Raw genomic sequence first — 72,089 nt, 5'->3', positions numbered from 1 at the left:
TTGAAATCAGCCCAAATGCTGTATTCTCTGCTTGGAATTCACTCTACTCTCTTCTTCATCTTTTCTCTTTGTTTGTGATGAAGAAAAATGATTCAAAATGTGAAATATACCCTAATTTCATAGCATTTAATGCTTAGTGCATTTACAGATGTCCACTCGGCTTCTTAAGCATTTCTCTATTACATGGCTTCCATTGTCTTTCCACCACTCAACATCCACTGGAGTTTCCCTTACTCAATTTCAACTGAAATTTCCCTTCACTTGGCTTCTACTACCAACTCGACTGCAACTAATCATTCAGCTTCTATTGACTTTGGCAATCAACTCGACATGTATTGGAATTTTACTTGGCATTTGAGAGAAACTCAAGAACATTTGTGAAATCTTGAAATTTTAACTTTGCATCTCTATTCATGTTGATCTCTCCTTTTCAGTACTTGCTTGTCTAGGAATTGATATATGATAAAGCTTTGTATATCAGTCCCACATACCTTCTTTTACTTAGTTAGATGAAGTGTGACCACTTGACCTTTTGGGTGAAGTGATCCCTTCATTAGATGTGTTGTTTTCATCTTTCTTCTTCCAAGTCTTATTCATTTCTCCTCTAATGTCTTCAACATCTACCTTCTCTTTTCCTTTATTGAACTTTGAGTTGGTTGCCTTTAACCTTGTTGGGCAATTTTTGTTGATATGACCAGTCTTCAAACAATTGAAACATTTAGTTTGACTCAACCATCTACTGTAGTTTCCACTAAAATGTGTTCTTATGCAATTTTTAGGGATGTGTCCATATTCCTAATAGTAGTTATAGCTATACCTAGTGTTGTAGTCCCAATTATAGTGATTTCCATGATTATTTCCTCTTGTTGTTTGATTAGGTGTCCACATTGGCTTTGATCTACACTCAAAAGCTCTATGTCCATACTTCTTTCAATTGTAGTAGTGACCTTCAAATCTTGGTGTTTTGATAGTTCTAGTCCCGCAGTCATGTGCTTGATGTCCTTGCTTGTTGCACTTGTGACAGTGACCCATATTTTTAGGTTTTTCATGCTAATGGGTGTTCTTGCTTCTACACACATTAGAGGTATGCCCTTTTTTACTACAAAACTAACAAGTAGGTTTAGTGTTCTTACCTTTGTCACTTCTTTCTTTTGTAGTCTTGGATGGCTCTCCTTTTTTAGTGCTGGTGTATCCTAGTCCTAAAGTATCATTGCTGGCTCTTGGTGATTTTAGTAGCTCTTCAAAGTACTTGATGGCCTCATTGGGTTTGTTGAAGCTCTCTACAATTTTCTTCTCTCTTTTCAGGTCATTTTGCAGTTGTTCATTTTGTATCTTAAGTGTGGAAATCTCTATGTCCTTAACATTTAGTTCATGATGTGCATTCATCATCTAACTTAGGGTGTCTAGCTACATGTTGGAAATTCTTGCAAGCTCAATTGACTTTTCTTCCAACTTATTAGCAAGGTTTCTTTTGTCTTCTTCTAGCTAAAGCTTCTCTTCAATGGCTCTTTTCTTCTGTTCAGTTACTTCACAAAGCATCATGGTTTGAGATTCTTGTTCAATCTTGAGAGTTATGATCTCTTCTACTTGGGCTCTATTCTTCTCCATCAAATTTGATATTGCTACATCAAATTCTTTGGAATCTCCATTTGCAAATAATTTTGAGGTGTTAATCTCCTTGTATTATGTATCATTCTCAGCTATGTCAATCTCTCTTCTTCTCTTTAAGGATTTTCTCAAATTCTTCCTTGGCTTCTTCCAGAGTATGTAGAGAGAGTTGTATATCAATAACCTAATTTTATATGACCTTCCCAAGTTTGTAGACTTCTATTTCTAGATCTTTTCTCCAAGTTGTAAGGCTCCTCCTTGAGAGAACTTGGCTCTGATACCAACTGTTGGAATTTACAAATGGGAAGATTTACTTTTGGGGGGGTGAATTAGAAGTAATTAACTTTAACCTTTTAAGATTTTGGTCACCCAGAAACCCTCCAAAATGAGAAGGCAAAACTGGGGTGGGGATGACACCCATAAATTATCACTGTAGCCATATGTAACTATTTAAGGTTACAAAGTTTGACCACTTCCAATGGTCTACCCTATGAAAGGCCTACCTTGTTAAAGGCTTTACACTCTGTTAAAAGGGACCTAGTTAAAGGATTTAAAAACACTCACTTGGAATGTCACCCTATTAAAGGACTTAGAACCTTTTTGAAAGGCTTACAACATGACTATTAAACCAACCTATCATCATAGGATTTTCATTCATAATACAATGGCTAGAGAGTATTAGAATGTATTGACTTGATGATTTACAATATTTAATTGCTAATTCTAGATCCTTGTTTTGTTCAATCTGATTTGATCCTTCCTAATTTGATATGTCTCTACTCGAAGTGTTGATGCTCTATTCTAAATAACTTGATTTTGCAATGTTGCTCTTCTTTCTCTAAATCTTTACACCCTTCTAAACTTTGCTAGCATTCTCTCATATAATTCTCTCCCATGCATTCCATATACCTCTCTTACACTCACACAAATTATGGGGTATCAACCTCCTTTTCAAGGCTTTGAAGTCTTAGGGTTAGGTATGAATCTACGATCAATATTCATCCTTCTTTTCCCGCTCAATTCTTTCACTTTTCCTATTGGTTGCATGCTTTCTCTATTTTTCTTATTGGCTACATGTTGATTACATAGGGAATGTAAAAGATTCGATCTTATCTTTTAGATCCTTCGAGATTCATCTTCAGTTGGATCAAAAATGGTTTACATCTAAGTTTATGAAGGCACAAACTCATATGCTAATTGTATGTTACTCAACACTTACTGATTGCTGATGCTCGACACATATAAGAATTCTATCTTGCTTGGCTCCTATAATAATTCTATTTTGCTCAGCATCTATAATTTGCTAGGCACCTATAGTGACTCAACATACTTATCACTCAACACTTGAATCTTGCACAGGACTTGAAGTTCACTCGACACCTATTGAATTTGTGACTCGACACATACTATAGCTTGACATTTGTATTATACTCAACATCAACTTAGAAATTGGTTAAGTGTGTTGACACTCAATTGTCAAAACCAATCTGAGACCAACACTTGTGTTACCATGATAGATAACCACTGGATCCTTGATTTCTTCCTTCATTCCTAATAATAATTGCTTGAATCACATTATGTTGGAGCAATTAATTTCTACAACAACATATTCTGCTTCCACTATATATTGAGAGATGCAATTCTACTTTTTTCTTGTCCAATGTACTAACCTCTTTGCAAGAAAAAATACTCCTCCACTAGTGCTCTTCCTGTCATCAATGCTTCCATCCCAATCAACATTAGTAAAGGATTTCAACTTGAATTCTTTTCCTTTCTTGTACTGTAGAACATAGTCTTGAGTTCCTTTTAGATATCTCATAATTCTTTTGATTTCCATCATATGATTTTCTCTAGGATTTGTAGAGAGTCTTGCAACTATGCCAACTATTAATGCAATATCAGGTCTTGTATGAACAACATACTAAAGTTTCCTAACCATAGATCTATAAGTAGTTTGATTTACCTCTTTTGAATCATCATTCTTGGATAGCTTATGTCTAGTTACATAGGTGTTCCAACTGGTTTGGAATCTTCCATTTCAAAGGTCTTCAGTATCTTCTTGATATATTTTGACTGAGTAATGTAAATGCCATACTTCATTTGATGAACTTGTAAACCAATAAAGTGTTTTATTTCTCCAAAAATTGACATATCAAATTCTTTCCTCATTTCTTCAAAGAATGGCACAAATATTTCTGCTAGCAAAATCTTATTTTTTGATCCCTCTTTAATATACAAACTATTATTATCATTGGTTATTTGAAAACTAAATTTTACCAGATATCCATGAAGTATCTCATACCATGCTCTAGGAGCTTGCTTCAGACCATATAAAGCTTTGTGTAACTTACATACCATGTCTCTTTTATTTGGATCAATGAAACCTTTAGGTTGATCAATGTAGACTCCCTCTTCCAAAATTCCATTCAAGAAAGCTAATTTTATGTCCATTTTTTACACTTTGAATCCTTTAAATGCAACATATGCAAGTAGTATACTCCAATTCTATCAACATGAGAAAATGTTTCTCCATAGTCTATGCCTTCTTCTTGAGCATATCCTTTTCATACCAGTATTGCCTTATTCCTTGATACTTCACCATTTTCATTCAATTTGTTTCTAAATACCCACTTTGCACCAATTACATTTTTGTCCCTGGGTCTAGGAACTAGAGTCCAAGTATTGTTCCTTTCAATTTTTTCAATCTCTTCATTGATTTCTTCTATCCAAATTTCATTATTCAATGCATATTTAATAGTGCCAGGTTCAAATAAAGTAAGAAAACATGTACCTTTTAGTTTGTTCCTTGTCATTGTGCCTCCTATCTAATATCTAATTATTTGCTTAGGTGCATGATGCCTTCTAACATGTTTAGCAAGTACAAGTATCTTACTTCTAGATTTTAGACAAGATTTACCATGCTCAAAGGTTCTATGAATTTCCAAATTCTTCTCTATTTTTTTTGTTTAAGACTCGATTCCCATAGACTGTGACTCAAGTTCCTATGTCTGGTACTCAGTTTGAATTATCTTCAGCTTAGGTTGTACTAGCTGCAACTTAGTTGACACTGGATGTAATCTGGTTAACACTCCAGATTTGGGTGACTTGGGTAATCTGCTAAATGCTGGGTAAAGTATCAGGCTCAATATAAAAAGGTTTCTATAATCTTCTAGTTCCTTGCTACTTTGTTCTTCATTATTTTTTACAAACTCATCAATTTGTACATGTACACTTTCTATAACCTTATGAGTAGAAAGATTCAAACATTTATATGCTTTGTTCTTGTTGGAGTATCCTAGGAAAATGCCTTCATCACTTTTCACATCAAACTTTCCTTTCATTGTCTCTTTTAGGATATAACATTTGCTTCCAAATACTTTGAAATAATAGAAATTAGGTTTATAGCCCTACCATAATTCATAAGATGTTTGATATGTACCTTTCTTTAGTTGAACTTTGTTCAAGGTATGAACTATTGTGCTAATTACTTCCTTCTAGTATTTGGTTGCAACATTTTTCTCTATCATCAGTATTCTCGCACAATCCATGATGGATCTATTCCTTCTTTCTGTTGTGCCATTCTACTAAGGTGTACTAGGTGGAGATATATGTATTTTGATTCCTCTTTCATTGAAAAATTCATTGAATTCATTAGAGATGAATTCTCCTCCTCTGTCTAATCTTAGGCATTTTAACTTCTTAATTGTTTCTTTCTCAACTCTAGCTAGATACCACTTGAATTTTTGAAATTTTTTAGATTTATCCTTAAAGTACATTACTATCATCATCCTAGAATAATCATCAACAAAAAAAATGAAAAATTTGTTTCTAGAGTAGCTCTCAATACCTATTGGTCCACAAAGATATATATGAACTAGTTCAAGGATTTCTTTAGTATTGAAATTCATACTTTTGAAGCTAACTTTACCCATCTTTCCAATCTGACATTGTTTGCATATGGCCATTTTAGGTTTCTTCAAATTTGGAATACCTCTTACTCTTCTTTTCTTGATTATAGTAACTAGATTATCAAAGTTTATATGACACATCCTTTTATGCCATTACCATCTTTCTTGTACTTGTGCAAAGAAGAATGAAATTTCAGTGAGGTCTAGATAGAATAGATTACCTTTTGTCTAAATGTTAGTTCCAACTAGGTTTCCTTTACCATCTAGAAGCCTAGCCTCCCCATTCATGAATTCTACCTTGAATAGAATGTTGTTCAACTGTGCCACACTTAGAAGATTATATCTTAGTCCTTTAACCCAATAGGCATTATCACATTGTATTCCATCAATCAATGGAATGCAACCTTTTCCCTTTACATAACATGGTTCATTATTTCCAAATTGAACACTTCCATCATCATCATGCTCCAAGTGTTCAAACTTAGTTTTATCACCAGTCATGTGATGAGAACACCCACTATCTATTATCCACATGTCATTCTTGCTAACATGAGAAATAAGTGCAATATTTTCATTATCGTCATCATTTGATTCATCTTTAATAGCAATATATACCATTTCATCTTCATTATCACTGTTAAAATATTTAGTAATATATCAAGATTTCTTACCTTTGTCTTTGTAGTCTTTGTAGCTCTTGAAATATTTCTTGCCTTTGAACTTGCTAGATTTTATGTCATCTTTACTAAGTTCCTTGTTTGGACACCTTACAATAATGTGACCAACTTCTTCAAAAGAAAAATGAATCAATGGAATTTTGCTTTTATTTTTACCTTTTCCTTTAGGTAACCTTCTTGCAAGTAGAGCTTCAATGGCTTCAAGGTCATCATCAGATTCTTCTTCTTCTTCATTGTCAAACTATTTCCCTTTTGAGTTTCCTCCCTTTCTATCAAGGGTTAGTTTGGCTTTGAATGCTGATTCTATATTGCGAGATCCAGGAAGATGGTTGTCAAAGTTATCTAGTTCAAAATTTGTTAACCTTCCCACTAGTGCATCCAAAGTTATTTCATTTTTTGGGATCACCTCTCATATCTTGAATAGTTGAAACTCTAATTGCATAAATAGAAAGAAGAGTTCTTAATATCTTGCTGACTACTGTTTCATCTTCAATTATTTCTCCTGATGCTCTGATTTCACTCACTCTTGCTTTGACTCTCTCACTCTATTTTGTAATATTTTCATCTTCTCTCATCTTCATCTGATGAAATTGACCTCTTAGACTTTCTTCTTTGGCTCTCCTCAAATTTTCATCTACTCCATAGATGTTTTGTAGATTTTTCTACATTCCATAAGTAGTAGGATAATCTTTAACTTCATCAAATTCAACATAATTAAGGGATGAAGCAATGTCAATCATCAATGTGTTGTGATTCTTTTTATCTACCATGTGCTCCATAGTTAAAGAATCAAGAGGTGTGACATACTATTTCTCTAGGAATTTTAGGTTTGTATCTCCAATGGTTCCTAAATGTAGCTTCATGAGTTCCTACCATGCTTTGAAATTATCTCTGTTCAACTTAGGAATCTCTCTTTTGTAAGACATCTTGATCTTTAGCTTAGGTCCTTGAAACCTTTCCTGTAAACACCAAAATCTCTGACACCAATTGTTGGAAATATAAGAGGAGTAATTGAGAGGGGAGGGGTGAATCAGTTACCACTAAAACAATTCCAACTCCCTTAGATGTCATTGCAAAATTCATTTTAAATCACAACTTGGTTAGAACTAGATATTCACTAACCTTTAGTAACTTACTTGCAGAAAGATAAAGCAATAAGAAAATAACATGAATATGAGAAACAAAGATTTAACATGGAAACCTAGTTTAGGAAAACCACCAATGCAACTAGTTACAAATCTTCACTCTTATGAAGTGAGCCCTATTGGGAGCCAACCCTATTAAAGGTTAAAACACACACTGTTAGGTGTGATCCTATTAATGGATTTATATCACCCTTTTAGGAGTGTCCTTGTTAGAGGTCTTAAGAAACTTCAATCTAGAAATGCCACTATAGGACTAGAAAATGGGCTAATGTCTAACATAATATGGGCAAATCACAAACTCAATAAAAATATATCAACACCCTCTAGTCTACCATGAAAGCCAAATAAATAAAAAGGAAGCAACACAAAGTTAGAAACCCCCTCTTTCATTAGCAACTCCCATGTCCTTCTTTCTTCTCCATATGATGTAGCTCCAAATTGACTATAATGCACACAATTAGGAAGAAAAAGCCTATGGTAATGATGGTGCTATGAGAATACTAGAAGATGCGATTTTAGCATGAGAGATGGAGCAAAAGACTAAAAACTAGGGACCAAAAATGAGAGGAAGAAGGCTCATTTTATAATCAACATTAACATTCATGTTTGCAACACTTCACATTGATGTAGAGCCACACCTTGGAAAGCTCAGGAGGAATAATCACTCAACTGAGTTACTTCAAGGGGCACGTACATCACCCAAGATCGAACTGCCGCCAAACTCAATAGTCGATTATCTATATCCTTTCTAATCATTTGATTGCATGAATTGATAGATACAGGATTTAACACTAGACATTCATAAAAAATGGTTCTTCAAGAAACGCCATGTTGACACCAGGATATATATAAAAAATTGAATCTTCTTATTCTCTGCTGCAAAACATAGAAGAACACCACAAGAAAACTGAAATTTGTTTCGAATGAAAATTTGTACCAACCCTCAAAACACTGAAACTTGCACAATAAAACCAAAACGCATTCTTTTCTCTCCAAAGTCGAATCTTCCAAAACTGAAAAAACACACTAAAACTGCAACTTTCTATCTTACTCAAATTCGAATGCCTCTCTTACATAGCCAACCGGCTTATTTAAAACTGACTCTCCTTTTCTAATAAAAGGATGAGAAACATTTTTTCGTCTTCTATCCAAGAAAAGGATAAGAATCCGAAACTGCCTACTACCTATTATTGGAATCTAACAATCATGCAGTAGGCCACATTTTAAATATCCACATTTTGTTTCGTCTTCTATCTAGGAGAAGGATAAGAATCCAAAACTGCCTACTACCTATTATTTGAATCTGACAATCATTAAAACTATTCTAATTTAAAGAATCTACACCCGGTCCTAGGTGGCTATATCTGGAGAGCTCATCGAACTGCTACTCTAGGTATGCCACCACATGTAGGACGTTTATTGAAAACATTAAATTTAAATATTGAAAACATAAAACATTCCTTATTTTATTTCCCGCTCTGCTACTGCAGCATACTCCCCTGTAGAATGAATCTCAAGTCCTCTTGAGATGATGTGTTGTAGAAATGAATCTCATCCTTCTTTCGAACTTTCCAATTTCTTTGAACTAGGATGAGCATATCTACAAGAAAAACAAAGATAATATCCAACTTCTCCACATTGTAGCTTTGATTCTTTAATGCTGTAAATGTCACCAAAAATTCTCCAACATGATTCACTATACATGAAATCAGCTTCCCTGCATAAACATTATTAGAAGAAAACATATCATCAACATTAAGATTATTTGAGTTCTCTTTTTGAATATGAGCTTCCTTATACACCATGTAATGTGCATCATATCTATCTTCATCAATAGTAACCGTAAACTTATCTGCTTCTTGACTATCAACCAGTTTCACAACTTGAATCTTAAGAATCGTATTTATCTCTTCTTCCTTTATTAAACATTTATCATCATCTTGATCTTTTGTAGTAATCTCACTTTCAAATATCTCTTTCTTATTACAACTTTGCTCAAGAACAATAACAGTATTGCACTCTTTCCTTTCTTCTTCAAGCTGAGTTTTCGTACTACCGCCATGCCTTTTCCATTCTCCCACAATGGCTGCAAATTTTTACCATAAATCAGATTCTTCTTTAGAACTTGCTGTTACACATTCCTTAGCTTCATCTTCATGCCATTCCTCTTGAAATTTTTCTTCATTATGCATATATAAGGCTTCATCAGTTGCCTCCAAAATCTTTTCCATAGGAGTACCTTCCAACATTGTACTCTTCTCTATTTTCAAAGGACGTGTTACTATTCCAACCACAAATTGTTCACACTCAAATCCCATAGGACTTGTCTCATTACTGCTCTCGTCAAGAGATACTTGCTGCACTTCTTGTTGCTGCACTTTGTGTTCTTGCTGCACTTCTTTCAACTTAGCTTTATTCTCTTTCAACTTAGCGTCATTCTCCTCAAGTCTCCTTCTCAAATTGTTTATCTCCTCTTCTATCTTGCTTAGCTCTTCTCTTTGTTTTCTCCTTTCTTCTTTCTCTCTTTTCTTCTTTTCCTCTATCTCCTTCTGTTTAGAATCCTTTCTTTGCCGATATCTTCTAAAAAGATACAATAAAGCTGCTTCTTCTTGTCCCATCATTCCTCAGCTAGGCTATTTTCTTCTTATCTAGTCTCATGGACTTCTTCTTAGACTATTTCTCTCAATCTTTCACAATCACACAAACATATACACAACTACTTTTTCCCAAACCTTTTGCTGAGCTCTGATACCAAAAATGATGTAGAGCCACACCTTGGAAAGCTCAGGAGGAATAATCACTCAACTGAGTTACTTCAAGGGGCACGTACATCACCCAAGATTTAACTACCACCAAACTCAATAGTCGATTATCTATATCCTTTCTAATCATTTGATTGCATGAATTGATAGATACAAGATTTAACACTAGACATTCATAAAAAATGGTTCTTCAAGAAATGCCATGTTGACACCAGGATATATATAAAAATTTGAATCTTCTTATTCTCTGCTGCAAAACACAAAAGAACACCACAAGAAAACTGAAATTTGTTTCCAATGAAAATCTGTACCAACCCTCAAACCACTGAAAGTTGCACAATAAAACCAAAATGCATTCTTTTCTCTCCAAAGTCGAATCTTCCAAAACTAAAAAAACACACTAAAACTGCAACTTTCTATCTTACTCAAATTCGAATGCCTCTCTTACATAGCCAACCGGCTTATTTAAAACTGACTCTCCTTTTCTAATAAAAGGATGAGAAACATTTTTTCGTCTTCTATCCAAGAAAAGGATAAGAATCTGAAACTGCCTACTACCTATTATTGGAATCTGACAATCATGCAGTAGGCCACATTTTAAATATCCACATTTTTTTCCGTCTTCTATCCAAGAAAAGGATAAGAATTCGAAACTGCCTACTACCTATTATTTGAATCTGACAATCATTAAAACTATTCTAATTTAAAGAATCTACACCTGGTCCTAGGTGGCTATATCTGGAGAGCTCATCGAACTGCTACTCTAGGTATGCCACCACATGTAGGACGTTTATTGAAAACATAAAACATTCCTTATTTTATTTCTCGGCTCCTTGCTATCTCTAGATAGACCTGTGAACAGACATGTATAACTTTTGAACCAGATCAAAACTCTTCAATCGCTCTGGTGAAGATGGCCATAATTAGGCCTATAATAACATATCCAAAGCTCATGAAAATCCAACAGTGCATTTGGGAAATATTACCCATGCACTGAGATTAATTTTTTGCAAACATTCCGAATTCGACCCAAAACTAAAACTTTTTAATCTTCTGCAAACTATCAACTTGTTTCCAGTGAGAAGATAAGAAAAATCCGTTCAAAACTCAGACCATTGAAAACTTGCACAAAGACAAAATGAAAAAAAAATTTCATATCTCTCCAAATTCGATTCTTCTTCTTTTTTTTTTTTCATAACCGACTGGCTCTCTTTAAAACTGACTCTCCTTTTCTAATAAAAGGATGAGAAACATTTTTTCGTCTTCTATCCAAGAAAAGGATAAGAATCCGAAACTGCCTACTACCTATTATTGGAATCTGACAATCATGCAGTAGGCCACATTTTAAATATCCACATTTTTTTTCGTCTTCTATCCAAGAAAAGGATAAGAATCTGAAACTGCCTACTACCTATTATTTGAATCTGACAATCATTAAAACTATTCTAATTTAAAGAATCTACACCCGGTCCTAGGTGGCTATATCTGGAGAGCTCATCGAACTACTACTCTAGGTATTCCACCACATGTAGGACATTTATTGAAAACATTAAATTTAAATATTGAAAACATAAAAAATTCCTTATTTTATTTCCCGCTCTGCTACTGCAGCACACATATCCATCAATGAGTTCTTCACTCATTTCTTAACTCATAGGTTCTATGAATTTTACTCTAGGTCCACCCCCTCCATACAAGTTATATCTATTTCAAATATTAAAAAAATCATCTTTGTACTTCTCTACCATAGAAGGAGGGATTTTGTATCTATATTTCATTTTCAACAAAAAATTCTTCCTCATTCTATGAATATCTTTGTCTCTAACTTCTTCAAGTTTAGCCCTATAACACCAAGTGATCAGCTTCATAGTGCACTTGATGAGCTTCATTATTCCAACTTGTCATACTAAGGAATTGTTTGGTTGTATGGAAAAACAAATACATTAGTAAAGATTCAAATCTAAAAAGTATGTTTTATTTCTTTAGCTTCTCTATATAATCCAACAACTACACTCTGACAATCTCACACATGTTCACCTTCTTCTTTTCAATAGCCATCACATATGTTACATGTAAAAATCCCACTGGCACATAATTTACCCATGAACTATGATTGAGTTTATATCTAATAACCTTTCTCAAAGCTCTAACTCAAGTATCCTTGATTAGATCAACTTTCATATTTCTGCCATCAAATTTAGTCTTCATATTAGTTTCAACAATTTTCCTGATGTTCTTATCACTGATCAAGATATAAATCTCATTGCTCAATCCTATGACCTTATGAATTCAGTCATTATCAATCATGATAGGCACATCTCTTGCCTAAAACATTTTCTCATGAACTCTAATCAAAATTATCCTACTCCATTCATGATTATCAAATTTCATATAGAACATATACTCAATCAGGTTCAATTCGTTCAAGTATGCAAACTTAGCATTCAAGGTTAGGTTTCCATTGCACATAATATCTAAATCCTTATGGAAGAAACCCTACCTGAAGAGAATCCTAGGAACCCTAGGGAAGAACATTATGAGAATCCTTCTAAAGAGAATCCTGAGAGCCCTAGGGAAGAGAATGCCGAAAAATCTCCTAAAGTAGTGATAGAGGAGGGGGTCATTAAGAAAAAAAAGAAATAGAAGAGTCCTTTGAGCTCATCCACACTCCCTATGAGGCAAAGTAAAAGAATTTTTGAGAAAGATGCTAAAGCATCTATTCCTATTGTTAACATTGATTCTTTTAAATCCATAGGAAATGTGCCTTTGAAAAATTCCTCTTCTGAGGAATTGAATAATCAACTTGTAACCAGTGACACAATAATGTGAGAGAAGAGTCCAAAAATAGAGGTTAGCCCTAGGGTTAACTACATACTTATAGATAGAGATCAAGACTTTGAGGACTCTGAAGACACAGAGGAATATGCAGATAATTCTGCCCAACTAGATGTTAGTATGAACTCAGAGGAAATGCCTAACTTTGGGACTGAAATCAATGAAGAAGTACCCCAATAGGGTTGTCAGGAAAAGTTAGAAACATTGGCTAAGTTGGAAGCTAATGTTAGTGAAGAAACCAATTCAATTAGAACAATTGTTGTGTGGAAGGGTAAGTCCTCTACACTTAAAGAAACAATTAAAATTCCTCACTTTCCTTTTGAATGGGTAGGTATATGGGCCAAAGCACAAAACTGTGTCACCCTTTTGTAAAGGAAAATGCTAACAAAAGTATAACTATTCACCGTCAATGATATAAAAATGTTATTATTATTTAGAATTTTAAAATGAAGTCAACTAATGAAATGTGTAGAAATCGATCAAGTTTAGGATTATAATTTTTAACAATTATTTGGATTAAGAATTGATATATTTTCATTATTTTTACAGATGATTTTTAGCTGTTGAAAAATGTTGAAAATTAGTGGTCTAGTTTCCACCACAAAACTATATGGAAATAAACTTATTTCCCTTTGATCTCAGACTATGTTATAAATAGCATATATATCTAGAACATTCAAAAATAAAAATTGGCTTTAGACTTATATTTTCACTTTTATAATCATTCAAATTTCAACTCACCTAAAATTGATAGTTTTCATCTCCCACCACATTTTTCAAAAAAAATCTATTCTAACTAGAATAAAAATTCTACATTCTTGAAGAGGACCCTTTCCTCTAGAACATCATATAAGTTCTAATTTCTTTTGATATGATTTACTATTTTTTATTTCCAAAAATTGACATCTTTTCAAGTGTTAAAATATGTTCTTATAGAATATTTTAATTATAATATACTATATCTAACTAAAACACTATAAAGTATATATGAGAATATTCTTGACTTTGTGCTGTATAAAATGGTGTTTATAAGTTATTAAAAAATATCACAAAAAATAGTAAGAGCTATTTGAAATGCTAGCTTTTTGAAAAAATTATATTTCTTTAGTAATTGGACACAAGCTAGTATAAAACATGCATTTAATAGACATTTCCAATTGAAAAAGTGTGATACCATATATAACTTAGCTAGAATAAATTTATCTAGATCATATCTTTGAACAAAATTGATTTTTTGATAGAAATACTCAAATTCAGTCATTCTAATAGCTTAGCCTAAAAGGTGACACAACTTTGTACTTCTATCCACACTCAATCAAGAACCTTTACCCTTGCTAGATTTTTCTACACCTCTTGTAGTAGGAATAATTTTGTACCAATAGTTGTTATGGGAAAAGACACAATGGAATTTAGAAAAAGAAAAATTGAAACGAGTCATTAATGAGCATAATTCTCAATTGGAGTAGAAATCAAATGAGATTGATGTATTGAAATGAAGAATTGATCAGAGTATTGGGTTAATTCCATAGTTGATGGAATGTAGATCACCCTCACTAGTGTATGCAACATTCCTTCAAGAGAAACTTGTTAATTTCAAATTAACAAGGATTTTAGAAGGCCTCAATCCATCCATATCAACTACCCACACATTTTACTATGCCTTTCAATCTACCCCAATGACTCTGAAGAATCTGTTGTGTGAATTGTACTTGCACAACCTGGCAGTAAAATCATCTATGTGGGAGATGTACAACTCAAAGTAGTTATGTCATGGATGTAGAATGAGATGAGTCATGATCACTAGGTTGTGCCATATAGGGAGAACAAAATGTCAGTTCCTTTAATGATGAGGCCTAAGGTACAACACTCTAGAAGAACATATTTTGATTGGATCTTTGTCAAAGGAAACACTAGTGGAGCCAATAAGATCTATCTAGTAAGAGAACAAGCCTTTGTAGACTGGGACCAACATTCCTCTCAAGATGTTACTATAACAATTAATGCCTCTAGGTAGAGGTGGATAAGGATGTCATAGGATTTAAAGAGAATGTAACCTCACTCACCTCAAAATTTAACCCTTGCCACAAGAAGAGTTCCATGGTAGACTATGTTGGGTAGGACACTCCTTAACCATTGGGTTCCATTAAGGTTTCAACCCCCACTTTTTCTTCATCCATTGGTGGAAATGAATGACAGTGCAGTAGATTATGACATGACCTCTAAAGTCCAACATTGGGAAAGACTCAAAGAGACTCATGGATACTTTGATTATATTCATGATGAGCCAGGACAAAAAACAACTAATGATCTGAGGGTCCATGCCAAGGTTCAAAACTTTATGATTGCTGGGGACCAGCAATAGTCAGTTGGGGGGAATGATGGCCTCCTAAATTAGCCATCTTTCTCACCACTTTTTATCCTCTTTCTAAGACATTTGATTGCACATAAGCATACATTTATGGTTTTAAGCATGTGAACTTATGGTTTCTATGTATATGATTATATATGTGTGTGAACATAAGATGGAATGTTGTAAAGACATAATATCTACTTAATTTCATGGATAAGAATGGTGAATATAATAGTTATACATGTTAATGGATGCTTTCTCTCCTAAGCTATGTTTTGCATAGTTATCTCCTATAGCCATAGGTTTGCAAGAGTGATAATTAAGACTAACACCTTTTCCTAATATTGATGATGTGGGAATATATATGTGTATATGGTTAGATATGTGTGCATTAATTATCTTATATTCAAGGATTTACATACTAGCACAAGTGTCATCAAAGCCAATTGCAATTGCAGAATCTTCATAAGCAAGTCAATGCCTTCTGTTGCATGCAACGTGTAGATTTAGTGTGTTCTATATTTTGGGATTGCTCAAAGTCAATAATATTTCTGTTATGAAACTTTATGAGTTATAATTGATCCTCATTATGAAATGATCATAGGTTTAGGTGTTAGTGGTAGTTTCCTTTTAAATAATCGACTATTATGACTCTTTCAGGAATTAGTCGAAAAAACCGGTTTTTAATACAGAACTCTTGCATACTATTTCAATCAAGTGTAATTATTTTTATGGATGAATAGAATGTCTAGCTCAAGTTTGCAAATTTTATCTTGATTATACTTTTCATTCACTCATTCAAGGGGGGCCCACCTGATGAGTGAATTGACTTGTTAGTATAGAGTTCATTTTTTGTTCATTTAGATGCTTTAGAACTTTGTTGTTCCTATAGCCACTGATACCAGAATTAGTAGCCTATTCCTCTAGCATAGTCAATTGGAGTAGTTCCTAAGTACATAGTTTCCTACTTTGAATAGAATACAATTGCTTATCCATAGTTTAGTTTTCCTAAATCATAAGAATTTAAATTTCTTAAATATGCTTAGAAGAAGAAGTTTGAAGCACATACTTTGCAGATGCCATTCCAATTTTATGTCCCTGGTCAATAATTAAATGAGACTAAATAGTGCATTAGGAATCATTTGAGGTGTCCAATCCTTAATTAAGCAATCCATTTCTTTGGGTTTCTAAAACCAGTGTTTGGCCAAGCACCTATTATCATTATCAAATTTGGGTTTCCTATGATAAATTACTTTATAACCAATACCATCACAATTATAACAATAAAAATCTTTAACATGGTTAAATGACTTACCTCTGCAATCTTTCTTCATGTGTCCAACTTCATTACATGAAAACATCTTCCTTTGAATTCATACCTTACTTCTTTATATGGTTCAACTCTATCTATTTGTTTATGCTCAAAACATTGTTTAAGTTGACTCACTTGCTTATCTTCTTTAGGAACATCAACAAATCAACTTGACTCAATCTTATTCAAATCTTCCTCTTCTTCTAAAGGCTTAGGATTAGGTTCTTTTCTCACCTCAGGCTTCTTAGCTAACTAGTTCAAAAGATATCCAAACCAGTTTTATCATAAGTACATCTTTGTACATACATTTTCTCATCAATATTTTCATTGTTGGAATACAAATTCTCAAGATGTTGCTTTGTTTGAGTTAACTCTCCTTTTATAATAATATTTTACTTCTCAAGATCTTCACACTATGACTTGGTGGTTTCAAGTTCAAATGTGACCTTTGAAATATTGGATCTAAGATATGCATTCTCAGATTTTAGATATGACTCTATCTTAGTATCATCACTCTTAAAACATAATTTTAGATTAGTAATCTCCAATTCATGTTTCAAAATTTCATTCTCTTTCTTTAATCTAGAGACTTCATCACTATCTTTGACTAGTTGTGTTGAATATTTCTTAGATTTAAGATGATCTATCTTATCTTTCAACTTACGATTGTATACTTTTTCATCTTCATATCTGACATTTAGAATATCAATATGCTCAAGAGCTTCTTCAAGATTCTTCTATAACTCTTCTATATCCATAGGAATCTTACTCAAGCTGTTAATCTTCCTTTCAGTAATTGTGCTATGATACCAATTTTTAGAAATAGGAAATACTAAGAGGGAGGGGATTTGGGGGAGGGGGGGGGGGGCGGTGGGGAGGGGGGGGGGGGGGGGGTGGTGGTGGGGGTGAATCAATATTTTACAAACTTTTTCCCACAACAAGTGTAAGGAAACTTGGCAATAAAGAATATAAACGTTTCCACATAACCCATAATAGATCTAAAAATAAACACGAAATTAAAATCCACATGCAAGAGAATAGACAACATACCCACAAAATGTGACACAAGATATACCCTGGGAAACCCTCATTGAGGGAAAAACCCAGCCTCCAAAAGCATCCATCACCATGTATTATTTAGCAAAAAATGCCATTGCCATACAACCATGGAAGCCTTCATGGCCATAGCCACAACCGAGCAAACTATGTGAACAAGCATGAATCCACACATCCCATGCCATGCTTCCAACCTTCACAAATGCTCCCTTGGCTAACCTTTCAAGCCTTGTCCCGCTCGACTCTTGCCTTTTGTCTTCTCCTTGTCACTCTCCCTCTCTATAACAACTACCCTTGTGGCTGCTTATATAGTAGCAAGTCCCACAAAACCACTAAGTGGTATTACATAAACCATGTGCTACCTAACCCACTGACCCCACATTTAATATTGGGCATTTAATTATTTTCCCCAATATTAAATAATTACATAAAATATTTTCACAATGTTATAATACAACTCATCAAAAATATTTCATGGAAATCTTTACATGTTGCACGTCCATCTAGGCACAACATTACATAATAAAATAAAATAAAATAATAAAATAACAATATTATGCAATGTGTGCAACACCCATTATCTCAACAACAAGATATTGTTACTTACTTTAAACCATGCATAAGAAAGTAAACCAATAATTATAAACAATAAAGATAACCATACACAATGAGAACTCATAACACCATATTTTGTTAACTAGGGAAACCTTGGCCAAGGGAAAACTCTAGTGGGGATGGTATCCATAAGATGATCCACTAAATAAAAGTATTTGGTTAAGGATATTAACCTTGTTAGGAGTCTATTAAGTATAGATAGTGTCTCAAGTCCTTGTCAGAGGACTAGGTCTTGTTAAAAGCCTCAACCCTATCAAGAGTTGCTTCAACCTTGTTAGGAGTTGGTAGTACAATTAAAATGTATATAAGATGAGCCTACTACCCAAACATGCAATATACAATTAAGCTTCTTTACTGAAATATATATACATACAATACTGTCTTAGTGTTGTACTTTGCAATTTGTCTGATCATACATCAGATCTCACATCATACAAGGTTCACATATCACATATACATCCTTCACATCAATTCACATATTACAACACAACACACATAACTACACAAGTTATGATCTTTACTTATATGTTGCCTTTTAGGAAACTCTATTCAGTTGGCCTTGATGCTTCCACACATTTGGAAAATAAAAAATTAACCCACGGTTAACATCTAGGATATTGCCCCATCATAGTTGAATAATTATTTTGTTATACTCAATCTTCTAATGTTCTCTATTCTATCTTGCTAATTACCTGTATTGGTAATTCCTCTATAACTATTGTTGTACCATCCGTACACATAAACACACTGGAACATGTCATCATGACACTGTCAACTATCTTTCCTCAACTGTGCACATGTCAACTCTAACTTTGTCATCCATACTCACATGATCTATCTTTGTGCTGATGTAAACTGTTTAATACTTAGATAATTTTCTACCTTTGATCTCACAATAAAATACCAAAATATATGTTTCCATAAATGACAACACCAAAATGATTAAGTATTCAACTGACTTAACCATATTTCCAACACCATCATTTTTGTAATTTTATCCAAGTTTCTATTGAAGCCACCTATGGTAAGAAGGGAGCCTCCTTTATTTCTAAGAGGAGATAAAAATCTCATGAAATGTTGCCTAAAGTCACAATTTTGTAAGCCATATTTAGTGATGTACACAATTTTAGTCAATAGATCTTTAGCTTTAAACATTTCTCTTCTCTACTTTCCTTCTTATCACTCTTGATATCACATTGTTTGCCTTTCTTAGCTTTAGTAAATTCTTAACATTTTAGTTGAACTTATTCTTACCAAATTGTCGAAATTGATATGATACACTCTTTAGTGCCATATACAAATGCCATCAAATAGATATATTAAGTATTCTTCTATAGCTATTTCCAACTGATACATATTTTTATTGGTGCTCTTATCAGCCACAATAAATTCTTATGATCTCCTCCTCATTTCACAACCTTCATTCATGAAAATAACATTATATCCATTTTCACATGCTTGTCCAATACTTAATAGATTATGACACAAACCCTTTACATAATAAACAATATAGTGAGAAGCCTATATAATGAGGGCTTGGGGAGGAGTTTGAAAATTGAGTTTTATCTTCAAGATCGTATGATAGAAGGATGCTAGTAAAGTTCCTCTAAGATTGTGCTGAGGTGATACTCTTGTAAGAACTTGCATTGCAAGTATATTGTTATCTATTGTTGATTTCATAACGCTTATGCAAATCTTAGAGTCCGAAGCTTTTCTCCTATAATGGTTTTCCCATGATAATCATTATGTCATGTGTTTATTTTTATTTTATTTATGCTCTTATTTATCTCTTGAAATCCCTATAATAGTTAAGTTGAAAATTTCACATTTTTCTTCACAAGACAAGCATAGGAAGAATTTCCACATACCTTTTCTTCCTTATAGGATCATCCAAGTGCTATATCTTCTAAGACATCTTGTCAAATACTTTGAGTGTGCACTTTGAGTTTTAACATTTTTTGTCTACGTCTATAAGAACATTTCAAATATTTTCCAACAAGCTCAACTTGTGCAGATCCTTTAATCATGCGTTCTCGTAGATGACATGTCTTTGAGAAATTTTATATGGGCCTCTTATTTCCACAATCATGGGGTCCATGAAATAGTATTTTCTTGAGACATTCTTCCAAAATGTCCACATCCTTCTATTTTTCTCTTCATTTTGCATGCATGTTTTCTAGAGGTTGTTGCAACTATAACATTTTAAAATAATTCTTTGCAAATTTATACCATCATGGATTTCCACATATTGTCCCAAAGCTTTTTCTACATCTTCATGGATGTCTACTAAGTGTTTTAGAATCCCATTATTGGGTGCATGGAGGAAATTGACAAGAATTACTCACAATCTCCCTCATGTCTAACGTGACCTCAATTTTTGTTTTGCTAATCATTCTTGTTTAAATAATTGCAAAAGTAGTTGTATAATAGAGAGGTTAAAAAAATATTAAAAAATGTGTAAATGATTGGAGATTGTTTAATCAAGAGGAGAGTAATGAATCTCCTCTTTTTGTGTATTTTATAAAAGTTAATCAAGATATTTTATTTTATTTTATTATTTTTATTTCAAGAGAGATAAATGAATCTTTCCAATTTGTGTGCTTTTAAAAGATTGATTAACCTTTTCCTCTTTTGCACATTAATAAACCCCAAAAATATGTGCAAAAAATGACATGATTGATTGGACATATATTTTGACCAAGATGGCCGTTTCCAATAGAATGAAATTTACCATAGAGCTAGAGAGATTTCAAACTCAAATAATTCATAAAATCAAAGGAATTCCAACAAACAATCGGATATTTTTAATGTTGAACCTCACAATTTTCCCTTGTAACAATATGGTTCAATGACTTAGATTTTTGAAAAGTTGGGCTAAAAATGATAATTTTTTTTTTCGAAGACAAATAAGAAAAGAGAAGATTTAGCATTTCAAATTTGGGTAGACACATATAAGGGAAACATACCTTCATTGTTGTATCATCTTATTACATAAGGGATCATAATTGATTTCTTCTATAACGAATTGTACTCACAAATTGTTATGTCATGCACCTACAAATATTCTATAGATTGGGGCTGGGTGCTTAGTATTAACAAAGTTATCATTGTATTTAATCTAAGTCATCCCATTACAAGTGACTCACGCCTTCACCATTTTATCATGTGTTTATATGCTTGAATATTGTCTAATAGTTTTCCTACTTTTATAGAATGATTTTCGCTTGTCATGTCCTAAGAAGATCATTTGAGAAACTATTCCTTCTCATCCCACTTACATTTTAGATCTATGACCTTTCTCACCTTATATTTTCACATACTAGAGTCAATCTTATAGTTTGAAGTTTATCTCAAGTTCATGTTCTTTCCAACCTACCTTGCTATATGCCTTATTTTCTCATTATCTAATGTATTTATGGAATTTATTACTTAGATTTAATTATCATATGCTCAATATTTCATGCATTATTTCCCCCTCTCATCTAATTTTTTACATCAAATTGATGTGGCTAGCTAAAGTAGGTGTATTCAAGAGCATATTCTTTTGCTCATACAAATATAAATACCCATTATAGTTATTAGAGGAAGATTGATTAAATGGCTTGATAGCACCAAATATGTTCTATCTTGATTGGAGTGAGGTGCCAGCTTAGCTATTGGTTGGTTGTTCCTTGATTTTTGTTTTACTATTAATTAAGATTTTACATTATACAATTTTATGTAATATCTTGATAAATTACAAATCAATTATTGTTAATATGTTGTTATTGTTCTATTAATAACTTTTTGAAGCTTCCTTTAGATCTTTTTTTCCACAAAATCAACACCATTATTTTGCTACTATTAATATCAAAAACATCTAAATGGCACAAGATAATCTCCATAGAAAAACAAAACAATTTTTTTTTCCAGATTCACGTAAACATAGTGATTTTTTTTTTCAATTTTTTTGTTATTTTCAACCACAAACTATGCAGATCATAAAGATCAAATGCAAAAATCCATGATATTTTCAATTTTTAAAAATTGATCAACTATACAATTTGTAAGGAGGATAGCCACGTCCCATCTAAATTACTTACACATTTAACATCTTTATTCTACAAATTAAAAAATATAATAAAATAAATAAACCAAAGATAATACATTGCATACATGTTACCTGCTTAAATCCATCCGTTATAACCGATGGATTAAAATGAGAAAATCCCATCCTATAACACCAATCATGAGAAAATAAATAAAAAGAAACCATTTCCTTTATCCTCAGTCTCAAAATAATAAATCAAAAGGCTTATATGAGACTATCATTGAAGCAAAATAGCACCAATATTACAGTTTGAAAGATCCTAATCCATCAACATTTCAATTTGTCTATTCCTTCATAGTTTTCTGATATTGTCAGTGCCAAAGTCTTTCATCCATTCATACTTCATGAAAGTAAAAACGAATTCCAGAGCTTCCACAGTTACCTCTTGAAGTGAGGCAATTTATGAACTTTGGAGATACCAGATACAAATTAAACAAAATCAGATATAATGCTAATCTAGATGGAAGTTATATTGAACCTTGCGGCTATATCAGAAAGAAAATGATGGAGTTCATGAGGCAGAGAGAAGAATGGACTGTGATCACAATCCAAGCTGTGTACTTCGTTTGGAGGATTGCCCTCTATAAGTGCTTCCTGAGTTTCAGGTTTAACAATGTTATCCTTCTCTGTTTTAATGTAAACTCTGGGCACTCTACCATATTTTTCATCACTTGTCTGGAGACCATTGTTTACAATACTATTATGGGGGGTTGGGCGTAGACACAATGAAGCCAATGTTGTATCCTGCGGCATTAACCAAGATAAATTAAAAATAAAATCAATAATAAAAAAAGTGCTCAATTTTGTGAAGTATGTTTGTGAAATAGTTATATTATATGAATTCATTTTGCTATTCAATACAAGAATGCATTCTAGATCGAAACACAAAAAGGGTCATTTTTATAAAAGACTTCAAAATTGTCTATGAATTCATGTTACTATTGATACAAGCAATCATTTCTTTTCAGCATTGTAAAATCATCTACACTTTCTTTTGCTATTTGATAAATGGATACAAGAAATCATTGTTTGATGATTTTTTTTATATCATTTATGAATTCGTTTAACATTCGATATAGGAGCAGCAATCTATGTTGAAACTGTTGGTGTTTTAAAACTACTAAGCAACAAAACGCTCAATACCAAGATGACATTACTCACACAACCTAAAGAATAGCCAATTCTTACTAACAATTGTATGTGCAAACCATTTGGGCCCAACTTCAACAAAACCAAGGGTGGTTTTCTACTCTTCAAGCTCTGCAAAACTAGGGTGGGTATACCTAGGGATGATTCAAGACTGGGAAACACTGTATGAGGAATATTTTAGTTTCATTCTAATTCTCATCTCAAATCCTCAAATACATGCATAATTCATGACAATTTGCTAAACACATCCCATATAACAGATCTGGCCAAAAATCTTCTATAGGTTTGCAGATGTTCTCAACAATAGTGACTAACTGAAACTAAAATGTTCCATTCAAACAAGTATAGGCAAACTTTGAAAATCTTCAGGAAATAAAAGTAAAATTGATTATAATTCTGCATTTGAAAACCATTTATTATAAATCTCTCTTTCAGTTGAATCAATTTGACCCGTGCCTAATCCATTGGGGTTCAGAGTCTACAACAAATTTTATCAGCAATTCTTATCAGAATTCATCATTCAAAAATCTTTTCCAATACTACAACAACCTTATCAAATTCATCAAAGCTTTTACCTAATCCATTGAATTAATAACAGTGATGAACAAATATACAACCTAACTGGATTGCATTCAATTGCACAAGCCTTTACTTATACAATATCAAGATAACCAAGTAATCAAAAAGAGACAAGATTCAAAAAGAACTGATATGGGGACAACTCATAATTTGTATTCATTTTTTTTGAAAATTATATTCATTTACAGTAAACTCAGAATGACCTTAGGAAGAAACACAGGAATAATTCTATTATTCATGTATTCTTAGGAACTAACAGAGAAAATACATCACAACCTTGCTCCAAACAATGGATCAAAAATAGACTAAGTATATCACTTAGAAAAAATAGAATTCAGACCCTTTCTCTTGCCCTAGAATCTCACTTATATATTGTGAGATGCAAAAAGCTTTAGGCTAAGAGAAAATGACAGGTGTCTTTTACAAGAAATATTTACACACACCTATTCACAAAATGACAAAATGTGAGTAACAGAAAGAGTTTTACATCAAACATTCCTTTTGTGGGCCCTTTCTATTACATCTTCTGGAATCGACAGAACATAATAATTTGATTCTTTTATCCATCTAATTCCTTGGAATAAGTGACCATGAGGCTTGAAAGTGACGTGTCTTCTTCAGTTACCTGCAAGTTTACTTTAACTTGGGGATTTTTTCTATCTTTATCATCGACTGTTAAAGTAACAGTTACACTTGCATGATCCTCTACCTCATCATCTTCTGACATTTGCTCTGTAGACATGAATTTATCTTTCCACTTATTATAAACAGTGTCATCTAGCTAATCAAAATTCAGGACTTCTCTTTGTATAGTTATCAGGGAGTTTGCAATTGCCTCCATATCAACCAATTCTTTTCGAATGGAGTTATAAAATATCTGCACTTTAACCAACTCCTCATTTGTTATAGCCCATAACAAGTTTCTAGTTTCATTTATAACTTTATTTATCCTTTCATAAAAAATCTCATCTAATTCCCTTTTCCATTCCTCCTTTTCCTTCACTTTATCAACAGTTTTTAATGCAGAAGGGAATAAATCAAACTTTTCTGCAATATACTTGGAAAAAAAATAGTTAGTCTTTTTTGAAAAGAATTTTTCTTATCATCAAATCCTTGCAATTTATTCAACAAATCAAAGATTTCTTCTATTTGATGACAAGGCAGCTGGATGATAGATATACACATAGTAGTGATATCTTCATTTCTTTCTGTCCACTTTTGCACAAGAGGTCTGAATACAACTTCATCTCTCTTCAATTCATCCCTGATGGATGCAATCCTTGTCAATAAATCAAAAAATGATGACCACTCAATTCTATTTTTTAAATACATTATACCCTACCTTATTTTTTCCTCAAACTGATTATTTAGTTCTACATGCATTGCATACAACTTATTCTTTTCTTCTTCAAAGTCCTCTGCAGTGTAGAATTGTGGCCTTTCAGGGGTATCTAGTACCTCAATAATCGGAGTGGACTTGAAAGGTTCAATAGGTGGCCTAGGAGGGTATGTAATCCTAGGTTTGCTAGTCTCTCCTATTTTTCTTTTCCCTAGTATCTTCTCCATTTGGGATACTTGGTTTTCCAATGACTGTATTTGCATACCCCTTTCCTCAAATGCTTTCAAAACTTCTTCAAACCTAGCATTGAGTTGGACAAATCTATCTTCTTCCTGGCTAGATACAACACTACCAAATTTTAACATTTCTAAGGCCATTCCTATTACCTACTTATTGCGTACCTCACCAACCCTAAAAACTGTCAATGCACCAGTATGCTCTGCAGTGGAAATTTCCTACATTCTGGTCTAGTCTTTTTTTTTTGTTAACTACATAACAAGGGCTTGGTGGTCATCACTAAATTTAACTCATCTATGAGCCTATAATACCTCTTCTTTAGTTTTAAACTAGACATCCTTTTGCTTCCTAACTGAATCAAAAGCCATGGTGTTCACTATATCCCATTCTGGCAAAATAAGAACTCCAGACTGTCTAATTACTTGTCTACCGGCCTCAAGGGTAAATTGAGCAAAATCATTCAAAAATTTAGACTTTACTTCCTCTTTAATAGCAGAATCTAATTTATCAGGTTGTTCTACCTTTATTTTTTCACAAGTCTCCTCAAAATTTCCTATATTTAACCTCCACAAAAATTGTGCAAATGCTCTAGACTTCACAAAATTTTTGTCATTAATAAACCTCTCAGAGGCTTGGGAAACTATAGGATCAATATCCTTACTTTGGTAATCAACAATAGTTAAATCCAAGGAAGGTGTATGTGGTTCCTGAGGCTCTCCAATCTCCAAATCTTTGGAGGTAACAATCACATCTCCCTCTCCACCAATTTGTCTGAGTGATTCTCTCAGAGATGTTTCATCATCAATTTTGATTGGAGACTGGCTTGGGGAATATTACTCCACTTGGGAAGAAGACCCTTGCTCTAATTTCTGTCTTTTTGGAGCACTGGCTATAGATGGGCTTTCTGGCCTTGGTCTCTATTGAGGGGGAGCCTGCTACACATTTTGAACCATAACATAACCTGCCCTTCTCTACAACGTATACTGACCAGGAGACACCACATTTCTACTGTTTACTCTCTTTTGCACCTCTATAGCCTTGTCTGGGCAAGCCTTGACATATGCATCCTTCTTCTCATTCATGGCTTGTATTATTACAGTAAAATTATTCATTGATGCCTGCATCTTGGCTCCCCAATATTTCTTTTCTTTGAATGGATCATAGTGGAGGTCAAAGGCATTAATGAATTCTAGGGCCTTACTATATACTATCCATTTCTCTTTTCTCAATTCTTGTTCTTGCAAAGTAAAAAAAATTTTGATCACATCCTCCAGATAGTATACTTGTTGCACCATGTGGGAGGCTTTTATTCTCTCACTTAAGAGATCATAGAATCCTTAAGGGTCAGTAAACCTGGCATGAGACTCTGCCATGTTATATCTATCTAGGAAAATATTCAAATGCTTCCACCCTTTTCTTACAAAAACAAAATCATGTGCTATAGTAACAATTGGAAAAAATGTGCCTTTCTTAGGCAACTCCCTCTCATCTATAGTGCCTATTTTCCATAACAACTCAGCTATTCCTATCTTCAAAGGCACATGAAATGGTAGCAAATGAGGCTTTCCCAGGAAGCCATATACTCTTATCACTGTTGAAACATTATAGCGAATAATGTCCCCCCAATTATGACTTACCAATAACCCTTTTGTGTAGTCCTTGGGTCTAACCAATTCTAACAGTGTTTTTCGAATTCTAGGGCTGTCTCTTCTCAAAAGAAATCTAAGCCTAGATGCAAAACATTTGTCAAATCTCACATAACTGGCACCTGTGGCTTCTGAAGTCATATACACACTCCATAACTGCACTAGATTCCTCTCTCCATCCTTGGTTGTTTCTAGCTCCATACCCTTAGAGAAGAAGGTATATCCCTTGTACAAGCATACATGCATGAGCAATTAGTACCAACAGAATAGTTTGTTCACTTTTCCCCTTGCTATTCCCACCAAAACATTGTGAATCTCTTTTGCTAGAAAAGTGGCAAAATCCAGAATGGTACTCATTCCAAATTGAAGAGTTTGAGCCATTATGAGAATAATCAAGCCTGGGATCTGCTCAGCTTCATCCACTCCAAGAATTTTGCAAAGAGAAGTATATAATGTTTGAGCCTTGGGGTTAAAATGTCTTTTCAATAATGGCTTGGGTGTGCTAGCAATAATCACAGACAAAGTTCCAATTCTAGTGGCATGCTCTTGCAATGGCCTCGTCCTCAAGTACATTCTTTGTACATCATATCTCGCTTGTAAATCATCCATGTCGATGATTTCATGTACAACATTATTAGGGTTAAGGTTGAAAAATTCACTGAACAGCTTAGGAAAAACCCTAAAAAGATTGACTCCAGAATAATTTTTCACCCATCCCCTAATAGGATCATATTTTTTTGCCAGGTCACTCAATAGATCACTATCGAAGAAGATTGAAGGAACTATTAATTTTCCAATATCAAATTCCCAGACATTGCTCATGGGGGTATCTAAATTCTATTCTGAAAACCATTTTTTAAACAATTGCAAACCTCCCAAAGACACTTGGGCGTCTCTTACCCAGTTTTCCCTATCATAGAAACCCTTAGCCACAACTACCCTAGGGTTCTTAGGAAAGAGTTCCCTCCCTTTAGTTATTTCATTTACTGACAAGGGGAATTACTCTAGGAAATCATCATGCACAACCCTCTTTAAATAATTAGCTTGCCCAAAAAATTCTTTTCACGGAGGCATTTTAAAAACTTCACACTCTTACGACAACAAATTCTTGATTTGTACAGGTTATAGATTACTTACCTAATAAATTTTCCCTTCTTTCTTTGCAATTTTCTTTGCAAATTTGCTGAAACCCTTGAGAAATTCTATGCCCTTGCTCTAGAAATATTTTTTCCTTTGAGAGAATCTGCAACTGTGTGCTTCAATAATGGTGATTTTTCATATCATACCAGAGCATTGAGGTTGCATGAAGGAAACTTTGAGTCATATTAATTCCTGTAACCATTAGTTTCATGTTATATTTCAAATTTAAATTAGACCCATTGATCTCTCCAAGATCAGATGACTTTATTTCAAAATAAAATGCCTTTTAAAAATCTCAAGTCCCAGCAACATGTCAAAAGGGCGCATGCCCGCATTACCTAAAATTCTTGCAACTTCAAATTGTGGGCATGCGCTATCCGTTGATCTTTCCCAGATCAATGGTGGGCCAAAATCCTTTTTTCTAATGGCCCACTTGGCTATCTTGACCAATCAAATATCATCCTTTTACAACATGCTCTGACGAATTTTACTGCGGCATTTAAACTTTTAGCACCCATGACATCAGTGCTTTCAAACTTGGCACACCTGTCACATTCGACCAATGAGCGCACTTACTTCATCTGACCTTTCTAGCCTGGCATGACTCAACATTCCCTTTAAGTCTTGGTCCCATTGTGCCTGCTTGCCCGCATTATTTAAATGTCATGCAAGTCCAGATTGCGGGAAAGTGCTAACCCTAGATCTTATTCAGATCGACGATGATCACAAGTCCTTTGTGACTTCTGAGCAAGGTAGGTGCATGATGTCATACTATGCCATGCTTCACAATATCACTTTCCTGCATTTCTTAAATTTCTTGCACCTTAGAGTTGTGGGGAAGTGCCACTCGTTGATCAAGGTGAGATCAATGATTAGATCTATTCACATTTAAATAGAATCTAGTCAGTTGTACTGACCAATAGGAAACCTCCATATGAGTTCATGCCTTTTGACAATATTCCATGCTAGTAAATCCCATATCTTCTTCTGAGCGAGCAGGTACTTGACGTTATCTTTCCATGTGTCAAGCTAGCGCATTCTTGCTTTACTTATTGATTGAGCATTTCCTTATTGTAGGATTACGTTAGCCGTTGATTTTCAAAAGATCAATGGTTACAGTGATTATATCCTATAGAGCTTCTAAATTAAAAACTTAAACGTCAGCTTGGACACGTGTCTGCAAGGCGCATTCTGGCTTTGTTTAAACTTCCCTCAATTTCTTTATGCGAGAAAGCGTCCTTCATTGATCAAGATAGGATCGACGGTGTAAAATAAATCTTGCATTTTATGCTCTTACCATCCACTTGGGTCAATGAGGTGACTACTTTCAATCTACGTGTTCTGACTCATCTAAAGATTGCATTAATTTTTGAAACTTTCCATGCCCACATCATGAGTATTTCCAGCTAAGCACAAGTGATAGACCACATGGCATGACCCTACATTCCTTCATAATTTGGCCCCACTGTGACACATGGCACAAAGGCACATACCTGCATTATTTATCTCTCATGCATCTTCAAAATGCGAGAAAGCATTAGCCCTTGATTTAAATGAAATGAATGGTTGATGCTTCCTGGTGATAAAGGCATATTCTCTATTGGTAATTCAGCCAATGACATCACAGGAAATCCAGAACATGCACAAAAAGAATTGAAAAACTTTCAAAATTTTCTAACAATTTATGACTCCTTTTATGGTTCACTAGAAACTTAGAAAGGTGAGGGCTACGTGTCACCAAGTCGCATGCTCACATTACTCAAATACCTTGCATCTTGAAATTGTGGGCTTGTGATACCCATTGATCTGAACAAGATCAACGATTATAAAGACTTTGTGCCATCAGAGGTATTTTCTAATAAAATTATTAAGCAATTTGTAGGCTAAGCATGGCCACATAAGATTAAACAAAATTATAATTAATTCATGCTTGCGCAACCCCTTCCTTAGGTAAAAAGATATACCAAAAAATATTTTTCTGAGAATATTTCTTGAGGGTTTTAAAACTAGGGCAATCTAAAGATTTGAAAAATACAAGGAACAAAACCCTAACTTTCAAAATTTCAAGACTCAAATGATTTTTCACTAAATATTTCTATAATTTCTGCATTGTGAAAAATCAGACCAATAGAAACATTAGAAAAAAGAATGGCCATGTTCTTATAGCTGAGGGGCTTGTTCCATAGAAGAGAAACTTTTGTAATGTTATGGGAATGACTAGCAAGGTAGGAAGCTATTCAAGTCCATCTCCAAACTTGTAAATGAGCTACTTTTCAAGTTCTTTATCCTGTTGGAGCTACATAGCAACAGTACCAAACTCTTTGTAACATTTATGAATATCTTTTGAGAAGAGAGAAACTAAACAAAGAGCAAGATCTACAAGTTTGAACTGTTGAAATATTAAATGCATATAGTTGTTTTCCCCTAGATCCAAATGCCCACCTACCACTCTTGACGAAACATCAATTAGAAATAATGAATGCGGGTAGGTAAGTTTTTCAAATTTGAAAAGAGGGGGAAATATTTTTGGCAAGATAAAAAAGGAATGAATAAGTCTCATTCGATCAGTTGAAGAGTTAAAGAGTTTAGTAGAGCAGAGAATTGCATAGCAGAGAGGAAAAGAAGATTGATCAGCAGATCAAGTGCAGAAGACAGAAGGAAGTTTATTTCATGCCTATAGTTGCACGTGTTTCTTCTCTTATCATTCTGTAAGTTTTTTATTTTTTGATTCGACTTGTGAAGCAGTGATTGCTCCAGGTGTTATTGTATGCAATCATTAGAGCTACAAGTTTAAAGTTTAAAGTTTTTACGAGTTTGAAGTTTTTAGAGTTATTTTAGAGTTTTTTGGTTGAAGTCAAATGCTGCCAGATTTGTTATAGTTTTAATCAAAGTTGAATAGAAAGAAAGTAGGCATACTTGAATCTATTGTTCTTCCTCTATTTATTGCATTCAAGAAGTTTATTAGAAGCTTCATACTTTGATTTTTTTGGTTTTAATGGTGGAAATATCCTGTTTGTCATTCTGCTCACTTGACCCAGTGTTAGACTGATTTCCATCTCTCTAGTTATTGCTAAGCTCACTCGACATCCTCTCGTACTGAGCTTCTCCTTCTAGTGGAGACCAAGCTCACTTGGCATCCTTTGATTACTGAGCTTACTCAACACTATCTTTTGCCAAACAGTCCAAGTGCCAAGTTCACTCGGCTTCTTCTTGTGCTGAGCTAGCTTGACACCTTCTCCTATTACTCGGCATCTATTGGTGCCGAGCAAAAACTGGCACTCAACACCTTAATGTGCTGAGTGGAATTTTAAATTTGTGATTTTATTTTTGACATGGTATCAAAGCTATGAGGCCTCACATCTATAGTGAGTTAGGGCATTTGTTTTTTCTAGGATATTTGACATGGTAGGAGATGCAGGAAAGATATGGCAGCAACTACCATCCTTTAATGGATAGAATTATGATATATGGGCAAAGAAGATGAAAACCATAATGGTTGAAAATGATTTATGGGAGTTTGTGATTAATGCATTCAATGATGTGATAGACCAAACTTAGGATGCTGCCCTCTCAAATCCATAAAAGACCCAGTTAAAAGAGTTAAGGAGAAAGGATGCAAAGGCATTAAGTCTAATTGAGGCAGCGATGACAGAGATAGTTTTCCTCATGATTGTAGCAAAAAATTATGCAAAGGAAGCATGGAATATCCTTGAGATGAACTTCAAGGGAACCGATAAGGTTAGAGTAGTGAAGCTACAAATGATCAGAAGAGAGTTTGAGAACCTTTAGATGAGGGACAATGAACCTATTGTAGAGTTTAGCTCACGAATCTCCACTTTGATAAACTAGCTCAAATCAAATGAAGAAGAATATGATGAACTGAGAATTGTAGAGAAGATATTCAGGAGTTTGCCTCAGAAATATGACAACCTAGTGATGACCACAGAGGAAGAAAAGGACCTCACCACATTGACCATGGATGAGTTGATGGGAAATCTTCAAACCCATGAGCACCGGATAAACAGGTCAGCTAAAACTTCCCAAGAGCAGTCTTTCAAAGCTCACGAGAATTCAAGAGGCAAGGGGAGAGGAAGAAATGGCTTTGGTAGAGGCTCAAGAAGTAGAGGTTGCAGAAGGAATGGTCAAAGGAATACTGGTGCAAAAAGCTCAGGAAGAGCAAGCAACCAAGACGAAGCAAGCACCTCTCAAAACAACTCTAGAGGAGGTAAGAAGAATTAAAACTTCAACAAGAGCAATATTGAGTGCTACTATTGTCATAATTATGGACATTATGCAAGTGAATGCTAGAAGAAACAAGGTGATCAGTCAAAGAAAAATGCTAATGTGGCTGATGTAAACATGGGAAATGCAAACAATCCCACTGCCTTCATCATGTGTAACATTGGTGAAGAAGGAAGGCTTGAGGTATGGTACCTAGACAATGGATGTAATAACCATATGAGTGATAGTGAAAGTTTATTTTCTTTTATTGATAAGACTTTTAAGTCTGAAAATAAAATGGAAAATAATGGAACCATTCCCATAGTGGACAAAGGATCAATCATGGTCCGAACCAAGCAAGGTGAGAAGAAGGAAATACAAAATATGTATTTTTCCCTAGGTATGAAGCACAACTTGATGAGTGTTGAACAACTCATTCAAAATGGATATAAAGTGCTGATGGAAAATGACAAGTGTGTCATTTATGAAAAGGATGGGAGTAATAGATTACTTGTAATAGTCCAAATGACAAAGAACCAGATGTTCTCGTTGAGAATAGAGACATGTTTCTCTTCTCAAGTCACTGCTACACCTCCCAAGCATGCATGTACAACACTACACCAGCAATTAGCTCTTAGGAGCATGATTGAAGACCCCTCCAAGCTTTGGCATCTTAGGTATAGACATCTTGGCTTTGCTGGTTTAAATTTGTTGTCCAAAAAGAGAATGGTAGATGGTTTTCCAAGCATTGTAGATTCATATGACAAGTGTGAGGCTTGCATATTGGGTAAGCAACATAGGCTTCCCTTTAATTCTAAAAATTCTAGAAGGGCTAGAGCACCATTAGAGTTGGTGCATTCTAATTTGGTAGGCCCTATGCAAACTACTTCTATTGGGGGGAGTACTGATTTTATGAGATTCATAGATGATTTTAGTTATAGGACATGGGTGTATTTCTTAAAGAACAAATTTGAAGCATTTGAAAAATTTGTTGAATTTAAAGCCTTGGCTGAAAAATAATGTGGACACTATATTAAGGTCCTTAGATTAGATAGAGGAGGGTAGTATACCTCCAATATGTTTGTAAATTTTTTCATGCAGAATGGCATCAAGAAAGAATTGACAACCAACTATACTCCATAGCAAAATAGAGTGGCTGAAAGAAAAAATAGGACCATTGTTAAAATGGAAAGAAGCATGATGAAAGAAAAAGGACTCCTAACTAAATATTGGGGAGAAGCTGTAGCAACAATAGTACACTTGATCAACAAGTGTCCTATAAAATTAGTTCATGACAAGATACCTCTTGAGGCTTGGTCAAAGGGAAGATGTACAGTTGAACACTTGAGAGTGTTCAAATGTGTAGCATATGCACATGTGCCTAGGGAACAAAGGAAAAAGCTAGATGACAAAGGTGTGAAGTGCATCTTCAAAGGGTAAAGATCAGAATCATAGGGCTATAGGCTATATGGTCCTATTAACAAGAAAATCATCATTTTAAGAGATGTGGAGTTCTTGAAAATCAGTCATGGGATGGCTCAGTAGATGAATCCTCAAGCACTTCAAGCAAAGTGCCTACTATTGAAGAGGAAGAAGATGAAATTGGTGACCAGAAAGAAGATGGAGCAGAAAACATGGATTGTAGACAAAGGCAAAAAGGGAAGCAGCCCTTAACATGTCGAGCAACAACTCCTAGCACTTCAAGATAGCCCTGAGCTAGTATGCAAAATGGTAGCAACGACAATACTAAAAATTTAGATCCCACTCTCACCTCTCTATTGCCAAGAAAGACCAAAAGTCTATTGGAGATATACCAAGATGAAAGGTATGAAGAAGATTATGATGAGAGTGTGAATTTTACACTATTTTCTCATAGTGACCTAATTTATTTTGAGGGAGAGCTGTGAATGAAGAGAAATGGTGTAATTCCATGGATGAGGAAATAGATGCTACTGAAAGGAATAAGACATGGGAGTTAACTACTTTTCCTCCCAAGAAATAAGTAATTGGAGTGAAATGGGTTTATAAGACCAAGTGCAATGCTGAAGAAAAAATAGATAGGCATAAGGCACATTTAGTGGTCAAAGGGTACAAGCAACAGTATGGTAGAGATTATGATGAGACATATGCCCTAGTTGCAAGAATGGAAACTATGCATGTTGTCATAGCAATTGCATCCCAACACAAATGGAAGGTATATCAAATGGATGTGAATTCTGGCTTCCTAAATGGTGTATTGAATGAAGAAGTATATGTGGAGCAGCCACTTGGTTATGAAGTTGTAGGTAAAGAACACAAGGTGTATAGATTGAAGAGAGCTCTATATGGGATCAAGCAAGCTCCAAGGGCATGGTATAATAGAATTGACTCATATTTGGTGAGCAATGACTTTAGAAAAAGTGATGGTGAGCCCACACTGTACATCAAGGAAACAAATAGTAATATGTTGATTGTTATCTTGTATGTAGATGATTTAATCTTCAATGGAAATGATAATTTCCTAATTGGTGAGTTCAAGGAGGCCATGAAAAATGAATTTGAAATGACAGACCTAGGTCTCTTGAGATATTTTCATCTCTCAAGAAAAATATGCAAGGCTGATCTTGGAGAGATTTAAAATGCAGAATAGTAAGGCAACCCCAACCCCAACAACAATAGGTCTAAAATTGAGCAAGGAAGATTGTAGCAAAAGTGTGAATCCAACACTATATAAGAGCATGGTTGGAAGTCTGATGCATTTGATTGCAACTAGGCCAAACATAATGCATGTAGTAAGTTTGATTTCTAGATTTATGGAAACACCAAAGGATTCCCATTGGCAAGCGGGAAAGAGGATCCTAAGGTATGTGAATGGTACCCAAAGATTTAAAATTTTGTATACTATAGAAAATGAATTCAAGTAGTTGGGTTATATAGATAGTGATTGGGCTGGAAGTTTAGATGATAGGAAGAGAACTCTAGATACATGTTTCATATGAGATCGGGTGCAATTTCATGGGCATCGAAGAAGCAACCTATTGTTGCTCAATCTACAGTAGAGTTTGAATACATAGTAGAAAATGCAACAACATGCCAAGCTATTTGTTTTAGGAGGATCTTGACAGATTTGAATGAAAGGCAAGAGGATGGAACCACAATTTATTGTGACAATATCTCATCAATTGCATTGTCCAAGAATCCAGCCTTCCATGGGAGAATCAAACACATTAAGATTAGATATCACTTCATCATAGAGTTGGTGGAGAATGGGGATATCAAAATGGAATTCTGTAAGTTTGAGCAGCAGCTAGTAGACATATTTACTAAGCCATTAGGCATTGGAAGTTTTGTACACCTAAGAGAGTGTCTTGGTGTAGCTGATTTGGATTAGAAGTGATCCTTGTTTGTTTGGCTTGGGACAAAGGGGGAGTGTTGAGATATTGAATGCATATAGTCATTTTCCCCTAGAGCCAAATGCCCACCTACCACTCCTGACGACACACCAGTCAGAAACAATGAATGCAGGTAGGTAAGTTTTTCAAATTTGAAAAGAGGAGGAAATATTTTTGGCAAGAGAAAAAAGCAATGAATTAGTCTCATTTGATTAGTTGAAGAGTTAAAGAGTTTAGCAAAGCAGAGAATTGTAGAGTAGAGAGGAAAAGAAGATTGATCAGCAGATCAAGTGTAGAAGATAGAAGAAAGTTTTTTTCGTGCTTGCAGTTGCATGCGTTTCTTCTCTTGTCATTCTATAAGTTTTTTATTGTTTGTTTTGACCTATGAAGCAATGATTGCTCCAGGTGTTATTGTATGTAGCCATTAGAGCTGCAAGTTTAAAATTTAAAGTTTTTACAAGTTTAAAGTTTTTAGGGTTATTTTAAGATTTTTTGGTTGCAGCCGAATGCTCCCAAATTTGTAATAGTTTTAATCAGAGTTGAATAGAAAGCAAGAAGAAATACTTGAATCTATTGTTCTTTGATCTAGGTCTGCTCTAATACCACTGATGAAGGGCCACACCACTCGTATCAACTCAAAACCAAGAATGCAACAATATGAAGACAATTTTATTATACTTGAAGATCCTTACAACACCTACAAGATGATATCATAGATATGACTCCTTCAAAAATAAGTTTACAATTTCTTCAACATAAGAGAAATCCCAAATAAGAGTCTTCACACCAAGAGCTTCACCAAGAATTTCTACTTGAAGAGCTACACCTTTAGAGCTTTCACACCTTGAAGTCTTCACACCTTCTAGCTTCTACTTCTCAAGCTTCCACTTCTCAAGCTTCTCCTTGAGCTTCTCCAAGCTTGATTAGAAATGTTCATATGCCTTGCTTAAATAGGCACTTACCACCCAATACATGAATTATCCACAACCTTCTACACAATATCCACAATCTTCTAAAACTTCCATAACTTTCTAGAATTACAACTAAGCACCACCATGTGGCCCAATTAGAAAATTACATTTCCTTTATGGATCACAAAAAATATTAAATGCAAGATTTAAGAAACTTTCCACAAGCTTCTAAGATGCCACCTACACACCTCGATTAATGTAATGATAACTATTTTTCTTATTTTTCTATTTATGCCACCTATGCACCTCGAAAATTAAAATCCTCTCTTTCTTTGCTCCTTTTTATTTTTTTAATTATTTCTCCTCAAATTTTCGTCACTTTCTCTCTCCATTTTTTTTTTTTTTTTTTTTTTTCCAATAATTTTTTCATGCAAGATGCTCCTGCATCATTCTTCCTCTATTTATTGCATTTGAGAATTTTATTGTTAGAAGATTCATACTTTAGTTTTTCTGGTTTTAATGGTGGAAATATCTAGTTTGTCATTCTGCTCACTTGGCCCAGTCTTAGACTGAGTTCCATCTCTCCAATTATTTTTGAGCTCACTCAACATTCTCTTGTAATGAGTTTCTCATTCCAGTGGAGATCAAGATCACTTCACATCCTTTGATTGCTAAGCTTACTCAGCATTGTCTTGTGCCGAACTATCCAAGTGCCGAGTTTACTTGGCTTCTTGTGCCGAGCTAGCTCAACACCTTCTCCTGTCACTTGACATCTATTGGTGCCAAGAAAAAACTAGCTCTTGACACCTTCATGTGCTGAGAAATTTTTTAAATTTTTTATTTTATTTTTCACATTAACTCCTCTTGAAGACGAATCATGGCAGCAACCACATTAACTGCCACTGCAATCTTTTGAGGGAAAACTTGTGATGCATATGCCAAGCTTACACCCCTAAAATTATGCCCCACTAGCACTACCTTCGACAGATACTAAACATTGTTAGAGCTTAAGTTAAAATGGTGTTTCTATAAGAATTTCATCTTAGAGATCTTTCTATTGATAAAAAATAGGGTATCATGTATGGAATACATTTAAATAATACAATGCATATTTTAACTTAATTTAAATAATTCATCTGAAACTTGAAACACATCATATAACATAGGATATTGATATACAAGTTATTAAGAAAAATATAGTAATGGATAGGGATGTAGCTATCCTCCTACAAACTATACAGTTGACTAATTTTCAAAAAATAAAAAATATCTTGGATTTTTCTAAAAATTTCATCATTTGATCTTCATGATCTGCATAGTTTGTAGTCGAAAACAACATTTAGTTTGACTAATTTTCAAAAAATTGAAAAAATCATGGATTTTGCTGAAAATTTCATCATTTGATCTTCATGATCTACATAGTTTGTAGTTGAAAACAACATTTTTGTGAATCTGGAATTTTTAAATTTTTTTGTTTTGTTTTGTCTTTAGTACATTTTGTTGGAGATTAGCCTATCCCAATGGATAGGCCCTATCTCATATTTGTAAATGGAAGTTACAATTGGTGAAGGATAATATCCCATGAGACTGGAAGTTATGAGGATGCATATAAAGATTTTGTCTCATTGAACTCTCTACTAGGAAAATGGAAAAGAAAATCAGGCTTTACATTATCATATAAATATATTATATTAAAAATAGATTATCATACATGAAGTAAGCTTAAGCATCAAAGTCTAAGTCTAAGCTTTGGATTCGTATCTATAGGATTTTACCTCATAGATCCCTTCAATGAGGAAAACAACAATATTATACTTATCATATAAATATACAAGTTATATGAAAAGATGGATAGAACAAAATGGAGTGTCAGAGGAATCTTAGAACAAATAGAGTATGTATATTCTAAGCTTCAACACTATTCTGAGCTTTAGTATTTTTTGAAGTCATTCTTGAAGTTTTATTAATTTTAAGTTTCAAATTTTTTTGTCATTCTTAAAGTTTTACTAATTCTTTAATAGAACTTACCTATCTGTATGTTTAAAAATAACCACTTCAATAAATCAAAACTTAAAATATACTTTTTGAAGAACAACTTAAAACTACGTTAAATAAAAATATCCCACAACTTCAAAAACTATATAGCACCAAAACAAGACCTAAAATATTGGAGAACATAGATAAAGGAAGTAAGTAAAAGCACCAATTTATGATGGTTGTCTGAGACAAAATCTTTGAGAGGTTGGTTCAAAGGATATAAGAAAGATTGGTGGAACAAAATATACTTTGAGAATAATCTAAGCATCAAATATAGAATAGGCTTAGACAACATACTAAAATCTAGCTTCTCCAATAGAACCCATTCATTAATATCATTTAGAATAAACAACTAAACAAACCAAAACTCAAATTATGCTATTTAAATCATGTTTCATACGGAGTTATATTAAAACAAAACATCCTACATGATATTGGGAAAAATTTAATAAAAAAATAGTATCATATGTTGAGCAAGTTCAAACAACATGTTCTATGTTTTGAGTTTTAATTTAGGGATTTGACCGATATTTCCTACTCTTCTCACTCTGAACATGTGGTAAAGTAGTGATATACAAAAAGAAGATACTCTAAAGAGGCTCTATTGTTGGAATAAATGGTGATATAGATGGAGCATCTAAGCACCATAGGACATGGAAACAATGTGTGTCAGAAATGTAAGGTGACTTTTCACTCACGAGATGCATATGCCACCTTGTAAGAGTCTTGGATACTATTTAATTTTGACATTCATGTATGAGTCTAAGTTAGCTTTGGGCCCATATATATATCCTTACTCATAAGTATTTACAAGGAGTTGATGATTTTGTTGTCTCTCAGTATTCTCTGTAGCACTAGGGATTGATTGTTTGGAACACTCCAAAAATTGGAGCTTAGCTAGTCAAGAGGGGCCTTTTTTTGGGTCTACAACATGGGCTTTGAGGTTCTCTTTTGAATGGTTTCTTGGAATGGTAATCCCGCTCTTCTTTCCATACATTTGGATTTTTAGGCCTTCTCTAATTGTTTCATTGCAACTAGATGGGATAATGTTATGCACTATAAGTCTATTCAAATTTTTTGTACAACTCTTGGATTCAGATGGAAGAATCCTTCTAATTGGCCACTAGGGGGTTTAGAAAGGGGCCGATATGAGTTGGCTCATATTCTAGCTTTTAGGGTGTGCATATTCTTAGGGCCTTGATGCCTTTTCATGGGGTGGTGAGATGCTATGTTTCTATAGGATACTTGGAGGTTAATAAACAATTGTTAGGAGGTATTGAGATATCATGGTGAAAGAAGGTTTGGAATAAATTTCTCTAGCCTAAATAGAATTTCTTCTTGTGGTTTATGGCTCGGAATCATTTTCTTACGTAAGATAATATCTGCAATAGGGGTTTTTAGGACCCTTTAATGTGTGTTATGAGCTATAATAGTAAGGAGATGGTTACTAATTTTTTCTTTTAGTGCTCCTATGTGAAGGAAATTTGATACTTTTGGTGGGATATGTGGAGCCAAACTTGTCGCCATGTCTCTTCTTTGTCCAAGCTTTAGGAAAATTGGGTACACTTAATACTAAAACTTCTTTTCTTCAAGTTTCTAGGGTTCTTTGTCCTTCTATCATTTGACATGTTTGGCTAAAGAGGAATTAGAGAATTTTGTAGGATATTATAATGGATGCTCTCTCTTTTAGAATTTTGTAGCAAAAAATTATGGATTCTCTTTGTGACATTATTGTGGCTAAATGTGATTTGATGAGAGACATGGATCTTAGTAATTTTTCTATCCATTCTTGCCATAATTTTTTGTCTTCTATGCTCAAGATGATCCTATGTCTCGTGAGAATGATTTGGCAATTCATATATTTTGTTAAACATTTTTCTCCTTGATTTTGTTGTGTTTTAGCATTGTTGATTTCATTTTTCTGACACACATCTCAACTTGGGTGAGGATTCATTATGAATACCCACCTCTTCTAAACGTAATCAACTCCCAAATGTAAATTGATTTCCCCAAGGCATTTATAGTCAAGCTATAACCCATGTTACTAGAAACAAGTAACAAATTGCAATGACAATTACAATGTGATGAGAACAAAAAAAATTAGAAGTTGTGTATAAGAAATGGTTTTATGTCATTTTTTAAATTGTAAAAGTAATAAAAGGAGATAAAAACCAAGGAGTGGGTTCATGGATAAGAAGAAGAGGATTAGACTAGAAAGAGTGAGAAAAAATGGCTCAACAAGAAAGGAAAGAATGGTGAGCTAAGTGAAGTAAAGGCATGATAGTTGGTAATGATTGAAGGATCTTATACAATATAAAGGTCAACTAGAAAGAAGAGTGAGATAATGCTCATAGGGAAAAGAGTGGGCATGTAAGTGAGGAAATTCAATGAAGAAATAAGGGACATGTGAGATCAACTAAGAAATAAGATGAGAAGAAGTAAAGAGACTACATACGACCAATCATATATATGCTTATGTGTGCATATGTATCTATATGTATATATATGTGTGTGTGTGTGTGTGTATTATATATATGTATATATATGTGTATATGTATATATATATATATATATATATTTGTGTGTGTATATGTCTATATATGTATATATAGGTATACATATATAGATACATATATGTACACACACACACACATACATACATACATACATACATACATACATACATACATACATACATACATACATACATACATACATACATACATACATATATATATATATATATATATATATATATATATATATATAAATACATATACATACACACACACACACACATATATATATATACACATACATATACATATATATACATATATAGACATATGTACGTATGTATACATACATACATATATAGGTATGTATGCATGTATGTATGCATATATGTGTGTATATATATTTATGTGTATATTGTTGGAAATGGAAAGGAGTAACTGAGAGGGGAGGGGAGAATCAGTTACTACAAAAATAAATCCAAGTCCCTTTTAAAATGTCAACATAATACAAAACCAAATCCTACTATAACTTGATTAACACTAAATATTCTGTTGTAACTCAGTTAACACTCAATATATATTATTGTCACTCAGTTAGTACAGTACAGAGAGAATTAGATCTTAAAATATTAATGTGATTAGCTTTTATTAAATAAGTTGTAGAAACATAAAGGAAATTACATGAACACAAGAAACACCAAGATTTAATGTCGAAACCCAATTTGGGATAACCAACAATTGCAACTAGTTATTATTTTTCAATCTTTTGAAATGAGCCCTGTTAGGAGCCAACCCTGTTAAAGGTGAGAAAAAGCAAGAAGATGGGTCTCAATTTGGTAGAAGTCCGTGGATTGAGATCTTTCTCTTTTAAAAACAAGCACACTTTTTTGAAAAAAAATATATTAAATTTTTTAGAAACAGGTACTCATTTTTAAAAAGTAAAATATATGCACCCATTTTTAAAATTTCATAATTTTTTTAGGGGGGATTTTAAATGTGTTTTAAATGCTGATTTTATTTTCTCAAAATGGGCACCCATTTTTTGAATTTCAAATAACGAGTGCCCATTTCTTACATGGGGTAGGATTCTTTTCTCCTACCCAGGATTTTGGTTCAGGATAGGTTTGGTGAGACCAAGCCTATGCATTGACCTCCCAAGATTTGGCTAAGGCATTGAATTGAAAAATTCACACCTTGCCATAATTTTTAGAGGTTCTTCCCGATCAAATTTTTTTACAAAACAAAAACCCATTAGAGTTCTCACTATCCTAATTTTAGAAATATAAATTTTATAGTGTTATGATTTCATTTAATATTTTTGCATTATTTTTTAATCAAAGGTGGTACCTAAATGTAAAATAATAAGGTTCACTAAAAATTTAATAACTTTTTTATTTTTTGTTTTTTCTTTTAAATTAATTTATATGTCATCAATCTACATATAATTCTTTTGAAGTTAATTTTCTTTTGAAAAAAGGTGAAATTTTGATCAAAATTATGGTGTCCATACACGAGAGGTTTTAAATTGTACCTTTATAATCAATTAATAATTAATAATAACATATTTATTCAATAAAAAATTCAAAAGAAATATTATCATAAATCTTAGGTGTATTAGGTAACTTCCTTTAAAAGGATTTACAAAAATTCATTTATTTGTCTCAAATTATGGTGTCTATACATGAGTGTGGTATGGTTCTAAAACAAACATTTTGAGAAAGTGGTTTTTAAAGATCCATACCAAAAACAAAATCTAGCATATGGGTGGTACACAAATAAATTACACATTCAACAAGTAGATTCTGAAAACTACAATTTTAATCTCTAAAGCTTTTTAATATTCAATATCTAAATGCCTCAAATTTTGACATCAATTGACAAGAAATTTGAAAAATAGGAAAAACACTTTCACTTTTTGCCCAAAAGTGAGACCTAACTTCTTGCACTTGCCTAGGTTACAAAACACACTATTAAGTGTGATCCTATTAGAGGATTTAATTCACTTTGTTAGGAGTGGCCTTGTTAGAGGTCTTCAGCACTTCAATCTAGAAATGCCACCTTGTTAGAGGATTTGCTGAATAATTGTTAGGCTAACTCTATTAGGAGATTTGATTCACTACTACAATTATTAGAGAATAACAATGACTTGACCTAATTGCTGATGCAACTAACTTTTCTGATTTAGATCTCAATTTTGGCTTGATTACTTGACCCTCCTTGCTCATAATGTTCTTTGCAGCTTGGTCAACTTGGATACTTTGTCCTTTACATGATACCCTTCAAACTCGCTTCCTTAATTCATCTTCTTCAATTTCACATTTCAATCCTCAACTTGACCTTTTATATATATGATTCACCTTGTCAAATCAACTAGAATACTATTTTATTCAAACAACTTTCATCCCTTTAGTCAATTTGTATTAACCAATAAATTTATCAGACTAAATATGCTGATAGTCAAATAATAAAGAATTGAGTACTTGGTCAACATAGAGGATACCTTAATTAACCAACCCAACTCGATCAATACTATCTCTAAACTTGGTTATAGCTAAATTCTTGACATATATAGGAAACCATCTTCAATGCTCAAGTGAGCTTGGCTATCACTGACTACTTAGTAAAGGCTTGAAATTTTGTGTAACATCAAAGATAATCATAAAATTGAATACTTATTTTCAAAAATCTCTCTCTTTGGCATTGATGGAAACACAACATGTCATAATATAAATAAATTTAGAGAAAAATAGAAGTAAGGATAATATACTTAGTATCATTCTATTTCTCATCCATGAGAACTCCCTCTATCAATGAAAACTCCCTCTGACATCAATATCTCCCTTTGGAATGATTTTGTTTGACTGAAATCTCTCTCTCTCTCTCTCTTTGACTTATTGATCTCTTCTTATGAAAAATGAACTTGCTGATACAAAAATTCTCTATTATGACAAAAAACTCTCCCTTTTTGACATCTCATACCAAAGACAACAATTAACGCATTTTTCATGTACCTGATATATTGATTCATATGTAATCTGCTTTGATAATACTGCATCAACTTAACTGATCTTTAAAATGCTTGGTTGATGCATCATTGAACTTTTTTAGTGAGCTTCACATAGGGGAATGACCCCTAGCTTACCTCTTAGATACAAAAATCCATACTTAGGTAATGGCTTGGTGAATATGTCTACAATTTATTCCTTTGTATTCACATATTCCAATCTAACCTCTTTTTCTTGCACTAATTCTCTCATAAAATTATACTTTATTGCAATGTGCTTTGTCTTGGTATGCATCAATAGATTCTTGGATATGTTAATTGCACTGGTGTTATCATATGAGATAACTATTGGATCCTTGATTTTATTCTTCATACTTAACAATAGTTATTTGAACCAAATAATTTTGGAACAATTAACTACTGCTATGACATATTTGGCCTTTGTTGTAGACTAAGAGATGTAATTTTGTTTCTTGCCTATCCAAGATACTAGCCTCTTTCCAAGAAAGAATGATCCACCTCTAGTGCTTTTCCTATCATCAATACTTCCTTCCCAATCAACATTAGTGAAGGATTTCAATTCAATGTTGTCTCCTTTCTTATACCAAGAACCATAATCTATAGTATCTTTTAGATACCTCATAATTCTTTTTATTGCCATCATATGATTTTTCTTTGGATTACCAGATTATCTTGCCACCATACCAACTGCTAATGCAATATCAGGTCTTGTGTGTACCACATACTAAAGTTTTCTAATCATTGATCTACCTCTTTAGAATCATTAGTTTTGGAAAGCTTATGTCTAGTAGACATAGGTATTCCAACTGGTCTAGAATCCTCCATTCCAAATTTATTCAATATCTCCTTGATGTACTTTGATTGAGTAATGTAGATGTTGGAATATTCAAATATGGAAAGAGTACTTATGAGGGGGGGGGGGGGGGGGGGGGGGTGAATCATAAGTATCATACTTTAGCCAATAAAATTTTAACTAAAAGTAAATTGTATGCATAACAAATAAACATTTAACAAAACACATGCATCAATAACTCACAACACAAGAATTTTGGTAACCCAGAAACCCTCCAGGAATAAGAAGGTAAAAATGGGGTGGGGATGATACCCACAAAAATTACTGCAGAAATATTGTTCAACCACTTCTAATGGTTTTCCCTATTAAAGGCTTTACACTGTGTTAATAGTGATCTGGTTAGAGGATTTGCAAACACTTAACATGAAGTGTCACCTAGTTAAAGGATTTTAATCACCTAATCAAAAGGTTCTTACAAAATAGCTATAAAGCTAACCTATCACCATAGGATTTTTATTCTAATACAATTGCTAGAGAGTATTAGATGCAATAAACCTGATATATTAAAATCCTTGATTGCTGAATGTAGGCTCCTTTTTCGCCTTCTCCTGATCTTGATCCTTTGTGATTTGATAACTCTTGCTTCTGAAAATAGATTTGCGCCCTTGTATGTCCTTCAATATGTCTCATCTCTCACTATTACAGTGAAATTTCGTCTTCCTTATATATCTTTTGCTGATTGGTTGCATGCCTTTTGCATTTTTCTTATTGGCTGCATGCAAATTGCATAGGTAAATTTAAAGATTCGATCTTATCATTCAATCCTTCGAGATTTACCTTCTGTTGGCTGCAAAAACTGTTTGTATCATAATTTGTGCAATTCCAAACTTTTATGCTGTTCTATTGAGTTACTCAGCTCCTGAAGTATTTCTGACACTCGACACATATTGTTTGCTAGATAGCTCGGCACTTGAACAAAAACTGTATCACTCGGCACATGTTGTGCTCGACACTTATTATCACTTAGCACCTATTGTCACTCGACACTTGTTATATCACTCGACACATGTTGCGCTCGACACTTATTGTCACTCAGCACCTGTTGTCACTTAGCACTTGTTATCACTCGACACTTGTTCTTGATCTTGGTTAAGTGTATTGACACTCAGTTGTCAAATTTATTCTTTAAGCTAACAATCTCCCCCTTTGACATGAGTGGAAAAAACAGTTAATTAAGATCCATGTGACTCAATAATTTATCCTTTATTCAAACTTTGCTCCCAAAATTTTCTATCTCCCCCAAAATTTCACAAAATTTGCTATCTTTGCTATCTCCCCCTATTATTATAATTATCATTTCATTCCTGTACTCAATGCTATCTACCCATTTTTGACACTTATGTCAATGGTCTTTACAATGAAATGCCATAATTGGCCAAAAATGAGCTGTTTACTTCAAGGAGTACCTTCAGAGCTACATCCCAATTTGCTAATGCAACATCCAATGTCTTATGATGCTGGATGGCAATCTCTGCTGCTAGGTGTACAAGTCCATCAGATGAAGAAAGGTTGGGATCTTTCTTGAGGATTGTCTCTGCATTTATCTGCTCCTTGTGAAGTAACTCCAAATGATGAGTAATTGATGATTGAATTTGTATCAATTTGGCTTTTGTGGTTGCCTTCTCTGCTGCTAAAAAAGCTAGCTCTCTTTGTGTGTGAAGCGATTGGAAAAAATGCTTCTCACTAGAAGTTTTTCAGATTGTTTTCCAATCTCAATATTTTCTGGCTAGTGTCTTGTGTGAATGTGGAAAAATCAAACAACTTGTCGTACAGGGAAAAAATGTTTCCTAATACAATTTTAACTGTTATAACTTTCTTTGCTAGTTCTTCTTGTGACAGTGCTATATCACTGGATATTTTACTATTTACTTTACCTTGGAACTTCTTTTTTGACCATTCAAGCAATCTGGAATTTGTTTCCTGGTCTTCATTAGTCACCTAGTCAATTATATTAGATAGTTGTTCCATGATTGGTCTTGACTCATCTGGAGATTGTAGGCAAAAAGCTTCTGTGAATATGTCTTTAATTTCATTTAATGTAAGCTTATGCTTCTATTCCTTTCTTAGTGCTTCTTGTCTACTTCTTTTGTCTAATGCACTCTGAATTTCATTAATCTTTTCTTCAGTAAGAGTGCTAGATTCATAATATGGGATCTTTATTTCTTCATCAAGCTTAGGAACTCCATAGTGAAGTCTCCTGAATGCCTTTGATGAGCTCGAGCCTTGTGTTCTGATTTGCAATTGTAGTCCATTTGTGCTCGGCTGCTGAAGAGTTTGTGTAGGAGTACCAGATTTTGGTAATGCAACCAATGTTTGTATTGCAATCTCCTCCTTTTTCTGTGTCTCTTTTTCTTCAGCTTGAATATCCCTTTTATAAATGCTAGGTGGGCTTGAACTTGTTGATTGTTCAGATGTTTCTTTTATTTCCCCTGCTGCTGTACTTGGCACTTGGAGTGTATCAGTGATTATACTTGGTGGAGGTGGTGGTGGAAGGAACATAATACCAATAGTTTGTGTGGTCAAAGGTGGCACTTGTGCTTTTACCTTGACTTCTGGATTCTGTAATTCATCAACACTGACCAATACAGGATTTGAACTTAATTTTGCTACAAGTGATGATTGGTCAAGGATTTCCAAATCCTTTGCAGTTAATGGATTGATGTTTAGATTTGAAGTATCTATAACATCCTTTATTTTTATGATATCTACAGGTGTGATAGTGGCATGAGGAGGACTAGGAGGAGATGCCTGTATGTCTTGCATACTTTGATCTTGTGGCTCAACTGTATCTTTATCTTCCTCTTTCTCCTCATTGTGTGCCTTTTCTTCCTTTTCTTCTTTACTCTCCTTCTCCACTAGTTTCTTCTATTTTGTTTCTGATGCTTTCTTTTCCTTTGTCTTGGCAATTGCTTTTGCCTTATATTCTTCATTATACACATCTTCAATTTTCTTGTAAACTATTTTCCACAATCTTGTGGATTTGTTAACTACCTCTTCAATTTTATTCTGCAATATAGTAAATGCTCTATACTTGGGAGTGAATCTGTTATTATGCATTTTTACGACATTTATTATTTGATCTTTAGTCAGATCAAGCAACAATCTTGCTAACGTAGACTCCCTTATTTCTTTTTCCATTTGTAAACAAAAATGCCATTTATCCTCTACAATTTTATACAATTCTCTCGGCATAGATTCATCTAATTCTAGAGGTGTGTGCTTATACTCAGCCATCATAGCATACACAAATTCCTCTAGTTTATTTTGCTCTTCTTGGGTGAGCTTAGAAATATTCAGGTTCTTTAGACCTTTTAAATCATTATTTCTAATTTTTGAACATAATTTATCAACAATAGTCTGAGGTTTGTGTCTTACCACTTGAAATTGATTGTTGTCCTTTGACTCTGTTTTCTCCTCATCTGTTTCAGGTTGGGGAATAAACTTCCTTTTCTTTGTCTTAGCAGCAGTCTTCTTTGAGTCTTTCTTCCTTCCTTTTGCCTCTTCTTGGGCTTTTCGTGCTGTAGCCCTTGTGGTAGGTCTCTTTGATACAGGGGCAGCCACTTTTCTTCCTTTGGATTTAGGAGCAAAGGGAGTTGTGGTATTTCTCTTAACTAGTGCTTCCATGGCTTCTTCTACCTCAGCACTTTCCTCTTTGTCTTCTCCTGACCCTTGAGTCTGACTTTGAAGTTTATCTCCTTCTTCTTTAATGTTTTCTCCTTCTTCTTTTGCTGTTCCTTCTTCTTCTTCCACTCCAAACTTTCTTTTGAATTGTCTCACCATTTTCTCTTTCTTCTTTACTACTGAAGAAATTTTCAAATCTATTATTACCTTTGATTTGACAACATCATAGGTTCCAAAAATTTGTGCATTTTTATCAGCTTCTTCTACAAGTAGAGCTGTTATTGCTGCAGAGGCTTGATCAACATCAAGTTCATAACCTAGTGGCCTAAGCCATCTTATTCTAGTTATAACTGCTTGTATGTAAGTATAATCTATATCTACAAGAAAAAAAATGTCTTTTTCATATTTTTTAGTCAGTGAGACTGGGATTCTCATTCTTTGTTTCGTGGACTTTTTGAAGTCCTCAAAATAACCTGTCATTTGGGCATCAAAATTTTCACCCATTTGTTCAATGTATCCATTAATTTGTTCAACAATTGTTTTATCTGGATTTCATTTTACTTTCCCTATAGAAGGAAATTCTTTCATCAGATAGAAGAACATACACATCAAAACTGATCCAAATTTGCATTGAGCTCCCTTGCTTTTCCTTATAGCTCCCAAATTTTCATTAATCTATTGAAACATGAGCTCTGCCAGATCATAAGTGTGATCTCTTTTGATTATCTTGTATGCAACATCAACTGCTATACAAGGTACACTGTTCAACCTGCTTGATTGATAGAATTTGTGTGAAATAATTCTCACAGCAAAATCTAGTAGGGGATCTATGACTATGTCGATAGTCATTCCTCTATTGTTCCATTTGGCACCTGTATTTTTGTCTATTATTTCCCTTTTGTCACTTCGCAGGGTCTTTGGCTGATCTAGGGTTGGAATACCAGTAACCCTATGAACAGTTTTCTTGGTAAATTTTACTGGCCCTGACTCTAACCAAAAAGCTCTGTCATGTATTTGGCTCAAAATTATTCGTACCCATTCTGTTTTGAAAACAGTCAAAAATGCTAGGGTTTTGGTCAATCCTTTTCTCTCTACTATTGAAAACTCATTTTTCAGTACTTTGTTTTCACACAGTTTATCATATGCATTATGAATTTCTAAGTCTCCTATGGAACCAATTTTGCAATTGTAACATCTGTGAACATCTTGTACCATAACAACCTTATCCGGAATAACTGATAATGCTCTTGTAGGATCATTCTTGTATGCTACTTCTAGAATGGGCTTAAATTTAGGGTATTTTACTTCATTACTGACCAACTAAACTTCATGACTCTCTAAACCCTTGGTGGTTCCTGATCCAGATGCCATTGTTTGCCAAACTAGGGTTTATAATTTAAACAAGTTTATAAGTCCTACGTAGCTCGACACTTAAGTAAAATACCTTAAATCGACAAAATTTGTCTTGAATTGCTGTTGAAATATTTTACAAATGGCTTCTGAGCTGTTCTTGATCTTCTTCGCTCCTTTTTTGACTTTGCTTCTTGTTCGAATGGTGAGAAAATGATCAAAAATTAGATTTATGTACCCTTCAAAATAGAGTAATAAATGCTTAGTACACTACCAACTATCTACTCGATTCTTGAAAGGTTTCGTCATAACTCGGCTCCCATTATGTTTTACTTTATTCGGCTCCTATTGATATTTCATAGGTCGGCATCAACTATTAACTCGGTCGTTGTTAGCAACTCGGCTCCTAAAGATCCCTTATGACCCCTTATGAACCATACAAATGATTATAATTTGTCCCTAGTGGTCTTGGAACCCCTAGAGACATATTGTAATAAAATATGATGAAAGTGGTCATAGGTTATCCTATTATCTCTTTCAACCCATATAAATGATTATAATATGTCCCTAGGTGTCCTAGGACCCCTAAAGACATATGTTGTAATGAAATGTGTCAAAAGTGGTCATAGGTTGTACCATGACCCCTTTTGACCCAGATAAATGATTATAATATGTCCCTAGGGGTCCTAGGACCCCTAGAGACATATGATATCATGCAATGTGTTGAAAGGGATCATAGGTTGTCCTATGACCCCTTTCGATCCATATAAATGATTATAATATGTTTCTAGGGGTTGTAGGACCCCTAGAGGCATATGTTGTAAAGAAATGTGTCAAAAGGCATCATAGGTTTTCTTATTACCTCTTTTGACCCCTATAAATGATTATAACATGTCTCTAAGAGTCTAGGGACCCCTAAGGACATGTGTTGTCATGAAACATGTCGAAAGGGGTCATATGGTTATCCTATGACTCCTTTTGATCCATATAAAGGATTATAATATATCCCTAGGGGTCTTGGGACACCTAGAGACATATGTTGTCATGAAATATGTCCAAAGGGGTCATAGGTTATCCTATGACCCCTTTTGACCTATATAAATGATTATAATATGTCCCTATGGGTCCTTGGAACCCTAGAGACATATGTTGTAATGAAATGTGTTGATAGGGGTCATAGGTTATCCTATGATCCCTTTCGACCCATATAAATGATTATAATATGTCCCTTGGGGTCTTGGGATGCCTAAAGACACATGTTTTAATGAAATGTGTTGAAAGATGTTATAGGTTATCCTATTACCCCTTTTGACCCATATAAATGAGTATAATATGTCCCTAGGTGTCCTAGGACTCCTAGAGACATGTTGTAATGAAATGTGTCGACCCCTTTCAACCCATATAAATGATTCTAATATGTCCCTAGGGGTCCTAGAACCTTGAAAGACATATGTTTTCATGAAATATCTCAAGAGGGGTCATAAGGTACTCTATGAACCCTTTTGACTCATTCAAATACATGATATATCACTAGTACATTTGAGGTCATTTTTTGACCAAAATTTTTGACCATTTATTAAATTGGTCGGTATGGAAAGGGAAAATATGGCTATTTTTAAATCTATGCCCGTGTTGGTCAAAATTTTGACCAACACGAGCTTAATATGTAAAAAGGGCAAATGCCACCCATTTCATTGATTCTATTCAGCTTCAATGCGCGCGGGAGTTGAAGAACCAGAGCTATTTGACCAGATATCTGCTCTGATGGGTGCATTGATCTTGAATTTATTTCACTTTTTTTTTGTTATCATTTAGTTCTAGAGAAAATAGCATCAGGGTAGGGTTTACATTTGTTGGGAAAGAGCTACATTGCACGATGTGAGCTATGGGCTAACTGGGGCTTGATTTGTTAAAATAGTATTGATATTTATTTTTTTGCAGTCGATGCATTTTATACAAAGTTAAATTCATTATGATGTAATAATTTAGAATTTCTAAATCATTGGATATTGTAGGTAGATTGGGGTTTCATCCAAAAAATTTAAATTTAGTATTATGCTATAAGATATATCCCGATTCTCATAACCCTACTCCACAAGAAAATCCCCCCAGCATTGCTTTAATCAAATGCATTAGGCACACACAATTGAGACAAAAGAAGAAAGGAGATTCTCATTTGGCTGTAGATCATCTTATTCTAGGATTATTGGAGGATTCATAGATTGTGGACAACTTTGAAGAAGCGGGCGTGAGTGCTTTGGGTGTTAAATCTAAAATTGAGAAGCTAAGGGTAGAAGGAAAGAAGTCAGAGACTACCTTTGGTCATACATACTTCCAGGCTCTGAAGATCTATGGGCACGACCTGGTGGAACTAGTTGGGAAGATCGACCCAGTTATTGGCAAAGATGAAGAGACCAAGAGAATCATCAGAATTCTGTGTCAGAGGATGAAGAACAATCCAGTGCTAATTGGAGAGGCTGGTGTTGGAAAGACTGTTGTGGTGGAGGGACTGGCTCAAAGGATTGTTAGAGGAGATGTGCCAAGGCAAGTTGTTTTCTGCTAAACAGGTTCTTATTTTTAGCAATTCTGAAGTAAAGAAAAAGTTTAATAAGAGAGGAACATTTGACATTTATACTGGTCTTTTTATTTTTATTTTATATACCCTAGGGCTTCCTATAGGATAGATAGTAGTAAGCATACATTAGTACTTGCAGAAGGATTTCATAATCTATTTTATATCAGTTATATTATTGTTCAAACTTTACATTTGAATTTTTCTTCGGTGGCAATATATATGTTACATTGTTCTACATGGCACACCTCTTTCTAAATTAGCATTTGACAGTTCAAATGATGCAACACTATGCCCCCTTATATAGTACTACAAGCTGAAATTAATAACACTAAAGCAACTTGCATAAGCTATTCTAAGCTCTAGATATCTGGTCAGCATGATTCCTTGTGCATTCTAGTTAAAGATTGGCAATGTCCTTGTAAACTAGTTTTGCCTTTGTAAGCTAACATATAATGAAATATTGATGCTAGGGAATATTTCAGTAGTATTGGGATAGGGGCTGGCATTAAATTGCAGTTGGTTTGGGACTTCATGAATTTGCACTTTGACATTCATAAAATTTCTTTAGAATGTTGCAGTAATTTGCTGGAATTTAGATTGATAGAATTGGATATGGGAGCCCTAGTTTCTGGAACAACGTACAGGGGTGACTTTGAAGAAAGACTAAAATCTATTTGGACTATGAACAGACCAGAATCTTCTTGACAAAGCAATTGATATGATTGATGAGGCATGTGCAAATGTGAGAGTGCAATAAGATAGTCAACCTGAAGAAATTGATGCACTTGAAAGGAAATGAATTCAATTATAAATTGAGCTCCATGCTCTTGAAAAGGAGAAAGATAGAGCAAGCAAGGCTTGGCTCGTGGAGGTTAATATGGAGATCTACCTTTCTTTTAAAAAGATTGTTTTTCTATCTTGCATGAGCATTGTATACACACATAGAAAGAGAAGATTACTGTGGTATGCAAGGGATTTCTGTAGGATAACGTACTATTCTTATTTTTCAAATTCCACAGGTTCAAAATGAGCTTAATGATTTGAGAGATAAGCTGCACCCTCTTAAAATGAAACACTAGAAAGAAAAAGAGAGAGTGGATGGAATTTGTCAGCTGAAGCAGAAGCATGAAGAATTGTTGTATACTCTCCAGGAGGCACAACATAGGATGGATCTGGCAAGAGTTGCAGATCTAAGATATGGGATTCTTCAAGAGATAGATATATCAATTGCTCGACATGAAACTAATGTTCAAGGAAATTTAATGTTAACATAAGTTGTAGGACCTGATCAAATTGCAGAGGTGTGTCTAATGTGGATGCTCTGAATTATTCTTAACACTTATTTTATTGATACTTTTAGCACTTGTAAATATAGGCTATGAGTTTAAATTCAGGGTGGACTTACAATGGTGATGGTTTATGATTTGTATGCAATGTAGAAAACTAAAAGTAAATTTTAGTGATAGTACCTTTACTGCACAATTGTAGGGCTATTAATATAAATTACTGATGCATGCAGGTGGTGAGTCGATGGACTGGCATTCCTGTTACCAGACTTGGCCAAAATGATGAGTGGCTATTAGACCTTGCCAAAAGTTTGCATAAAAGAGTTGTTGGGCAAGAGAAAGCAGTTAACACAGTTGCAGATGCTATGCTAAGATCAAGGGTAGGACTCGGGAGACCACAACAACTTACTAGATCTTTCCTATTCTTGGGACCCACTAGAGTTGGAAAAACAGAGCTTGCAAAGGCTCTTACAGAACAACTATTTGATGATGAAAACCTCCTAGTCCAAATTGATATGTCTGAATACATGGAGTAGCATTCGGTTTATAGGCTCATTGGGGCTCCACCTGGGTATGTATAGTGTATTATGCTTCTTTCAAATTGTTCTTATTCCAAAGAATTTTTCTTTATTTTTATATTAATATACTAACTAAAAGTAGCTAATATTTCAGCTGAATTTTAATCATTAATTCTAGATATGTTGGTTATGAAGAAGGTGGAAAACTAACTGAAGTAGTTAGAAGACAGCCATATAGTGTTGTTCTATTTGATGAAGTTAAGAAGGCACATGTATCTATATTAAACACCTTGCTTTAGATGCTTGATGATGGTCGATTGACAGATGGGCATGGTTGGACAGTTAACTTCTCTAACACAGTCATTATCTTGACATCAAACCTCAGAGCAGAGTACTTGCTTGCAGGACTCTCTAGATGCCTATCCATCCATGTTGCTAAAAAGAGAGTAATGCAACAAGTAAATGTAGTTGAGTTATGGCATCTTGTGGTTTCTTGTACTCAGTCATCCTGATCTAGTTGTCATGGAGATATCTATGATCCTAAAAAAAGGAGGTGTTGTGTTGAATTATCTTTTAACTTTATTGCAGGTCAGAAAACACTTTAGGCCAGAGATATTAAATAGACTAGATGAGATAATTATTTTTGATCCTCTCATAAAAGAGGAATTGAGGAAAGTCGATAGATTGCAGATAAAAGATGTAGCTGTACGCCTTGTAAAGAGGGGAATTGCTCTGGCAGTCAATGATGCAGCTTTAGACCTTGTCCTTGAGAAGACGTACGATCCTGTATGTCTACTTTTAGAGTCTTTTTCTTGTTTCTATACATTTTTATTACATGCCTCGTTGCTTGTCCAATCTACCGTTCAATGGGAAGAAGAATTTTAACTACAGACTAAAATTTGAGCCTTATATTAGAAGGGTTCTGGTCCAAAAGCATAATTATCTAAATACATTTTATCCATTAACCCTCCTATATCAATACTGAAAGTTATGCTACAAAGTGTTTAGTCGGTCAGAAATCTAAGCTCTGTATTAGAAGGCTTCTGGTCCTAAAGTAGATATGGACATCACACTAGAAGGATACTGATTCAAACATATTAACTTGCTTGCACAAAGATTGGAAGATCAGTGATTAAATGCTAAGAGAATCTAAAATATAGCTGAAATTAAAATATCTAAAAATATTTAAAATTACGATCAATTTATACTAATCGATTTTGTTTCAACTTTCAAACAAGAAACATCAAAATACCTTTTATATATGGGCTAGGAACTTTTCAAAGTGATTCCTTCTATTAATCTAAACAAACACAAGAATCGATATCAATATAGATTGTCAATGTTTTCTTGGTTGATTTAACTCTCAATGTCAGTGTGAGATTGCTTTCAGTAGTTTTAAAGTCAAATTCATTCAATACTATGCAATTGATTTTTAAAGAACATTTCCATTTGATTTTTTAAAAACTAGGTATTATTCAAGAGACATTTAAAAACTAGGTATTATTCAAGAGATGTTTAAGGATTTCCTACAAAATTAAATTTAGTTACATTTTAGAGTTGGACACAAAAGCTTGAGTTGCATGCTTGGACTTTGGTTATTTGGGTAATCATCTGAATTGAGTGCAATCTATTTAGAAAATTGTTTTGGATGCCCATATGCAGCTCCAACAAAGGCTTAGCCAATGCTCTGTTCCTCTTCTAGAAATTTAAATGAGTCAAATTTGAGCAAAATTGGGCATTGACTGAGTAATACGTGCATCGAACCAAGAATATCAACCAAAAGATAATTCATGTACCAATCATGACCGGAAATATATTTGATCTATTATCCCAGTGAATTAAATTTGTAATTTTAAAGTCCAATAACTTGACACCAGCCCACAATCTATTTGATATTATTGATATTTGATGAACTGGTTACCGGGCATCTTTGAGATTTTTGCAATTGCATTGGGTGCTTCCTACTATTATTATCCAAACAATGGAGAATTGGAGTGCATGGGCCATTTGGCCCTCTGGCAGTGAAAAAAACAAGAGAGTCACTACCATCAAAGATGTGGTTTCAATGGGAAACTGTTTTACTTTCATAGAAATCATATCCTTAAAATATCTATATATACCCAAAATGGGAATGATTTGCAACATAGATAGAACTCCTTTTCAAAAGTTAGACAAGAATGCATTGGACACCCTAATAGATTACAATCCTTAGAATGGGTCAAATAATTCCATGTATACAATTACAAATTGGTTTGGTGTAGTAGGATGCAATTTCCTGGAACCACGTATGAACCCCTGCCAACATCTGTCCAGACTTGCTGTCGTAGCTTACTGCCAAAGGAAAAAATCAACTCAATATTTTGTCATATTAATAGTGTCTTATTTTGGCTTCTAATAGCCCACTAAAAGTTTTTGACATTAGATATGCATTGATTAGTAGTTTAGCTCACTTAGGATTAATTTGGTGAGATTCTTTGATTTTTCCTCCTCCAGTGAATAGTTTAATTGTCCCTTTATGCTGCAAATGAACTCTTTTAATTAAAATAAAAAAATGTTTTATTGTGACATTTGATTTTGACACAGTAAATTGAAGATGTAATTTAATGGTTTTTTTGTTTATCATTTACATGTTATATGGTTATTGGAACTTTATTCCTGTTTTTAGTCTAATATATATGTATTTATAGTTTTTTATATGTTATATGGTTGAGCTCCAAATGCTATATACAGATACCCGTTCACTGATCCTAAACCAAATGTATAACTTACCAAAAATGTCCAAACTCTAGATGATTTAAGTTTTTTTTTGGTTAGCAATTTGGCTAGTTTTATAGGTTATGCAAGTACTCTTGATCATTACCTTTAACTCTTAGTCCATTAGCTTTCTCATGTCCACGTTAGAAATGGACCCTTCATATTTTGATTTCCAACATGCATGGATGAGGACAATAAAAGTATGGCTATCGTGGTACACAACTTATTGAAAGTTACAAGTAGTGATGATGTTGAAGAATGAACTACCATGACTCCATTTTCTCAAATTATTTGGCTTATGGTATCAAACTCTTCATATTCTAATTTGATTTCTTCATGTGTTGTTGTGAATAGAGAATTGAATATAGGCTATAGAAGAATGCAGCATCAAAACATCATTAACATTGCAATTGAAGTCCCTCAAGCCCTTTGACCCTTCATCTGTGTAGGCTTGGATTATCAACATGGTATGTAGTGGGTGCGAATCCCACATGATAAATGGTTGTATCCAGCTTCATCATGTGGAGGGATGTTGGTGATTAATTCAAACTAACAGCTCATACTTCTCTAAATATTAACTTCTAGTTTACTTCTACTTTGGATAGTGAAATTGGAGTATTTCCATACTGCATTATGTTAGTTGGAGATAAAACTTATATGTGTCAATTATTGTTGGGTATTTGACTGTGATTTCCTATTCTATGGGGTGATTGGTTTTGCATAATGCTCACATTTTGTAATTGATACACAAATGAATGAATAATAGAATTTCATTTTTAACTAGCTCTATTTTTCTTCTATTTCTGTAATTTTTTGCTTTTATCTTTCAGCAAGATCATTCTTTAAATTTCAGATTTAGCATGAGTAGAAAATTCTACATGTAGGACCTCTAAAATCATCATAGGCTATTAAAATGAATAACAATGTACAATAAATTTACATATCCAGCATTCCATGGGATAGGTTTCATCTAGATCTTCTTTCATGCAACCCTTGTAAGTTATCTTCTTTCTTCATATACAAAACTCATATTCTAGTTTATTGTTGAGATTAGTTATAGGTTGACATGCATTTCCAAGTTTTACCTCTTCTAACTATAAGTATTAAAGTGAGTAAAGAAATGGAGTAAAACATAAACAAAAAAGATAGATTACAAGAACACAGTATTTATTGTGATTTGGCAAAATCTTTCCTACATCCACACTCTAACAGGGAATTCTCTGTTAATTAATAATCTAATACAATACAATTCATGGCATATACATAGCCATTTGCAAGGTTTAGTCATGGAATTAATATTAAATGTTCCAGCTATAAATTTTGTGCCATAGTATATAAGGTCTGGCTTGATTCTTGACATTATAAATTAGGGTTACAGATTTATCAATTTTTTAAAATTCCTGTATTGGTCATGAAATTAAAACTCAAGATTATAGAGCTTGGAAAAATAGTAAGGTACATGGAGAGAAATCATTGAATTATAGAAGAAGGGTCTCTTATTTAAGATAGGATGTGCCTGGGCTGTGAAAGAAGAAGCAAGCTGCAACTTTGCATATTGAATTTCCATCCCATTGCAAAATAATTTTTTCTCCATTGATAAAAGTCATTTATTCTTTATTCTTTATTTTCATTTCTCCATTGATTTGATTATTGTCTATCTCTATTTTTTAAAGGTTTTTTTTTTTGGTAAGACTATTCTAGAATTTTTTTATAGCTATTCCAATTTTAAGATGCTCTTGCATTGTTAATGTAGGCTGCAGTTGCCCAGAGTGCAAATGTACATAAGCATCAAGCCCTAGACCACGAAGAGGAGAATATGGATCCTACAGTTTGTTTCAAACTCTAAAAGTAATATTAATTGTGTCTACTTACAAAGCACTGTGAAAACACTAGTATACAACATATACACATAAAATACTAGGAAGCAACCAGAACATTTTATTCTTTGCTTCTTAACTTGTGTAACCCATTCCACAATTTGAGGAAAACATGACACACAGGGTCTATATCCTTTTACTATGATTGAACATACAAATCTTATATCATCTTCTCTTACTTGATAGCTGAAGTGGCTTACTATTGAACAAGTTGTACAATATATATTGTAAGCTTTACAATATTTGTGGAGAATGAATTTCATGAAGGGAAGATGAAATTGATCAGATTAAACAAGCAACATGATGAAGTGTTGAAAGAGCTGCACAATATCTTTCACAACCTATGAATCTTGGTGGAGAATAACTACTTGAAGGAAAAAGAAAATGATGAAATTAAGCAATCAACCCAAGTATTTCCATGGAGAAGAGTTAACATGATTACCTCTATGAATGCTTCTGAAAGATTTTAGGGGAGTATCTTCATTGATTTTTACAGAAGCAAGAATTACTTACCAAACTACTTTTTCCTATGCAACAATATCACAAAAATAGATTGAAAGCTTTGGCCACATTGAAAAGCAGTGGATTGAATCCTTATCCACACAAGTTTGCTATCACTCTTTTAGTTCCTGATTTCATAAGAGAGTACCAAAAAATAAGCAAAGGGGAACATCTTGATAGTGTACAAGTGTCTCTAGCTAGTTGGTGGAGTTGCATTTCTCATCTTTGTGATTCTTTCTTTTGTTATTGTCACTGCCAATCTCCATAGAAGATTTCCCTGGGTATTATTATAAATTGTTTTTATATTTTAGGGAGGATAATGAGTAAGAGGAGCTCAGGATCAAAGCTTCATTTCTATGATTTGCATAATGATGGAGCAAAAGTACAAGAAATGGCTGATTTAAGGTACTTAGAGTTTATTAAATATTTGAGGCCTTAACTCTTTTTTTTAGTTAGTGCTTCTGATTTTATTTTAGGGTAAACATACTTTTGTACTTGACAAAAAAATTGAAGCATTCTTTAAATGCAGAAACAACATGAGTAGATGGTCTATTGTATATTGTTTGTGTTCTTTTGTAATATTCAGTGAGTTTCTATTGGAGCCTTACCCTTAAATAACATAGTCATGTGCATGCTCGGAGACTAAATGAAAAAAACTCATGCTTTTTTTATCCCAAAAAAGCATTAAATGAAAAATTGAGATAAGTTGCAAATAATAGAGCTTAAACTTTCCTTTTGAGATAGATTCCATTTGGATAGACTAGAAAATCCTAATCTATGACATAAGAGAGACTAAAATAATAATACTAAATGGTACAAACCTACTAGACACACATGTATATAAACTTAACTCTAGCAAGAGAAATGAAAGGCAAGAATTAAAGACCATAATTTAGTAAAATTTTAAAACAAGAATATAAGGAAAATCTTCCGTTACAATTCAGAAGAAAAGCACCGAGTTAAGTGCAGTTGCCAATCTTCTGCCTTGTCAAGAAAGTAGAGCTTCTGTAGTGTAATGTTCCCTTGTAATTTAAGTTCAATTATTATTCTAATTAATCTCAATTCTTATATCCTAAGTTGAATCAACAAGAAAATGCATTGATTTCCATAAACGTAGGGTATACGTAGGGACAATTATCTATTTGTATTATGTATTAAGTAATTTAGTTTCACATGCTATCTATATTTCTTGTTGCTAAGCTTGATCCACTATTACTTTTCTATAAGGAAAGAGGAGCTTTGAATACAATTCAAGGCTCTCAGAGAGAACTTGATAGATTGCCTTTAAGTTTACAGAGCCAAGCCCTTATCCTATCTTGGGAACTATGCCTGCAAGGTGCTTAGGCTTGCTGATCCCTGCCCTATCTTGGGAACTATCCTTTTTGGATTTATACTGGCATCCTTGAGTTGTATTAGCCTTCCTTCTTCATCACTTAAGTAACAATAAAGATTTTAGCATTACTTCTATTGCTACATTTATATATCTTAGATAATGTAGGGATTCCCTATCCCTAATAGAATTTTGATATAATAATATTATGTAAATCAATTTTTTAACTCAGAGGTACATAATAGTATAAATAATAATATTATATAAATCCCTATCTAACTTAGATTTTTAATAGCATAATTTACAGTCACACAGTGCTTACCAACATTGTAGATGATTCGTTCTCTTTCTCACCTCTTTCTTGAAGAGTATGAGTTATATAATCTCTTGCTGTGAAAATTATCTATTTATAACTATGTGTTAATCATATTTATCTATTATAAATGTACATCCCTCCTCCCATCATCTTTATATCTTAATTTCCTTGAAATACCTCTCTCCAAATAGATGCAACCATTCTTTAAGACACACTTCTTCCCAATCGTATCTTTTGGAGAATAACCAATCCTTAGTAATCAAAACTATATAGATTAATTAGTATGTTTGTTAATTATTTCTATTTTATTACTAAATTTCATTTCTGAAGGGGGGCATCAAATATAGCCCATTGCAATCTAGCATTGATGGATATCAATGCTTTACTGTATAATCTCTTGGCATCTAATTATCTTCTTCTCCTTCTCTTCATGGATTTAGGGGAAGAAAATAATTATACCCCTTAGGATATAAACTACTAAGATAATCCCATAGCTGCTCATCTGAAGAAGGCTCACTAAAAGTCAGACTAGTCTATTATTGTATCAACTTTTACGTGTTCATGTTATAGTATATAGAGTTTTCCTTTTGTGGGTGTCTCTTCATTTCAACTTGAAAATATGAAAGGTCACTCTTTTTTGTCATGATGAAGGGCCAAGTCAAGAATATATATGTCTTGATGGTATTCACATAGACAACTGACCATTTCTTTAGTTTGAGCCTTGAGTTTGGAGGAATTTTCCATGCTCAGGAATTGATCAGCTTCTCTATGGTCCATCAGAGTGCTTGGACTATCAAATGAACTTGATAGTTGTTAGATTATGCTCCTTGCTGAAATTTGTTTTGTTGTCAGATGATGAGCTACTCCACAAACATTGTTTCACCTAGAAGAACTACCAGTGAAATAGATGTTGCCAAAGCATTATTGAGAAAGATTGCTTCTGCAAAAGGAAGAGTTATTACTATGCAATTTGTCTCAAATATTCATCATCTTGGTAGTGTGAAAGCTGCAGCTGAGCTCACTCATAGGAAATTGGTAGGAATATAATTTTCCTTAGGTATTGTGATGCTCTTTTAAATTATAGATTATTTTATGTGCAACCAGCTTGAATTTTGTCTTAACATAATAGAATCCTATTTTACTTTCATTGGATAGTTGATTAGTAGACACATTGTTGCAACAACCTACTATTAGAAATTAGTGTTTTAAGTTGTAAAGGGGATCTCAAGAAAGTTCCACTTACAAATATTGTGTGAAGTCTTGTTGCATTGCAAGCAACCAGAGGAGATGGCTCAAAAATTTAGGCCCATATGGTTGATAGAAGCAGCTATAAGTTTAATGCAAACTTAGATTTAGGGCCATGGGTCCCAATTAAAGCACTCATTCGACTAGGATTTGACTTGCTTGAAATTAATTGAATTAGGGCCTGATTTATCCCTCCAAAGATGCATGTTAGAGTACTGATGGCCTCTCTTATCATCGAGCTCAGAGCTTGGATTTGGGATCACCTTGCCAATTGGGAGCTCAGATCCTCTACTGTAATGCCCATGTTGCTACGGAACTTAAGTGATTTAATCTAGACTAATTTTTGTTACGTTTAGAATGCATAGTGAATAATAAAGGAGGGAATTGAACCCTCCTTAAGGCTCACACTTGTTGAAGTCCACTTCAGCGACGACCCTTCCTGTGAAATTGTTGTCTAAAACCTTTCTAATGAGATAATGTGTTATGAGCTCTTCATCAGTGGGATGGAATGTTAATCCAAGAGGCAGTTGTGCATCACCTATATCATGACTGTAACTAAAGTTAAGAGCCTCTATTATTGAATTCTCTTCCCTATCACCCATATTCACTTCCTTTCCTATTCATGCTTCACATGGGAGTCTTTTTATATGATGATTTATCGTCAATCATTTCCATTCGCTACCAAACAATTCATATTCTACAAATTCAAGACGTTAGAACTTTTGTGGATGTGTAGGCCATTGGAACATATTGTAGGGAGGATGATGAACTTATTCTCAACTGTCAGACTTAGGAAAGTGATACAAATTGTAGAATCTTAACATATGGTTGTTCAAATTCTGTATCTCCTAAATGATTTCCTTTTAGCGTATAACTTGCTGTGCATAGTTGCCAAGTTTTCTTATTGTATCGGGCATATTAATGAAGAAGCATATTAGTTATTGTCAATATTTTTCAAGCATTCTATAAAACAGTTCACATGCCTTGCGTATGATATGAGATTTTGCATGCATCCTGCACTCTCTCATCCGGTTGATGATGGATTACGGAGAGTAATCTGAAACGATGACGCTAAAAAACACACAATCAAATCCAAAATGAACTTGCATTACAAATGGATTTTTGAAATCTGATATTGTTGATTTTGCACACATGTCTACCAGGACAATCACAACTTAAAACATATATGTTATATATGTTTTAAGTTGTGATTGTCCTGGTAGACAGGCATGCAAAATCAACAATATCAGATTTACACAATCCATTTGTAATGCAAGTTCATTTTGGATTTGATTGTGTGTTTTTTAGCGTCATCGTTTCAGATCACTCTCTGTAATCCATCATCAACCGGATGAGAGAGTGCAGGATGCATGCAAAATCTCATATCATACGCAAGGCATGTGAACTGTTTTATAGAATGCCTAAAAAATAAATTACACCCAAGCGTTGGTAGAAATTTCTACCTTTAAAGGTCAAAATTTTTGACCTTCATTGGTAGAAATTTCTACCTTTAAAGGTCAAAATTTTTGACCTTCATTGGTCGAAATTTCTACCTTTAAAGGTAAAAATTTTCAACCTTCATTGGTCAAAATTTCTACCTTTAAAGGTCAAAATTTTTGACCTTCATTGGTTGAAATTTCTACCTTTATTGGTCAAAATTTGGACCAATTTTTGACAAAACTTGCATAATGGCAATGGCAGTTTTTTGAGCAAAGCATTGGTCAAAAATTTGACCAACAAGAAGGTTGGTCGAAATTTTGACCAGAAAAATTCTGACCAATGGATTGGTCAACTTTGGTCAAATTTTGGTCGAAAAATGGGTCAAAATTTCAACCAATAATGATCAAAAAATGGCCTCAGATGTACTAGTGTATTTTCCTAATGGTCCTAGGAGCCTTAGGAACAAATGTTATCATTTAATGGGTCAAAATAGGTCATAGGTTACCCTATGGTCCCGTTTAACCCATTTAAAAACATGATTTATGTTTGTAGGGTCCAAAGATGTAGTGCCTCTCATGTTTGCAGTCTGTACCTTATTTATTTTGATTTGAGAGATACTTTTTACTCTTATTGTGTACCTTATGATGATCCAAGTGTTAGATGTTATACTTTGATTTAGTACCATAAATGCTTTACTACAATGCTATTCAGTTTATCATATTTGCATCTTCACGCTATTTTGAGATGATAGTAGATCTACGAGGATATTTGGTTATATGGTCTAGTGAACATATTTATTGTTTATGTTATGAGATGAAATTTATGCTATGGTTATTTACTTCATTCTTGTATCTTTACGCTTTCTGTGAACATGAGTGATGTAAATGGATTAAATAGATATTTTAATACATGTTTCTTCAATTATTATATTATATGTAATTCCACTTGATCATGTATTTTAGTGTGCAGGAATTATATCCCTAGTTGTGGCACATGGAGTTAGTGATTCAATTGTTTATATTTTACCAACATCATCCCTATATGGTTGATGTATCCTTATTTTAATTGTTTCAATTAAAACTTTTCAGTGATTAGTAAATTCAAACTCATCTACATTATTTGATTAGACCAGTAAACGTGTCTGTGCATTTAGAAGTTCGAATTATCATGAAAGTGTTAAGTGATTTTCTATGATTTTGGGTTTTTAGGCATTAAATCTTTTTGGATTTAGTTTTTGGCAGCTTTTCCTTAAGTGAATTTCCATTATAGAGAATAAACTATTTTCATTTGGTTAATTTGGAGTCTAGCTGCTATAATTGGCTATTTGCCCTAATCGGCTATTCACTTGAAAAGTGAATAAGTATTGAAAAAGTGAATTCATTATTCACTTCCCACTTTTTGAAATAAAATTTTTTAGAGCTTTTTGAGAATCCTCTACTGGAGGATTCAAATTCTATTCATTTTGTGAGCTATTAGCATGGGTTTTTTGCGAGGTCAGTCTCATTGGATCCGGCTTGAGGAGTTAATGTTTTGCTGTCACTTTCAACAAATTTGGTGGGTTATTTATTTTATTGCAAGGGTTTTGGTTTCTACCCTTTTGCGGTAAGGTAGGGTCTTCCTATTTTATTTCTTTTCCCCTGTTTTAGCTTGTGTTTCTTGTAGTAGTATGTTAGGAGGCTAAGAACTAGTGTTCCCCCTATTTCTATTTGCTGGTTTTGCTCAGTTGGTTGAGTATGAACATTTTTCCTGTTTTGGGATGGGGTTTAGGATTTTGAGCTATTATGTTGGCTATTTTTGCATTCAGTGTCCAATTTTATTTATTTTTAGATTTTTGGGGTTTTTGCACCCAAAGACCAAATGGGTTTTAATTTCAAATTTTTTCCAAAATTTGGAATTTTTACCTCATTTTGTGTGCCACCCTATTTTCTTGGGTTTTCTTGGCATGAGTTGGGTCATAGACCTAGAGTATCTATTTGGATATTGATTGGACCTTTATTGCACTTTTATGTTGCATTGGGATACATGTTACATCCATGCTCTTGATTATGTTTTTTGGTTGAGTGACTTTCTGCTTTGTGTTCTCATCCAATTCTTGTATTATGATCTTAATGATGGTGGTGTGCAATGCATGAGTACATGTGCATACAATTGTCAAAGGACTTGCAGGTCTTGACATTCCATAGTACTTTTAGAAGTTATGATCATTGGGGTTGGGTTTAGAATTTTCATGCCTACGAGCACTCATCATTGGATGAGAATTGGTAGGGTAGGGTAGCATATGGATGGGGCTTCTATCTTGCAGCCTGGTGACCTTGTCCCATAAGGTTGGCATGAAGAAGTTTTAAGCAAGTGATAATTAAATAAAACATTGGGTGGTAATAAAACTTGAGATAATAAAATGTGTGTGTGGGGCCCTTCATTGAGGAGTTGAAACACATGATCCAAGCTTGGGCTTGTTGATGCCAAGTGACTCTCCATGATGTTAGCCCCTACTTAGCAACCTATTATGATGTCTGACCAGGACCTATAGTTTATGCATTGTCTATGTCTTGGATTAAATAATCATACTATCTGGTATGTGTGTTAGCTATGGATATTGTTTTGTGTGTGTTGTGGTTGGGAGGCATAGCTCCCTACACCACTGCTAGGGACCAGTGTATAGAGATGGTCTTTTGTTCTAGTGTGACTATTGCTGGATATTTTTACATGGTACTTCAAGTTCCAGAGTATGCTTTCTTGTGATTTATGCTTTCATTAGGATGCTTTTATATCATGTTTAGATGATGTTAGATTTGACGCATTTCCTTAGTAGCATGTGATAGGTGATTTTATCTACTTGTAGGATTATCTTTTGCTTTATTCTAACATGTTAGATTTCCTTATTCTTTTGTTATAGAAGGTTTAGTAGTGACGCCCCTATTATGATAGTACCAACAATTTGGTTGATGGCTTGGAATGTTAGAAATGGGGGATGGCTAGGGCCCATGATGGTCTTATGATGTCATTGATAGTTGGGAGGAACCACATACTTAGTTTGGTAATTTTTCTCATTGCAATGTTATTTTTGTTTAACTGAGATCTTTTTAGTTCACTGTGATGTTTCCTTTTTGTTCTTTCCTTCACTATTTCATTAGATGGTTAGACTTTTCTTCCAATTTTTTTCTTTCAATTATGATTCAAGTGTTCTTTCCTTGAAATGTGGATTCGGTACTCCCTGGTGTGGAGGAACTTTGTTTCGTAGTTTCCTTAGCTTTTTACTACTTTTTGTTCTTGCATGCTAATTTGAGATCTTGTGCAAGAGTATACTTTCTTGTGTGAGGATGCAAGTCCTTGTGTGGTGTATTGTGTTTCTTCGCATGGTTGGGCACTTCCTTGTGTAAAACCCTACACCAGTTCTAGGGTGTCTTGGTTGGTTGACCAAACACTTCCTCACATGAAAATGCACTTCTCCACGTGCATGTTACACTCCTTCATGTGAAAACTAGCACTCTGTAGGCTTTGTGTAGAAAATAGGGGCTATTTAGGCTTGTCAGAGAAAAGTTAGAAAGTTGTTTTGGACACCCTTTTGGGTTTTACACCATTCTAGTTCAAAATAGATTTCCTAAGGGGTTTAAAATATATCGTTTAAGTATGACATATATTTAATTCCTTATACTTAAGATATATATTAAAATATATCTTAAGTATGACATGTATTTAATTCCTTATACTTAAGATATATTTTAATATATGCGATGAGTCTTTTGAGATAGGTTCTAGACCTCTACGGGCTAAGATAAAGATTCTAGGAAATTTCACAACTTCAAGATTTCAGATTTAGCAAAATTTCAAGAGTCATCATTTGTCTTTTAGCTTGGTTGATCTCTTATGTTTTCTTATTTTTGTTTTGGTCAGTGGTGACACTTGGAGATCTTTGGTGGTTGGTTATTGGTAGTCCTCTATTGCAATCTTTATGATCTGTGTACATTGTTGTCATGTGCACTTACACTTGTTTTCTTTTTTTCTTTTTTTTTAAAATCTTGTTTTTATTTCATCCTTGTTTCCAAGGATCTCTAGGTGGGGAATTACATCTAGTATCAGAGCCCATGTTGCAATATTGGAATCTCTATGTTATGCTTCCACTATGGTTTTGTTTTCTATTGTGTACTATTATATTATGTTTTTATTTTGATATCTTGTCGTTCTTGGTTTTGACTCTTATGCTTGTGATCCAATTTTTCTAACATTATCTTGTTGTTCCCATAGTGATGCCTCCTACATGTAGACTTGGTGGCCGTGGTGGTACTCGTAGTGGTAACTATGGAAATGAACACCATGAGGAGAGATGGCAGGAAGGAGAGGGAGAATAGGTTAATGCTAATCAAAATGCCATGGGAGCATTGATGCCAGTGCTTGAGAAAATTATTGTTCGATTGGACCTTCATGTTGAGGGGTGCCAATAGGATCATGATAAAAAAGAGGGATCTCATCATGGAGATTCCCATCATTCAGAGCATAGAGAGGAGGAATGTGAACATGAACATTCTCATACACCACCCAGTGGAAGGAGGCATCAGTGGAGGGGCCATGGCTGGGATGATGTTGATCTCACTTAGATTGAGATGATGCAGGAACTTTAGAGGTCCAAACCACCAGAGTTTGATGGTCAGGGAATAGGACTCAAGGTTGAGACCCTTTTACTTGATATGGGGCATGTTTCTCATTATTACCTTATGGGAGCAACATAAAGGCCCATTGTGTGATCACACAATTGAGGGAACATGGTTCCATTTGCTGGGATGGAGAGAGTGAAAGGCTTGGTATCAATGTCATGGATCTCACCTGGGAGATCTTTGAGGAAAGGTTCAGACAAAAGTTTCTGTCACCATAGTATCATGAAGCTTGCATTGATGAATTCCATGAGCTTAAATATGGTTTTATGATGGTTGATTGGTATGAGAAGAAGTTCCTTGGTCCAAAATAGTATTCAAGCTACAAGCATGATGATGCAGTCATCACCCAACATTTTTTTAGGGGTCTTGAAGATTCCATCAATTAGAGATGTCTGTGCTCATCAATCGAGAACACTTGCTCTTGCCATGGAGAAGGCAAGGATCATATAGAGAAATGTGGCTAGGGGGTGGTAAATTTGGTTTTTAGAACTAAAGTGTATGACCTTTGAGGCAGGTTGCACAGTATTTTTAGTCCTTTGGAAAGGCTCAAGCCTAGTCAGCTCCCACTTTAGGTGGTTCTCATCGTAACTAATAGAAGGGTAATTGGACCAAAGGTGGTCAATCTTCTAGTACCTTAGGAAAGAAAGGAGATAGCTACCACCAAGGAAAGAAGTCTTAGTAGGATCATCCTCCTTAGAGTGCTCAACAAAATTCTAGCAAGGGTAGTGCACCTTATCCTAGTGCTACCTAGGGTGATCATGGGATAGGACCCCACTTTTCTAGAAATTGTTATTCTTGTGGCCAACCTAGCCAAAAAAATCTTATGATTATTTGATCAAGCCATCCATAGGACCCAGTAAGGGTGCAACAAGATCTAAGCCTACTATAGGAGATGTAGGTTGGAATCACAGTCTTTGTGGTAGTTAACAACTGTCAAGATAAGCATCAAGGTATGGTAGTCAAGGCTACAGGTACATTACATGATATTTTAACTTTAGTTTTGTTTGACTTTGATGCTTTAGATTCTTTTGCATCACCATATCTTGTTGAGTGATGTTGGCTAGTGGGAATGCATCAAGTTGATAGGTGGCAAGTTGAGTTAGCCATGAGTTCTATCATTTCTATTGACTCATTGGTTAAGATTTGTGTTTTGAATTTGGGAACCTTCACCACTACAGTGGATTTACATTTTCTACCTTTGGGATCGTATGACATTATGTTGGGCATGGATTGGTTAGCTACCCATTAGGCAAATATCAATTGCCATCGTAAGGTGGTATGATGTGTGGATGACACAAGTGGGTAGATGGAACTTTTGGGAGTTCAAAGATTAGTCTCACTTTGTATGATCTCAACTAATTAGCTAAAGCAGAGTGTGTGGAAGGGTTGCTAGTTGTTTCTTGTGTTTGTCAGTGATTTTGAGGAAGCTGAGAGCCATATAGTGACACTTGATGATCACCCACTCCTTTGTAAGTATGCAGATGTGTTTCCTAATGAGATTCTAGGTATGCCACCACATCATGACATTGATTTTTGGATTTATCTTGTACCAAGAGTAGAGTCGATTTCATGAGCTCCTTATTGCATGACTACTCAGGAGTTGAATGAGCTCATATTACAGTTGGAATAATTGTTGGCCAAGGGCCATATTCTTCCAAGTGTATCCCCATGAGGTGAATCAGTCATCTTTGTGAAGAAGAAGTATGGTTCATTGAATTTGTGCATTGACTACTGGTAGCTAAATAAGGTGATAGTGAAGAACCATTATCCTTTTCCAAGGATAGATGACTTATTTGATTAGATGAAGGAAGCTTGAGTTTTCTCAAAGATTGATCTTAAGTTAGGATACCATCAACTTTGCATTTAGGAGGTTGCTATTCATCGAATAACTTTTTATACACGATATGGGCATTATGAGTTCACAGTTGTACCCTTTGGGTTAACCAATGAGCCATCAGTATTTATGAGTTTGATGAATCATGTATTTTGTATTTACCTCAATCAATGTGTCATTGTATTCTTGGATGACATATTAATCTATTCAAAGACCATGGAGGAGCATAAAGTCCATTTACATTAGGTATTGTAGTGCTTGAGAGACCATCAGTTATATGGAAACTTGAGTAAATGTGGGTTCTTCTAGTCCGAGGTCAAGTATTTGGGACACATCATCACTAGTGATGGAATTGTAGTGGATCTAGAGAAGATTTGTGCTATCATGGATTGGCTGGTACTCACTAATGTCTCATAAGTTTGTAGTTTCATTAGATTGGCGAGTTACTACCATCACTTTGTGAAGGATTTCTCATGAGTAGCTAATCCCATCACTTCTCTTCAGAGGAAAGGGAAGAATTATGTTTTGATCAGACCAATGTGATGTAGCATTTAATGCTCTCAAGGAGTGTTTGACTTGTGCACCAATCCTTGTAGTTCCTAATCCTATAGGTGATTTCATGGTTTGCATAGATGCTTCATTGGAAGGTGTGGGTGCAGTGTTGATGTGGGATGGTTGAGTGATTGCATATGAGTCTATAAAAATCAAGGACCATGATCTTAACTACCCCACTCATGATTTGGAACTCATAGTCATAGTGCATGCCCTTGTCCATTGGAGGTATTTTTTTTTGGGACATAGGTTTGAGTTGCATAGTGATCATAGGAGCTTGCACTATATCTTGACTCAACTAAACTTGAATGAGTGACAATATTTTTGGATGGAGTTCTTATGCAAATATGACTTTGATGTTCATTACATTAAAGGGAAGGAGAATGTCATTGCAGATGCCTTGAGTAGGAGGTGACATGAGTTATCAGTGATATCACTGGGAGTGGATTTGCGAGGCCATATCTTGGAGGCTTTGCCTAGTGACACTTGGCATCAGGACGTGAGGGCAGAGATTGAGTCTAGATGTACCCTTGAGGGGAGATTTTTAGGTTATGTAATTGAATCCAATAGACTACTATGTCACATGGGGCATATCTCTGTACCCATTTTCGGTGATCTTTATACCTTGGTTTTGTTGGAAGCGCATCGTTTACCATATTTCACACATCCTAGAATCAAGAAGATGCATGCTAATCTCAAACAACTATACTTTTGGGGAGGAATGAGACACAATGTTACTGATTTTGTTGCTAGATGTCTTAAGTGCTAGAGAGTGAAGGCAGAGCATTAGCATCTGGGGGGTATTTTGTAGCCACATACTATTCTAGAGTGGAAGTGGGATATGATATCTATTGAT

General features: G+C 34.1%; 2 pseudogenes; one reads left to right on the top strand and one right to left on the bottom strand.

The window, feature by feature from the left end:
• Positions 1-22,814: 22,814 nt before the first annotated feature.
• Positions 22,815-49,006, bottom strand: LOC149530640 (putative methylesterase 11, chloroplastic; annotated as a pseudogene).
• Positions 49,007-52,066: 3,060 nt separating this feature from the next.
• On the top strand, positions 52,067-62,557 carry LOC149530639 (chaperone protein ClpB1-like; annotated as a pseudogene).
• The last annotated feature ends 9,532 nt before the right edge of the window (positions 62,558-72,089 follow it).

Source organism: Cupressus sempervirens, chromosome 11 (genome assembly GCF_028749045.1).
Source record: "Cupressus sempervirens isolate cs-2001-9-10 chromosome 11, ASM2874904v1, whole genome shotgun sequence".
Lineage (NCBI taxonomy): Eukaryota > Viridiplantae > Streptophyta > Pinopsida > Cupressales > Cupressaceae > Cupressus > Cupressus sempervirens.
This window is presented reverse-complemented; position numbering and strand designations above follow the sequence as displayed.